The sequence below is a fragment of the Pongo abelii genome, chromosome 5 (assembly GCF_028885655.2).
Source record: "Pongo abelii isolate AG06213 chromosome 5, NHGRI_mPonAbe1-v2.0_pri, whole genome shotgun sequence".
Lineage (NCBI taxonomy): Eukaryota > Metazoa > Chordata > Mammalia > Primates > Hominidae > Pongo > Pongo abelii.
Window position 1 is genome coordinate 151,981,088 of NC_071990.2, and position 72,089 is coordinate 152,053,176.

General features: G+C 42.1%; 1 protein-coding gene across 3 annotated transcripts; it reads left to right on the forward strand.

The window, feature by feature from the left end:
• Positions 1-13,886: 13,886 nt before the first annotated feature.
• On the forward strand, positions 13,887-50,025 carry IYD (iodotyrosine deiodinase). 3 transcript variants are annotated; one of them, NM_001131074.1, is given in 5 exon segments: positions 13,887-14,083; positions 33,363-33,554; positions 36,356-36,515; positions 38,109-38,265; positions 42,107-50,025. In NM_001131074.1, coding segments are annotated over 5 exon segments (870 nt in total). In that variant the 5' UTR covers positions 13,887-13,905; the 3' UTR covers positions 42,290-50,025.
• Positions 50,026-72,089: the final 22,064 nt, after the last annotated feature.

Consider the following 72,089-nt stretch of genomic DNA (forward strand, 5'->3'; position numbering starts at 1 on the left):
ACATCTCTTCCCTGACTCATTGTATTCCTTCAAAGATAAATAACCCTAATCCTTGCCTCTTCCTACATAGGAGATAAAATCTGACAGCATTAGCGATTGTACCTCTGTAATCTATAACCAGATATGCTCTTACACCCAGACTTTGATGTAATTCTGTGATAATGTGACTTCTGAGCAAGTCTGATGTGCTTTTGCACACTCTGACACCCTGCCATCTCTATATAAGCAGTGGGTTGAAACACTGTTCTGGGCAGTCTAACAGAAATGCTCCTGGGCTATTGGCCTCAGTTTCTGTCCTCAAGACTTCTGAATAAAACTACTTTAATTCTTTAAAACCTTGATTTTTTTGTTTGTTTAGGTGACACTTGAATAGTCTTCCTTACCATCCAACAAATTTCAGGATGAATTTTTCTGTAACGTTGTAGACTACTGCAGGAGGGCTGCAGATTGATGAACAATTTGGAAGTCTGCTTGGTATTACTTTGTAAGGACGAGTGTTTGCCTACCCTATGACCACACTCTCCCACCTAGGACACTCTTCCCAAGGGGTACCAGGACCACTGCAGCCACCATGTGGGGCAGGAAGTTGTGCACTGTGCAACTTCAGGAAGGTGCCTTTTACATCACAGGTGTCTAGCTGGTATGAGCATGGTGGTGATGCAGGATTTTTCTTGGCCCCTTTGCCGGACTCACAGAAGGGGTGCGCATCTACTCAGCCCACTGCGCTCAGCCCCTTGTGGGCGGGAGCATGTGAGCTAGTGAGTGCAGGATCCAGCCCATGGCTCTGGGCACTGACACAGGAGCAAACTCCGTGCAGGGCTCGTGGCCAGACCAGCTGTGTCGCCTTGAGGGGAATGCAGCAGCAACCAGGTGAGGGTGCCTGCAACCCTGAGGCCCGAGAGGGGGCGTTACAGTGCTCCTTTAATTCTGCCGTCCACAGACAGCAGCATGTTAGTAGATCAATTGGCCCCTTGTATGATTGCATGGGGCAGCTGCCCTCCACCAGTGAGGGCAAAGGGCCAGTATGACAGCCTTTCTGGGCACTCGCATTTGGTGTGTCCCGAGCTCTTGTCCAGCACCCAAGAAGAATGTGGTCACACAGATAATTGAAGGATGGTGAAGGCAGAGAATTTTACTGAGTGATGAAAACAACTCTTAATGGAGAGGGGAGCTAGAGAGGGGACAGGAAGAGTAGATCATCTTCCCCAAAGTCAGGTTGTCTCTTCCCTGAAGTCAGGTCATCTCCTCCTCTACTGACTGAGTCTGGGGTCTTTATAGCCACAGGATGGGGAGTGTGTGCTGGTTGGTTTGTGAGTATGCAAAAAAGGTTAAAGCAAAGACACTACTCAAAGGTGCACACAACAGCATAGGAAACCAATTAGGAAAGGGTAGGTATATGCGAAATAGGTGAAGTGTGGGGGTCAGTCAGAGGAAGGCATGCCAAACAGGAAGACAAGCTCTCAATCTGGTCCGAGGATTTAACTTGTAGCTTGGCTTTCAGGCTTTAGATTGTCTTTGTTTGGAGCTGGGGTTTCACCAGGGACCCACCCCCATCTGCCTAGGCATTTGGCTGCCTCCCATCTTTCTCAGGGGCCTGTCTTGGAGACATACCAAGACTGTTCATGTATGTTGCTTAACCCTTCTGATATGGTTTGGATGTGTGTCCCCTCCATATCTCATGTTGAAATGTGATCCCCAGTGTTAGAGGTGGGGCTTAGCGGGAGGTATTGGATCATGGAGACAGATCCCTCATGAATGGCTTAGCACCATCGCCTTGGTGATGAGTGAGTTCTTGCTCAGTTAGTTCACATGAGATCTGGCTGTTTATGAGTCTGGGACTTCGTCCTTCTTTCTCTTGCTCCTGCTCTCGCCACATGATACAGTGGCTCCCCGTCGCCTTCTGCCATGATTGTAAGCTTCCTGAGGCCCTCACCAGAAGCTAAGCAGATGTTGGTGCCATGCTTCTCGTACAGCCTGCAGAACCGTGAGACAATTAAACCTCTTTCATAAATTACCTAGTCTCAGATCTTTCTTTATAGCAACACAAGAACAGCCTAATACACTCTTCAGGCCTCGATTTCTTTAATAAAATAAGGACAGTAAGAGTGCCCGCTGCGGGGCTTGAATGGGATTGTTACCAACTTTCCCTCTGCTCCTCAGAGTTCAGATGTAGACTCAGAAGTTAGACGGATCAACCCAAATCACTAGTTTCATTACTGAGAAAACTCAATTGAAGAATGCAGGTGGATTTGGGGGTAGAATCGGGCTTTCTACTTCTTCCTCCTCACAACTACCACTGTCTTTTTCCATCTCTCTCACCCCTCAATCCCACAACCAATTCTGCTCCAGTAGGCTTACTCCTGGGAGGAACAAATGATTCGTGCATCTGGACGGGCCTCACGGAAATAGAGATGGCAGAGGGATGAGAGTCCTGCAGGAGTCCTCTGTGAAGCAGTGAGCAAGGGGAGGTTGAGAGAGAGGCCTGGGAGCCAGTGGACAACTCTTTCTTTCTAGGTGGGAATGTAAGGAGTGAGGGAGGAAATGCTTCTTGACATCTACCTTGTAGATCTGAAGTGAGTATTAAGTGCTGTCAAGTGAGTGTCACAGTGCCTGACAGAGGAAATGCTTATGAAAACACGAGTTATGATTTTATAATTATCATTACAGTTGGCTAAGCAAAGCCAGCCAGTGTCTCCCTCAGTTGACTTTGCAAATCTCTGTTCTAATCCACTCCAAAATGATTTAAAATTAAGATACAGGCCATCTGATTTTTTAAAATGTTCAGTTCTTATAGTGCATTTCATTATAATAGTGGGTCTATTATATACTTCATTCTTAATTTTTTGACCAGAATTTCAAGAACAAAAATGCTAGAGTGAGATTTTTTCCCTTTCTTTCTTTCCTTCTTTCCTTCTTTTGTATGTTGATTTCTGATTTTAATAAAATTGCCTCTTGTGTTTTATCAGTAACAATGCTGATTGAGTTTAAGATAGATTTTTAAAATTACTGGCTTCTAAAGAAGTTTCTAAAAATCAGAGTGGATGTTAAATATCAGATAACTTCTGGAAATCTTTGGATATTATTATATAATTTAAAAATTTGACCAAGAGTTGTGATTTATACAGATTGAACATCTCTACTGAAATGCCTCTTACCAGAAATGTTCTGGAATTTTTATTTTTGGGGGGTTTGAAAGATTTGTGTTATAGATGAGCACCCTAATTTGAAAGTCTAAACTCTGACATTCTCCAGTGAGCATTCCCTTTGAGTGCCGTGTTGGGTCAAAAAGTTTCAGATTTTGGAGCATTTTGAATTTTGGATTTTCAAATTGGGGATTCTAAACCTGTAACCGGTCTCTTCTTATTTAATTATCCTGTATCCTTTGGGTAAATCTCATTTGACTATGGAAGATATATTTTAAACATGCTAATAAATTTAAATGGCCAATTCTTTTTGTAAAATTTATGAGTAGGATTCATAAATGAGACTAATTTTATTTTCTGGTCTGCTATCTTTGTTAACATTTTAAAATAAGATTATACTAATTTTGCTCAATAAATTGGGAAGCTTTTCATGGTTATATATACTCTGAAACTTTTTATTTAGCCTGAGTAATATCTGTTCTTTGAATCTTTAAAAAGTTTACCATCTGAGCTGGGATACTTTTTTTTGATAATGTTTGTAATTTTTTAAACCATAGTCACTGATTTTTGGTGGTTTTGGAACTTTGTTTGAGGGAAATTACTCCAGATTATCTGGGTGGCCCCAGTGTAATCAGGAGAGAGCCCTGCCTCTTAGTTGACACCTCGATTTTGGACTTCCAGCCTCCAGAACTGTGAGAGAATAATACATTTCTGTAGTTTTAAACTATTTGGACTCTGATACTTTGTTACAGCAACCCTGGGAAACTAATATAATCAGGCATTTCCTTAAATGCCAAGAAACAAGTGCCTTTATTGAGAGACACCCCGTAGTCTCAGCTACTTGGGAGGCTGAAGTGGGAGGACTGCTTGAGCCCAGGTTTGAGACTGCTGAGCTATGCTTGCACCACTGTACTCCAGCCCGGGTGACAGAATGAGACCCTATCTCTCTCTTAAACTATCTTGTTTTGTAAAAATTAAGTCTCCATAAGAAGCGAATATACTATTGATAATTATTACATAATATTGCTCTGGAACATGACATTTTCCTATTAAAACCATTTGTGACTAATATCACTACAGAGTTTCTATCCTCTTTTCTTGAATGCATGTCATGTTGTTTGTGGTTAAACTTTTTCATATAAAGGCATTGATTTCAAAAAATCATATAATATGGTGGTTGGAGAATTACTATAATTTTTATTTTGTAGGCTCCTACCCAAGACCCAAGCAGCATGTTCAGATATTGTTTGGGTAAGAAAAAGAAACACTTAGAAAACCCCTCAACCTCAAAATTAATGCTTTGATTGGAACAGAGACAGACTCACTTGATGAATTACGTTCCAGAATCAACTTCAACTTTCTGAGACCTATATTTTCTTTTGAGCTTTTATTTCCTGAGAGCTCTTTCTATGAAGAGCTTCTCCCCAAACCCATCATGCCTCCACTTAAATGCTCATCAGGTTGAATAGTACATGAAGCTGGGGAAATCCGAAACCCTTTCCGCAGGGAAAGTAAGGAGTAAGGCAAAGGACGGGAATACGTGATTTGCTTGGAGAAGGTGGGATATAACCTTTAATTCCCACTCCATAGTCCTCCATATCGGGACCACGTCACTTCCACCACCACCAATTTTTTTTTTTAATTTTATTTTAAGTTCTGGGATACATGTGCAGAACGTGCAGTTCTGTTACATAGGTATACATGTGCCCTGATAGTTTGCTCCACCTATCAACCCATCATCTAGGTTTTAAGCCCCACATGCATTAGGTATTTGTCCTAATGCTCTCCCTCCCCTTGTCCCCCACCCACCGACTGGCCGCAGTGTGTGATGTTCCCCTCCCTGGGTCCATGTGTTCTCATTGGTCAACTCCCACTTATGAGTGAGAACATGCGGTGTTTGGTTTTCTGTTCCTGTGTTATTTTTCTGAGAATGATGGTTTCCACCTTCATCCATGTCCCTGCAAAGGACATGAACTAATTCTTTTTCGTGGCGGCATAGTATTCCATGGCATCACCGCCAAATTTTATGCAAACAGTTCCTCTTCCCAGTGCCATGGTTTTCTTTCCAAATAAGACCCCTGCTAGCTTTCATTTGAACTGCTGCAATGGTTCTTTGACTCACCTTCCTGCCACAGCTTTTATTGGCCTCTGATTTTGTGACCAGATTATTTTGCCTTAAAATAGTTTTAAAAACATCACTTCCATTCTTTACTGAAGCTTTGAATATCTATTTACTGGGAGTTTATTATGTGCAAGACACTGTACATATTTCTGTTGTTTTAAACCATAAGGGTTAAAATACTCTGTCCCAGCAGCTCCAGCAAACTAATGCAATCAGGCATCTTCTTAAATGCCAAGCAGCCAATGCCTTTGTCAAGAGCCATCTTGTTTGCCAAAAATGATGTCCCAGTAATTTATTCTTTGAGGAAAAATGAGTGAGAAATAATTACTAGCTCTGATGATTATTTTTTTAATTTGCAGAAAAGCAAAATGGTGCTTTATTAAGACACCATGTAAGAACAATTTTCAATAATTGTTTTATCTTTAGAATAATTTGCTTTTCTGGATGATATAGGGGCTTGGGTTTGGAGAATCTGAATTTGGAATAAAGTAGGGCATGTGAGAAAGAGCCTTTCCTATAGCCCAGTGGCTCTCAAACTTTAGCCAGCATCAGAATCACTGGAGGGCGGTTGGAACACAGATTACAGGGTCATGGTCCTAGAGTTTCTGATTCAGTAAGCCTGGAGTGAGGCCTGGGAACCTGCATTTTATCAAGTTCCCAGGTGCTGCCAATGCTCTAATCCAGGACCACACTCTGAGGACTCCGGCTCTGACTCACTCACTGCGCCTGGGCCGCGGTAGGTAGTTCTTCACTTGCTTTTCTTTTCAGAGCAGTGGAGTTTCTCATAGGATGCCTCATCCTGAGAATTCATTGGGGTAATGTAGATAAAGGATTAATACAGTGCTGGCACATAGTAGGTAATACATGATATTTGTCAGCATCATAAACCCTCTGAGCAATTAGCTATATGATAAATACCCTTGGTGGGTTGATGTTAGTGAGCGTAAGGCCAATTAAGTTTTAAAGCATTTGTGAATTCCTTAAGTTTTTCCAGCTTCACGTTGGAACAGAGATAAGATCATGGAGTGCAACACAGGCACATCCTATTTCAAGTCTTCAACTTGAACTTGCTAAATGAGCAGTTGATTTAAATGCTTGACACCAGTTTGCTTGTGTGAATGGATAGAACAGTTAACTCACTCAATGCCCCAAGAATTCTCTTTTGTGGGAAGTTTTTCAAACACATTTGGCTTCTTTGGTGAATACACATGTAGGATATTCGAAAAGCAAAACGGAAAATGAACACGGGGATCATTAGATTTAACGTCAGCGTCGAGAGTTAAAAAATAACCTGTGTGTCTTGGGGAAATGTGTCTTCTAGAATAGTACTATTCAAAATGTGGTCTGCAGATGGGCTTCTGAATGTGACTTTTGGTTACCAGTCCCCAAATGAGATAAGAAACATGTACTAGAATGTAAATTCAGGGACACCAACCACATCTCTACACACACTGTTTAGTTCCACTGGCCTTTTTGTAGGGGAGAGGGGACAAGGCTTTCCTGAGGAAGGAAGCTGCATTGATGACATTCTAGCACAAGCTCCTTTCTGGACCGGAACCTTGAGCAGCACTGTCCCAGAAGACAATGAGTTCAAGACTACATAAAAGCTTTGACTCCTCCGTGGGTCCTGTCCCCTCTTAGCCTAAATCAGGGACTCTGTGTGTGTGCGATTCTATTGTCAGCCCACAGTTTAACAAACAAAGAGAGGCTCTCTAAAAAAAATAATTTTTACTTAAAGATTAGGAAATTGCAAGGTAATACGCATGCCATAATAAACTATGTTCGTATTCAGGGAGGTAAGGGAAAATCATTTCTTTCTTTTATTGTTAGTATTTTTAATTTTTAATTTTAATTTTATTATTATTTTCCCTTACCTCCCCAAATATGAACATAGCTTATTAGTGGCACGCATATTTTATTTTGATATAAAATAACTATCTCAAAATTTTGAGATAATTATCCTTGGCTACAAGGACCAATAATAAGAATGACGCCAATTCGAGATTGGATAGGCGGTTGCTGGGCAGATGTCTTCCCAGAAGTATTTTTTGTGTGTGTTAGGTTGTGATGACCTTTGTGTGAGATTACGGTTTTTGCAATCTTTTGGGAGAGTTCTGATGCCTGCTACAACATGGATGAACCTTGAGGACATTATGGTAAGTGAAATAAGCTGGTGACAAAAGGACCAATGCTGTGTAGTTTCACATGGTATGAGGTGCCTAGAGTCATCAAATTCACAGACACAGAAAGCAGTCTGGAGGTTACCTGGGGCTGGGGGAGGGTGAATGGGGCTATTTATTTAATGGGTCTCGAGTTTCTGTTGGCCTCGTGAAGAAGGTTTGGAAATACTGGTGATGGTTGCACAACATTGTGAATGTAACTGTAATGCCACCAACTGTACCCTTACAAGTGGTTAAGATGATCAGTTTTATGCTATATATAGTTTACCACAATAAAAAATACAAAAAGTGCATGTTAATATATACATCTACTAGGAACCCCCCAAAATTTTCAAAATATTTTTTAAAAAAATTTAAGTGCATGCTAGTTGAAAAAAAAATCGAATTATATATATATGTATATATATGTATATGCATATATGTATATAAATATACATATATGTATATATGTATATAAATATACATATATGTATATATGTATATAAATATACATATGTGTATATATGTATATAAATATACATATGTGTATATATGTATATAAATATACATATGTGTATATATGTATATAAATATACATATATGTGTATATATGTATATAAATATACATATATGTGTATATATGTATATAAATATACATATATGTGTATATATGTATGTGTGTGTATATATACATATATGTATATATATACACATATATATAAATGGCAAAAGTGAGAGAGGCCTGAGATAGGCAACAACCCTCCTCCCCTTCCCCTAGTCTCCAAAAATGCAAGGGAAAAAAAATCCCAAGAGACTTGGAAACTACTCCCAAGGGGCATGGAGATTGGTTGATGATGGACCAGCCAGAAGGGCCCTGTGATCTGGGTTTGGAGGTGGTGGGAGGCAGACTATGTCTGGGTGTAGGTGGAGCCTGCACACTGCCTGTTGCCTAAGACCACCAGGACTAGACCCTTCCGTGGGACCCACCAAGATGGGACCACACCAAGACCTGCTTCTCTCTCTATCTCAGTACCAGGACACTCTGTGAGCACCCAGGGAAGTGGAAGGGCAAGAGAGAGAATGCTATTTGTCTCTGTACTAAAATAGAAGGGGTAAAATGGTCATTTATTTATTTGTTTATTTGTTACTTATTTGAGACAGTGTCTTAGTTCATTCTCACACTGCTATAAAGATACTACCTGAGACTGGGTAATTTATGGGGGTAAGTGCAATACTTTCAAACCATCAGATCTCACGAGAGCTCACTCACTATGATGAGAACAGCCTGGGGAAACCGCCCCCATGATCCAGTCACCTCCCACCACGTCCCTCCCTGACACATGAGGATTACAATTCGAGATAAGATTTGGGTGAGCGCACAGAGCCAAACCATATCAGACAGGATCTTGCTCTGTCACTCAGGCTGGAGTGCAGTGGTGCCATCATAGCTCACTGAAGCCTCAAACACTTGAGCTCCAGTGATCCCCACTTAGCTTCCCGAGTAGCTATGGGCCACCATGCATGACTAATTTTTTAATTTTTTTTTTTTTTTTTGGTAGAGATGAGGTCTTGCTATGTTGACAGGCTGGTCTCAAACTCCTGGCCTCAAGTGATCCTCCTGCCTCAGCCTCCCAAATTACTGGGATTACAGGCATGAGGCCCCGTCCCCAGCCAAAATTGTCTTGATAGCAAAATTAAATTTTCTGTCATCAGTGGAAATGAAATGATTAAACCAGACAACCAATCTGAAGTGAGTAATGAAACACGACCAGTGTGAAAGTGTCTCATACCATCTTCCAACGCATCCATCCTCAGCACTCACTCCCTTTTCCTCACTTGATGAGGAAAATGTGTTGCGAAAACAAGTTGACCAGGACGCTTTAGAGCTACTCAGAGTAGAGAGATAGTTGGGCCTTCCACAAGTCAGCAGTGTGGCAGCTCACTATGCCCCCAACCACTGCTCTGCTTCAAAAGTAAAACCAAATGGAAACCCTGATATTAGCAGAGGCCTTTCCCATCAAGCTTGGTGGGGACCGTGAGGCATTTGCTGTCTTGACTTGACCGTGAAAGAGAGGCCTGGCCATGGAGATGGGGTTGGATATGGAGAACTGGGGGTCTAGCTCAGGTGAGCATTGTGGGAATCCACATCAAGAAGGAGACAGGGATGGCATCGTGGAAATCCAAGAGCGAGAGTCCTGGGAAGGAAGCACTTCACTGGCCCTGCAGGTGCTTTGGAATATAAAGCAGTGTGGACACCAGAGCTCTGGGGCTGTGTGCCTCCCCTCCTGGCATCACCATGACCTGCCCTGCCCCTCTCCACTACCTGTTCCTGCCACTCTTTGCTCCCTGGTAGCAGCTGCCAATTCTTTTCCTCTATGCTATATGCATCCTTAAACCTATTTTCTGTATTTCTCCTAAGCTAAGCTGGAGCCACGTGATGCCAAGTACCTGTACCTCTTGCATCTGTGCAAGAAACCTGCACCTCCCCCTTTCCATTCTCCAACGAGGCCGGTGTGGCACTGACGAGCTCTGGCCAAGGACTCTGGCTTGCTATGAAGAAGTGAACAACGGGGGAGCCATTTCAGGGGGGATACACACAGGGGCTATTTCTGCCCATTTATCTGACACTGACCCTAGGCCTATTTGTACTTCATTTTCTTCATTTGAAAAAATGAGGATACTAATGGGATCTATTGCACAGGGTTGTTGTGAGGCACATATGAAATAATATGTATAAGTGCTAAGAAGAGAACCTGGTACCACATGGTGTGTGCTCGATGTGTCCCCAGTTCTCAACCTGTCCCTGTTCCCTCCCCACATTCCATTTAGGGTGAAGAAAAAATTTACCAGCGTGACCTACAGAGACCTGCTTCATCTGGCATTTTGCTACCTTTCTGGCTCCCTGCATCCCCTGTTTATGCCCTCCTGAAACGCTCAGCTCATGTCAGTCCTCTCCACAAGTACCTGTTCCTTCCAAGGCATAGGCCTTTGCCCACACCTGGAACAGGAATTAAAAGAAATTTAAAAATGTGTAAGCAAAAGCTCAGTTGTATGTAAGAAAAACCAATTCCCCCTGAGGAAGAGAAAGAGCTGAAGTCCTTTAAAAATTGACTGCCTGTTTTTCTGAGGCTAGTGAGCCTTATCTCCCCGTTTCCCAGGCATTGTGAAGACGTTTCTCTAGCTGTGCAGCTGCAAGGTCACTAGACAGATAATCTCAAGTCCTAAAACATGTTGTTCCTTGAAAAGTAAGAAATAATGTAATGCATGTCTTAATTGAATAACTGTCTTGGTTTCTCGCTTCCATAATACGCCTCCCCCTGCACAAATCTTCCCCCACCCCACAAAATGCTTAAAAGGTAGCATGACTCTTTGTTCGGGGCTCAGTCCTTTGGATGTTAATCTGACTGGGTCAGTGCACTTAAATAATTAAATAATTCCTCCTCAACCCTTCAGTCTCTCTGATGCCTTAATTATCCTGCTGCACAGCATGACCTCTGCCTGGAAGGCTCTCTCCTCCCCCATGACTGATTCCCACTCACAGCTCCAACCTCAACTCAGTCATTCCTTCCTCTGGGAAGCCTGTGATTTCACCAACTCGGCCCAGTCCCACTCCAGTCAGCTCCCTAGCAGCTCTTAGGGAAGTTGGAATGCGGCATTAGTATGTGAGATTCGATCCGCGTGTCTCTCTGGGGCTCCGGGCTCCATGAGGCACTTGCAGCCCCTACTGCCCTCCGTTCTATGTCTGGCCCCAAATGCAATGCCTTTTGCATGGATCCCAAAAAATATATGTTGAATGAATGAGTGAATGAATGAATGAAGGAATGCATGATCATTTTGCTTTTCTTCTCTATCTTGAACCAAGCAATTGAGAGCAAGAATCTTTTATTTCCCATTGCAAGTCACCAAATATGATGGAAAGCTGCCTTCTGGCATGGTTGTCCTTATGTTTCTGCTCCTCCGGGGCTCTCAGTGGCTTCAGAATCCCCTACAGACTCATTCTGCTGGGCACATGGTCTGAAACCCAAGAGACTCAGGCAATACTCTAATTAGCCAGCCAGCTGCTGCACGCCACAGCTGTTAGCATTCCCTTCTGAGACAGGGGTGCCTCCCACACTTCACCCACCAGTGCACTATAACCAATTCCCACCACCCCATTTTTCCTGGGCCTAATCCTGTTCCTGACACTGATGTGAATTGTGCTTTTGTAGTTACAGGCACAGAGGATCTTTCTGATTCTTCGAAGGTAAGGAGACACATGGTCTGAAACTGAGGCAGGCCTGGGACCTCCTAGGAGCAGAGGCAGTTGCCACCTGTGGCCCCTCACCTTGTCTTTCCCCTGGGCTGTGAGGCATTGCTGCCTCGCAGGCCTTGCTTCTCTCTGCACATTTGTCCTGCTCTTCTCTTGTTATGGAGTGGTTTCTTTATTCTGGGTTTTTAGTGGGATGTAAAGAGAAGCTGGGCCCCAACACAGGCTCTGCCATTTTCAGCTGCCTGTGTGGGGTTGGATCACATTGACTGGACATGTCCCCTCTGACACCCTTTCAGCAGGCACAGGAAGGGCACTTTCCTGTACAAAAGCTGTCAGCATGGCAGGCAGCACCACCAAATTCAGTGGTCTGTGGAGGCCAATGCTTCCATAATAAACTTTGTTTATTATCTTTTACAGAGTTCTCTGGAGTTCGAGAACCAGTATGACATACATTTTAAAAAACAACTGTCTATCACAAAAAGGAGTACAATATATGATACAATAAAACCATCAAAATGACTATGGAAATAAATAACATATATTCAATTTTTTAAATAGATAACATGTTTACAACAGCTCAAAATTTTGAAATCATGGAATAGTATTCAGTAGAAATTCTCTCACTCTTGTCCCCCATCTATCCAGTTTCCACACACCCTCCAAAACAAGTAACCACTATTTTTTCACTGTCTATTTTGAAATAATATAGACTCACAAGAAATTGCAAAATTAATAAAGAGAATTCCTGATATAACCACTCTTTAAAGTTTAGAGTATACTCTTCCAGGAAATACATATATAAGCTTGTATAAATGTATCATATTTTCCACTCTGTTTTATTCAAATGGCATCATGTTATACATACGTTTGCACCTTGATGCTGAAGACTGAATATGTCTTGGCAAAATTCATATGTTGGAGCTCTAAGCTCCAGTACAATGGTATTTGGAGGTTGGGCCTTTGGGAGGTGAACAGGTGATGAGAGTGGAGCCCTCGTGAATGAGATTAGTGGCCTTATAAGAAAAAAGATGATAGAGATGATCTGTTTCCACCATCCACCGTGTGAGGTTACAGCAAGAAGGTACCTGTTGGCAAACCAGGAGGGGAGCCCTCACCAGGAGCTGATTTGCCAGCACCTTAATTATGGACTTCTCAACCTCCAGAACAATGATAAATAAATTTCTTTCTTTCTTTTTCTTTTTCTTTTTTTTTTTTTTTTAAGAGGGACTTTTACTCTTGTCGCCCAGGCTGGAGTGCAATGGCACAATTTCGGCTCACTGCAACCTCCACCTCCTGGGTGGAGCTATTTTCCTGCCTCAGCCTCCTGAGTAGCTGTGTTTGCAGGCATGTGCCACCAGGCCCAACTAATTTTTGTATTTTCAGTAGAGATGGGGTTTCATCATGTTGGCCAGGCTGGTCTCGAACTCCTGACCTCAAGTGATCTGCCCCCCCTTAGCCTCCCAAAGTGCCAGGATTATAGGCATGAGCCATCACACCTGGCTGAGAAATAAATTTATATTGTTTAAGCCACCCGGTCCATAGTATTTTTTTTATTTCAGCCATAACTGACTAAGGCACTTTCTAAAACAGACAGACAAACTAACATATAAAAAGCCCTACTGAAGTAATTACATAAATAATCAAGTTGTCACTTTAATTTTTTGTGTCACTTTTCCTGGATCAAAGTTTTTCTCTGGTGCAAAACATGATATTCTCTTTACTCCATATATTGGCTCAGGTATCATAAAAAAAAAAATCAAAACCCTAGGTCTGTTTTCACAAACATGCCATTTAAAATGCGTGGTGCCAAACCTCTTTCCTGAACATTTTCTTCCAGCAGATCTGAGTTGAGTTGGTGTGTGGAAATCTATTTTAAAAACAAAACAAAACAAAACAAAACAAGTTCTTCAGGTGATCTAGCTAGATCTAGCACATGCAAGTTCTTACTCAGATTCTGGCAATTGTTGTCTAAGAATATATCGACAGAATACATGCTTTTAAAAAGTTAATGGACTGGTGTATAACCAAAGCCACAACACCCCACACATGTGACTGTGATCTTTGCTCCTATGCAAAGTCCTCATAGAGTTGAAGAGTTCTGCACTTTGTTCCTTCCCTGGCACACCTGTGTCTGCATTCCTTCCATCTCCCGGCATTCTCCACTCCTGTCTCTCTGTGTGTTTAAAAACCGGTGTGGGAAGTGTGCATGCCTGTGACACCAGACTCCAGACCATGTATTTCCTGACTCCCATCTTGGTAGCCATTCTCTGCATTTTGGTTGTGTGGATCTTTAAAAATGCTGACAGAAGCATGGAGAAAAAGAAGGGGGAGGCTAGAACCAGGGCCGAGGCTCGCCCCTGGGTGGATGAAGACTTAAAAGATAGCAGTGACCTGCACCAAGCAGAAGAAGGTAAAGACACAAGCTATGCTGCTTAGCTTCGCTGTCGTGTTGTGTTGATGATGAGTGTGAGTCAATGGCAGGGCTTATGGAGAGGAAGAAACACACACAGGCCAGCTTCAACATCAACCTCTATTGTGCTAATGAATCAGTGCCTGGCACAGACAGGTCATCTCTCTCCAGTGATGAGCTTGTCACCTGCTAGGACCAACCCTTTTTTATTTTGGATGCTCAGTGAAAAAGCTGTTGAGAGGCTGAAGTTTTCCCTGGCTCCAATTCTGTTCTGCTTGTTAAAATCTTTTTGCAGGAATTCATCCCAGGCTGGCAGTGGGCAGGGACTAAGTGGCCAGGTTTTGATCAGGAATTTTGAAATCTACCAAGTGGCATCACCTAGGAGGCTGCTACCTTTCCCTGTGCCAGGCCCTGGAAGCAAAAGGCTGGGATGGCCTCTGTCCTCAACAAACTGAATGTCCAATTCAGCTGCCAAGATGATAGATGAGAATCAGAGAGAGTAACAAAGAGACAGACCCAGTGGAACTGATTCTAAGGTGTTTAGAGCAGGCCTGGGAGTTTGACGGTGCAGTCAGGGAAAGGACAAACTGGGCTGGGAGGATGAATAGGGTACGAATAGCAAGTGCTGGGAGGCCTGTCAGGCAACAAGGGGCAAAAGGAGCAGAATCACCGGGAGGCCTGGGGCAGGGGTAAGAGAGGAGTGGAGAATTGAGGGCGGAGGGAGGGGATAAGAATGGAAGTAGAGAATTGAGGGCGGGAAGGTTATGGCCACCTTGAGAAGAAAAGGTGATGAAGGAGGCAGATAGGAAGGGAGAGACTGTGGAGGAGGCTTGAGCCATCTGTGTTTGAGAAGCTTTGTCTGGGATGGGTTCGATTTGGAAGAGGTTCCGTGATCTTCAGCTGGGCTAATGATGCCCCCATCCCCAAACAGAGGCCACCTGGACATGTGAGTGTGTGTGAGTGTATGTGTGTGAGAGTGTGTGAGTGTTTATGAATGCGTGTGTGTGCGCGTGTGTGTGTGTGCATGTGCGTGTGAGTGTGCGTGTGAGTGTTCATTAATGTGCATGTGTGAGTGTGTTTGCACAAGTGTGTGTATCTGTGAGTGTGCATGTGAGTGTGTGAGTGTGCATGTGTGTGTGCGTGCATGAGTGTGTGTGAGCACGCATGAGTGTATGTGTGCACACGTGCATGAGTGTGTTTGTGAGAGTGTGTGTGCGTGAGTGTGCGTCCTAATCTCAGGACCGGGTCACAGGGTATCCAGCTGGCTCTCAGTGCTAAGAGCCTGTAGTGCTGACTGTACCGCGCAAGAGTCTAGCCTCTCAGCAGGGCTGCCCCTTGCTCTCCTACATTGAAAGCTCTTCACTCAGAACGTCAATTCTACCCAGCGGAGAAGCACTTCCCTTAATCCAGGGAACATCTGCAGTGAAGCTGGGTAAGGGTTTGTGCTGGTAAGGATGGCCTGGATGGTGGGGGCAGGTGGGAATGCAGTGGAAGGGGTGGATCAGAGTAAAGTTAATGGAAGAGCAACAGGGTTTGCTAGTAAATTGGATATTGGGAAAAGGAGGGAGAGAGGGAGAGTTGGAGACTGGAAGCTATCATAAGTGGGTGAGGGAATGAGGATCCAGCTTAAAGGGGAAGATGTTGAGTTCCATCGAGGACATGTTTGATTTCAGACGACAGTGACACACCTGAGCAGAAAAGGGAGAGAGCAGTCTAGGTTAGGGGCCCAGGTCACAGATACTGACTGGAGAGTTGCCAGTATGGGGAAGATACTTGGAACCTGGAGAAATAATGAATCCACAAAGTGGGCATTGCTAGAGAGAAGACTGGGGATAGAACTTGGGGGACACATGCGGTTAAGAGGAACTGTGGAAGAAAAATGTACTAGAGAAAGGGAGGAGCTGTGGGAAAGGGGGCTCTGGGATCATAACAGTAACAAGCCCTTATATATTAATAGCTCTTAGTGTATGCAATCACAGCCACATATTACGTGTAGTAAATCATTTCATCTTCATGACAGTACAATGAGGTAGGCACTATTAGAATCCCCATATTACAGATAAGGAAATTGAGGCCCCAATAGGGTAAGCTCAGGAAGGTGATTGCAGAGACAGGACCCAAGCCAGCTGTTTGCTGGGCTGCCTCTCCCCTGGGAGAATGACCTAGAATGGAGGAGGCAGGAGATAGCCAGCAGGGACCAACATTCTCTGAGAGATCAGAAAGAGTGTGTATCAAGGAAAGGCCACTGGATTTGAAGACTCAAGAGGTTTGAGGACACAGGAGAGCTCGGGCAGGCTGTTGAGGGTCAGGTCCTGGGGCTGGGCCTGGAGGCTGGGAACATAGAGCAGAACTGGAGGGTCTTTCTCTGGCTCCCTGCCTTATCACTTACTTTTGCAAAATGCTTTGCCTCTTCATTCTCTGTTCCCTTCCATCCTTGTCCTTCTCTTATCTTTATACAGAGGAATGAATGGGACAGCCTTAGTGTCCTCCTTAGCAACTGGGACAACGTCTTCCCTGAGTGTGGTGTCCACAGATCTCTTGTATGGGGATTCTAATAGTGCCTATGTCGTTGTATTGTCATGAAGATGAAATGATTTACTCCACATCTCTTATGTTGTTTACATAAGTGGTGCATGCTAAGGTCATACAGGTGACCAGTGAGAACCAATGCTTAAACTCAGGCTTCTCAGCCCCCCGAGTCCCTGCTCTCAGTCACAGGGTGGGTGGACATGATCTATGTGGGGATATTACTCTAGGTCCAGAAGGGATTGAGCAGGAACTAACTGGAGAAGAGAACGGACTCCTTTACTGAAGACACATGGAGATGGTGTTGTTGACTGCAAACAGATACCAGATTGAAACCATTTTTAATATTAACAAGGCACTGAATGGTAAAATAAGTATTGTAGGCCATTCTAGCATGAGTTAAGGAAAATATGGGTACCCATCCAACCTCCTGCAGCTCTGATTCACAAAGAATTCCTACCGCATGTTCACAGGTCAGAGAATCGGCGTGTGTGTGTGTGTGGGTGGGGTGAGGGGTGGTGAGGGGTCATTGTGTGACCATGCTTATTAGACATGTGTGTGTGTGGGTGAGGTGGGGGGTGGTGAGGGAACATTGTGTGTCCATGCTTATTAGACATGTGTGTGTGGGTGAAGTGGGGGGTGGTGAGGGAACATTGTGTGTCCATGCTTATTAGACACGTGTGTGTGTGTGTGTGTGTGGGTGGGGTGGGGTTGGTGAGGGAACATTGTGTGTCCATGCTTATTAGACATGTGTGTGTGTGGGTGAGGTGGGGGGTGGTGAGGGAAAATTGTGTGTCCATGCTTATTAGACACGTGTGTGTGTGTGGGTGGGGTGGGGGTGGTGAGGGAACATTGTGTGTCCATGCTTATTAGACATGTGTGTGTGTGGGTGAGGTGGGGGGTGATGAGGGAACATTGTGTGACCATGCTTGTTAGACAGGTGTGTGTGTGGGGGTGGGGTGGGGGTAGTGCGGCAACATTGTGTGACCATGCTTATTAGATGTAGGGTACAGTCTCCCTTTGCAAACCAGCCAAGATTGGTGTCCTGTTAATACCTTGTTTGTCTACAGTTAGGGTCCAAGAAAGAGGAGCTGCTGAAGTTTATCTCAAAGAAATAAGTCTCAGATTGTCCCAATAAAGTGAACTGAAAATCCTACCCACAAATCCTCTAGTTAGGCTCAGATTCATAGAAGTCCATAGAAATGGGAAAAGAAGAAAAAGATAGGAAACACATCTCATCAAGATGAATCTGTTTTAATGTTAGTGGGGGATTCTTCTGCACTTAGCTTCATTGGCTATCCAAAAGCTATTATTCTAACTGAAGTCACTAACTGAATAATAAGTGACCCAACTTGTCTAGTCTTTTCAAAGAAAGGCCTGAGTTAAAATTTTTTATCCAGTGTGAGTAACATCTGAGAACAAAAATGTTCCTATAAACTTGAGAAACAGATTGTTATGTGCCCATAATAACAAGTAGCTTTCAGAACTGGTTCCAAGCCTGAGCAGTGAATCAATGACAACTCATTTCAGAATAAACTTGGCAAGCTAACCAATCAGTGTCAGCCTCGTGCTTCTGAAAGCCAGCCAACCAGGGGTGGATTTACTCCAGGGCCAGCTCCTCTGAGTGTCAGAGTCTCAACCAAATGACACTGATCCTACAAATGATGTGTGCCACTTGCAGCTCTGAAAGTCCACCATTGCCTGAACTTCATGCTTCCCAACCAAGTAGCGAGTCTCTGGGGATTAGCAAGAGCCAATTGTTAAATATTTAGGAGTTCTTTGTTAAATCATTAGTGGCTTGAAGTCAGGCCATGGTGTGATTATTTACATCACGGATACTGGCAAGTGCTATGAATCAGTGCTTTCTCCCTTCCACCCCACAAAGAGTTGGCTTACCAGCACACCACTGCCAAAAATTCTATATTAAGTCAGCATTCTACTCTGCTCAGAGAGTCGAGCTTGATCAACATAGTTGTCTTTTACTATGGGAAGCAATGCAATCAGCTTTGTCTTAGACACACCCAGACATTAATACTTTCACATGGCTAATTTAAGAGGTTGGTTTGCTAGACTCCTGTAAGACCTTAAGCTTTTAGAACAAGAGACAGGCAAGTTTAGATGAGAGAAGAGTAGGAAAGGAAAAGGACTTGAATGAAGACATTGTTCTTGAGATCAAGTCTGGGTGGGTTCCTACTAGGGGAAAGTTAGGGTCAGCACAGGACACTGGGGTACCAAAAGAGATAAAAGGTCTCAGAAGACAAATCCTGTCTTCACTCCACTGCTTTGGAGAGGAGGATAAAAATACCTTTTCCTCTACATAATCTAGGTTCATGGCTGAGGCCCCTATAACAAAAGACAGAATAACAGAAAAGTATACATGTTTATTTAGCATAAGTTTCATGTGACACAGGAGCCTTCATAGGGAAACGAAGACCCAAAGGAACAGTTAAACCTGTGTGTTTTCATGCTAGGTTTGGCGAAAAGTGAACAGTCGTGGAGACATACAAGAGGACAGAGGGGCTGTGGTCTAACGTGGTCTAATGGCAATAAACTGGGGAAGATTAGTGTATTAGTCTGCTTTCACACTGCTGATAAAGACATACCTGAGACTCGGTAATTTATAAAGAAAAAGATTTAATGGACTCACAGTTCCATGTGGCTAGAGATGCCTCACAATCATGGTAGAAGGTGAAAGGCATAGCCTACATGGTGGCAGGCAAAGAGGGAATGAGAATCAAGTGAAAGAGGCTTCCCCTTATAAAACCATCAGATCTCCTCAGACTTATTAACTACCACAAGAACAGTACAGGGGAAACTGCCCCCATGATTCAATTATCTCCCACTAGATCCCTCCCACAACACATGGGAATTATGGGAGCTACAATTCAAGATGAGATTTGGGTGGGGACACAGCCAAACCATATCACTTTGCAATATCTATTTGTTCAGATTCTTCTCTGTGTCCCTAACGTCCTCAGAGATGAGAATGCTCCTTTCCTCTGGGTGGACACCCCTTACATGGGTGCCATATGACCTGCCTCAGGGGAGGGTCAGAAAATTCTTCCTAGGTTTTATGACCTGCTTCTGGAAAGAAGGGCAGTGGAAGGTCAGAAAACCCTTTTTGCTCTGAAGTTGGCATGCCTTGGGGTAATATGTTCTGAACCCCATTGGCTTTAGGATAGCACTGCCCTATTCAAGGTTTCTCTGTCTGGGCACCCTTCAGCCTTCCCAATCCCTACCCACCTCAGTGCTACTAATGAAATAATCCATCTATACAGCAGCCAGGTATCACCTTAATAGTTCTGTTGCTCGATGCACCCAGCAAGTCAATACATTGAGACACCAGGTCGCAACAGAGGAAGAGGTTTAATCATAAGGCTACTGAATGAGGAGGCAGGAGGAAACCTTAAATCCATTTCCCTGAGGAGTTTGGAGCTAGGATTTTTTTAGGGTTTTGGAGTGGGCCAAAGTGTGGAGGTCATTGATTGGTCAGAGCGCAGGGTGAAGTCATGGGACAGGGAGATGAAGAAACTGTATTCTCATGCTGATTCCACTGTGTCATGGGAGTCTTCAAACTGGTTGGCATCAGCTATTTCACTGGAATTCGGATCTGAAAAACATTTTAAGTAATTTTTAAATAAAAGCCTTATGATCCTGATGGAGAGATCCTATCTATCTCAAACAAAAGCCTTGTGATTCTAATGTCAGAAATTCTATGTATAGGAACAGCGGGGATGCAAATAGTCAGTATCTACTAGTGCTATGAGACTTTCAGAACAAGGAAGTGGGTCAAAGCAGCCTGATGAATGCTTGATTATAACTGTACTTCTGTCCATAATTCTTGTTAGCTCTATGAGGATGGCCTCACAGGAAGTGGGATGACTGAGAGGCCCAGGTAGGGAGCACAGCAATGGTGAAGCAGCTGGGAAAGAGGCATTGTCGGGGCAGGTGCTGAGCCCTGAAGTGGCTCCCATCCTCACCTTCGAAATCTGCATCACCCTCCTCCTTCGTAACATTACTTCTCAAGGCTCCCAAAATTGCAAGAAGGGAACAAAGATGACATGACACAAATTGTCCTTGGTTTCTTAATTAGAAGATAGTGGCCCATTTGCAAAGACTGTGCAGTAGAACTGTAAAAACACTAAAGCAATGTATTTGGAGATGCAACCAGAAAAACACCTCCATGCTAAATGTGAAAAGACAGAAGTGACCTAGAATTACTTGGCTGGCTAAACCTAATTATGGCACAATTAACGGATTCCTTGGCATTAAAGCGATTGTAGGGACCAACGGATTGATTGCTAGAAAACTGATAGTGTGTATTACCACTCCCCCTTCACATCTACTTCCTTATAACTAAAAGTATACGGTTTGGGCCAAAACTGCTCCTGCTAGTGAAATATGAAAAGAAGTTTCTCCTCTGCCCTCTGAAGTTTCACTGAAAATGAACTGACAAGAGACAGATTAATAGAAGGAAAGGCACACAAATTTATTTAACATGTATAAGCACTGGGGAATCCCCAATAACCCAGTGGGGTCCAGATGCTTATATATCCTTCTTCATAGGGGATGAAGGGATGGTGGGAGTGTGTAGGAGTAAATGATTTTCAGGCAAAATGAATGGGTCCAAAGAGCGATGCCTTCGGATGAAGTTCCTTGAGCTTATGAGAGGTAGTGGGAAGGTGAGGGGTGGAACTTCACTGTGAACAAAAGTCTTCTCATTATGCAGGTAAAGTTCCCCAGGTTGTCTCTGTCTGCCTGGATTCCTAGGCAGGGGATCTTAAGACAATTACATTTCTTCATCTTCTTCTTTTCTTTTCTTAATAGATAGGATATTGCTTTGTTGCCCAGGCTGGAGTGCAGTGGCTTGATCATAGCTCACTGAAGCCTCAAACTCCTGGACTCAAGCTATCCTCCCACCTCAGCCTCTTGAGTAGCTAGGACTACAGGCACACACCAACGTGCCTAATTTTTAGACTTTTTGTAAAGACAGGGTCTCTCTACGTTGCCCAGGCTGGTCTCGAACTCCTGGGCTCAAGCAATCCTCCCACCTCAGCCTCCCAAAGTGCTGGGATTACAGGCATGAGCCACTGGGCCTGTCCCAGTTACATTTCTTTTGGAAAGAGATGTTCTTAGTCAGACAGGGAAATTCCAGAGTCTCTCTCAGTGCTTCAGGAAAAAGGATCAGAGAGACCAGAGACCAGGAAGGTCAGAGGGAGACCTGGAGGTGCTTCTTCAGTTCACTAGGTCAAGTGCCAAGTGTCAGTATTTTAGGATATTGTTTCCAGAGCCCCAGTGCAATGACACAAGGCAAGTTACTGTTGGTATCAATAGCAGGCCCCAAGTGTGGCAGCACAAGATTTACATTCAAAAAGCAGGCCATAATAGTACACATTTGCTTTGCACTTTGTGGACCTTAGAGCTTGAATAATCCCTAGTGGCTTGACTGCTCTAGAGTGAAGGTAGGGAAACAAAGGAGTTTACACAGCCTGCTCTCTTGCCTCTGGGTGAGGGCCACATTCCTCGGGAGCAGTCAGGAGTTCGGGGGAAGGGGAAAAGTGGAAGCTCATTGTGCTCCTAGCCTGGCCCTGCTAGTCTCATTCCCCAGCCATAGTATAGACCTTTTGCCCTGTGAAAGGCTCCAGGAATGGCCGCCTGGCTGTGCACTGCTCCGAGAGTGCACTCAGGACAGTCCCATCAGGAGGTGATGAGGATCATTTGTTTGACCATTCCCTGGTCAGGGATAATGGCTAGCACTGATAATGAGGCAACAGTTTGCTTCCTTCTGCTAATTGGGAGAGTCTGCCTTGGACTCTAGAAGCTGCAGAAACTGCCAAGTCATGCATTTAGACTGCTTTTAGTTTTTACAAGTGCTGAATGGGTCTTAAGAGTTAGTAACTTACCTTTCAAAGAGTTAAGGAAGCATTTAATGCATTTGCTTATATACCACTTATTAACCACAGAGACTGCCAGACTTTATCTTAAGCGGTATCAAAAGTATCATTGGTGTTGAAAGTCTTTATTCACACCTTGATAAAGTTCAGGGTTGTCACTGTGACGTTGATGACACTGGCATTTCATTCAGGACTGACTGTTAGAAAGTCGATAGATGTTTATTACCACTCCCCCATCACACCTACTTTCTTCTAAATAGGCCCAAACTGTCCCTGCTAGAGAAATATAAAAAGAAGTTTCCTCACTAAGAGCTATAAGCCAACAGTAGCGCCTGCTAACATTGTTATTGGTGTTCTTCAGAAGGTGAATTCTCTACCTGAATTCTACCTGGAGAATGGCCGAGTCCCTCAGGGTGGGTCTTTGACCTTCTTCCACTCTTCCTTTCATTCTTCCTGGTCATGCTCATCACTTCCGGAGGGCTCCAAATGGGATCTCACCTTCAAAGCTCACACATTTCCTTTTGTACTTGACACCTGCACTTGAATGGCTTGCAGCATCTGGAATCAGGCAGACTGTTGACCCCTATTCCTCCTTCTTGTCCACCCCTAATAGTTCATCTCTTAGTCCTCCTAGCTCAGTGGATTGTTCCACCATCCAACCAGGCACTAAAGCCAGAAACCTGGCATTGATTCCTGGTTCCTCCCTCTCTCTCCCAGCCACTCTCAACCACCCACGTTAGCCAGTCTTTCGATTTCTATTTCTAAGGTGTTTCGAGAATCTGCACACCCCTGTCATTCTTTCTGCTTCTCCAAGGGTCCAAGCCATCATCGTCCCCCAGTCAGGCTATGTCTACAGCGTCTGTATGGTTCTGCGTTTTTCACATTGTCTCCTCAATACATTTGAATCCCCAGCCTCTTTCTTATTGCTCAAGTTTCACCTTACATGCCATCCCCTTGGGAATCACTTTGTGTCCTCCCTCTTTGTATCATCCCTTCTTATTCTCTGTCACTTCATAGAGAATTAATTGTCCTCATAGGAGTGATTACAGTTTGTAATTCTATGCATACGTACATTTGCTGCTTTGGTTAAATATATAAGGAGTAAGGTTATTATTCCAAAGAGGAAAACAGTTACCTTCAATCCTTTCCCTAAAATTTTATTAATTGGAGAAGATTAAAATTCATATCATAGAGGAAAAGAGTGAAAATTAAACACCACACCTAGAGCCCAGGCAAACTTTGTCATAAACCATTGTTTGTTCTCAGGTCCCATTCAATTCCCAAAGGGAATTATTGACTATCCATCATCTGATCATTGGGTCCATTCATTCCCCCTGAAATTCATTACTCCTACACCTCCCATCTCCTCTTCCTCTATAAAGAAGGGTGTATAAGCATTTGGACACTGTTGGGTTATTGAGTGATCATTCTCTTGCTATTGCCCCGTGCTATGCATGCTAGAATAATTTTGTATGGCTTTTTCTCCTATTAATCTGTCTTTTGTGAATTTGTTTTCAGTGAACCTTCAGAGAGTGAAGGAGGAAGCTTTCCCTCTTCACCCCTATAGTATGAAAGTCACATCTATCTTGTTCACTAATATATATATCAAAGGCTCAATAAAAGCCTTGTTGAGTGAATTGTATATTTCCATCTTCCAGGAAGATTTTGAGAGCTTTATTAAATGTAATTTGCATTATACATAGTATTTGGTGTTTTGCAAATTACAATTATAACCCAAAAACTTGTTTTTTCCCAACTAATCATACCCACCAGAGATTTTTATTCCACTGTACCACCTTTCTTTCCCTAAAACACCACAACTACCACTAGCACTACCACAAAAACAACCACCGCAAAATCATTGCTATTGGCATTTCCTGAGCAGATGTCTAAAAAAAGAAAGTTGTTTAGTTCCACTAATATAAAACAGATCAACTTTAGGACTTGCATTGCTTCTTCATGCTTTGTTCTTTTAGCTAATGTGTAATACTTACATAACCCAGGGGTCAGCTGAGCTCATCCTATTTAGAAAAAATAAATAAACTAAAAATAAAATTTAAAAAAGGGCTGAATCCTCAATCCTACATGCTTTAAGGAGGCCAATTCCCTCTCAAGGATTTGAGAATCCCCACAGAACCTGTGTCCATGGAGCCACCTCTGGCTCTGAGGTTCATGCCGCATGGACCCCTGATTTCCTTTATGTGTTTTCTTCTTCCACCTCACACCAATTTATCTGTGGAAATCAACTTTTGTTTCTGTTTGTTTCTTTGGTCTCTCACTTCCCAACTCCTCACACAGCATGTTAGCATTTGGGGCAGCCCTTCTTCCTTCTAAAGGTCTTTTGAGCCACTGTCGTAGGCCTCCCTTTGGGCTCCCCTTCCCAAACTCTGTTCCCCTCACTTGATCATGCTCAGCTCCTCTCCCCCAAAGACTCATGCCTATGCTCTGAAAAAGAGTGGTCCATGGAATCCAGGGACATGGCAGCACAGGAAAATTGTCAGAGGTTTACAATTTTACACTGTCTTCTTCCCTCATCAGCCTGGTGAGGGGACGTGAGCAACAGGAGGTTTATTTTCCACAAATGATGCTACTTTGCTCAGAAGGCAAAAATACCTATGGCCAGTTTTGTTTACACTTTTAAGTTCTCACTCATTGTTTTAAACTCTAAATCTTTCTTGAAAGTATTGATATTTTAAACACGAAACAGGAATTTAAAAATATTGGTTTTGCTATTGTACTTACAGAAATGGTAACATGGCAAGAAATTCATCTCTAAGGATCTAAGTTTCCGCTGTATCTAGATTTTACCTACTTTTGCTGAACGTGAACTTTCTCTGCATTGAGAAAATGTCAAGTATCTTTTCTCCTTTTTTAGAAGTTTTGTTTAAAAGTTCTGGACAGTTGACCTATTCCTGATTCTTCTGGTAATTAATCTCTATGACCTTCTTCTCATTGAAAAAACTTAATTGTGAAATGTACTCACTGAAGAAGTGTATAAAACACAGATGAACAGCTTAACAAATAAGTATTAAGCAAAACCTTATACAATTATCACTTAGGTTAAGAAATATACACATCCAACATTTCATAAACACCCATATGTCCTTCCCCAGTCACAACCTCTTCTATTTCCAACGGAAGTAACTTCTATTTTGAATTTTATGAAAATTATTTCTTTGCTTTTCTTCTTAGTTGCATCACTCTTACACAACTAAACATTCCTAAACATTAAAATTATACTGTTTATATTCTTTTGACTTGCTGTTTTATATTTGTAAGAGTCAAATATAATGCCAAGCAGGTTAGGCATGTAACTGAGGCTCATTCATTTTCACTGTTGTATAGTATTCTGTTATATGACTATATCACAATTTATTCTACTGTTGATGAACATTTGGTCTATTTCTAGTTTAGGACTATTATAAACTATTTCTGTAAACATTGTAATACTAGTCTTGTACATATGTGCATGGATTTTTCTGGTGCGTGCACGGAATTGCAGAGTCATTATGTGAAGGGCCTGATGATGTACCACGCAGATCCCCCCTTGAGGAAGGGCTTGCTGTCTCTATTGCTGGGAGTACTGTCGGCCTCTTGCAGGGATGGCCTCTGCTGTAGATAGCTATCTCTCCCGCGATCCCACCCCTCCCAGGATGGCCCACATCTAATGACTGATTGCAGTGGTCGTATAAAGGTCCAGCCATTATGGCCTAATCTGAGACAACTCTGATGGGCAATTTTAGTTTCAAAATAGCCCTTGCTGTGGTTGAGGTCGTCTCTCAGCTTGCATTGCAGCTTGGCTTCTTCTGCCCAATCTTGTTTCTTTCCTCTCTCTTCCATAGGTTTTGATCCGAAAGATACTTCCTATAAACATTCCACACATGACTCAGTCTCAGAGTCAGCTTCTTGGAGAACCTAAGTAGAGACATGTAGGGTATACCTCTATCCAATTTTACTAGACAATACTGAGTTTTAAAATCTCAGATTGCTATTTTTCAATAATTTTGGAAAAATTTCAGCCATTGCCTTTTCAGATATTGCCTCTGGCCCATTTCCTCTCTCTCTTCTCCTTTCAGGACTCCAATTAAATGGTTAGACCTTCTCACTGTATCCTCTTATCACTGTATCTATGTATCACATAGGTGAGAGTCTTTTACACTCTCACCTATGTTTTCTGTCTCTCTCTTTCTATGCTACATTTTGGATAGGTAAGAAGAAACTATCTTCCTATTGATTCATTTCCTCTTCAGCTGTGCCTACATTGATGTGAATGATTGTTTAATTGAATGTTTAATTTAGTTTGTTTTCATTTTTGTTTCTAGAGGATATTTTTAGTTCTTTTTTTCAAATTTGCTGTCACTTTTTTCTGCCAAAGTCGTGTGTCTTGTATTTCTTTGGACATAGTGAGCATAGTTGTTTCATGGTCCGTGGCTGATAACTCCAGTATCATAAGTCATTGTTGATCTGTTTCTGATGCCCATTGTTTTTTAATGGTTGTTATTCATAACTTTGTGTTTTCCTAAATACATTGTTATTTTTCATTGTTTGCTAGTCATTCTTTTGGAAAAGTACTTATAAAAACTTTGTGAGGTCTAGGATATTGGTACTTATTTCCAGGGAAAATTCACTTTTGTGCTTACACGGTGTGACACTAATACTCCGGGATGACTTTTACCTAAGGTTAAATCCTGTGGTTCCCTGGATCACTCAGATGATATTGTCTTAGGCTGCAAGCACATATCAGGGCTGGTTTATTTAAAATTCCCCCTTACTATGAGACTGTAGACCTTCAGGGTCCCAGCTTAAAGTGTAGGGGCTGTCAAGTCTCCCTGGGTAGACCTGGGATTTTGGCTTTTGTCATCATCCTTTACCTCAGATCAACCTCACAGCTGTTTCTTGGTAACTGGAAAATATATAATACTCTGGGCATTTGAATGCTGGTCTACCTCTGTGGTACTAACCTTCAGCTAGATTTTGACTGTCATTTCCTATAGTAACAGATGAGCATTCCAATGCATACAAGAAAATGTTTTAAAATATATTTTACAAAGGATTTCAGTTTGTTTTGTTTTTCTAGCTTACAGCGTTCATAAAAATTCTCTAATTAACCACTACTAAAAATTGAAATCCTTTAATAGATGCCACAACCACAAACTGCAACAACTATAACCACAGCTGCATCAGCTAATCAATGAGATCAAAATGGATTTATGGTTGGGTGCAGTGGCTCATGCCTGTAATCCCAGCACTTTGGGAGGCTGAGGTGGGAGGATTGCTTAAGCCCAGGAGTTTGAGGCCCATGCAACATAGTGAGACCAAGTCTCTAAAAAAAAAAAAAAAATTAATATTAAAAAAAACCCTCTTCCCCCCGCCCCAAAAAAAACCCTTGAAGTGGATTTGTATCTACTAAAAGAAAAAAGTAACAAGTTATTTTATTCCATCACACAGCTCAAGGCATGGGATACACATCATATCAAGCACATATAATTGGGTTTTAGGGAGGTTGTCAATGAGGAAGATATAAAACAACATTATATTCAGTTTCCTAAAGACACAGTTTAGGTAGTACAATAATGATTCAGGTAGGACACAAACACATGCACACACATACATTTCAATGGTTTAAAAGATCTTAAATTTGTTATTTTAGGAAAGTGAGTGCTGAGCATTTTCAGCAATATTGCAGCAGACTGATGATCTGTTCTTATCTAAGTAGAAGTTGCTTTCTGTGTGTTATGGCTTCTCTGCACCCATTCCCATCAGGCTGAAAAATATTAGGGCAGGTTTGTTAAAGACTGAATTATTGTGTAAAAGAACCATCTACTCACTAGATTCCAACAATATTTTCAGTGTTTACTCCATGGGCAGCCTTCTCAGTGAAGCTTTCTTTATGCGATTCAAATTTCACTGAAAAAATTCCAACTCATAGCAATTCATTCTGATTTGATATACTGAGTTTTACTTTCTGTACTGGCCTCATTTTGGTATATTTGCCTCCTACGTTCTAGGAATTGATAAAACTCAGCAACAACCGGAAGCCCAAGACCAGCCTAAGACAAGCAAGGAATATCTATTATTATTATTTTTTTTGCCATCCAAACATTTTCCCCTCAATAATTTTAACTGTTTGAAGACAGCATCTTAGAATTTTTTTCTATTGAACTCTTTGTAGTTCAGAACTATGTCTTTTCATGAGCTTAAGTGAAATGAAGAAACAGTATTCAGAAAAGCTGTGAAATTTTGGATATATAACGAACAATTTTGAGAATATTGGAATGTAGTATCTGGGAATTTGACAATACGGTCTTCAGAACCCTTGTTTGTAGAGACTATCTTGAACTTCACAATGTTATTTATTGGAAAATCTTCTTCTACAATAACATAACTGGGTCTGCCCTTGCTGAAGCTTTTAGTGCACTAGACACATCATCCTTCTTATCTTCTGCCATATCTGTGGGCTCATTTTCTTTCTCCTCAGTTTTATCATTTTTAGCTTCAGTGATTGACCCTTCTGTTGCATCTTCATCTTCTCTAAGATCTTGAACTACTGATAATGAGCTTGCAGAACTTTCTGAACAGGAGGGTAATGGGGAAAACAGAAGAAGTGGCAGAAGCAGGCAGACATAATGAGAAATTTTATGTAATTAAATGTAACAGTTCTTTTCTTATGTTTAATTTTTTTGTGTCTTGTTTAAGAAATCCTTCTCCACTCCAAGGTCGTGAAGACATTCTCTTACATTCTCTTCTAAAAGCTTTAAAAATTAATCTTTCATATTTAGAATTGTGGTGAGAACAATCCTATTTGTTCTCAATCTCTGATGGAAGGGTTTCAAAGATTCATCATTACCATAGCTGGATGTGGTGGGGTTTTTCCCCCCATAGTTAGACTATCAGATTAAGAAAGTTCCTTTCTCCAAATTTACCAAGAGATAAATGTCAAGTTTTATTAAACACCTTTTCTGCATTGTAATGATTTTTGTGGTTTACGTTCTTCAGCTTTTTAATGTGACAAAAAAAAGATTGTTTTTCTAATGTTAAATTAACCTCGTATTCCTGGGACAATTCCAACTTGGCCAAGATGTTTTTTTTTATAAATTGCTGAATTCTGTTATTAATATTTTGTTTAGGATTTTTGTACCATGTTTGTAAGGAAGTTGAGCCTGTAGTTTTTTGTTCTCTTAATGCCCTACTTATGTTTGGTATCAAGGTTGTGGTCATTCCATAAAATGAGTTGGAGGGTGTTTACTCTTTTTCTATTGTATCTGGACCTAGAGTTGCTTTCTCTTTTAGGAAAATCTTTGCTTACTAATTCAGCTTATTGAATAGTCAGCAGACTTTTCAGTTTTTCTATTTTGAAGTTAGTTTTGGCAGGTTATATTTTTAAGAAATTTGTCTATTTTATATAAATTTTCTAACATATTGGTATAATAAATATTCTCATACTATTCGTTAAATGACAGTAACATCTGTAGTGATGCCTCGTTTTTCATTCCTGATTTTGTTACTTGTACTTTCTCTTTTTCTTGATCAGTCTTGCCAGAGGATTGCCAATTTAATCAGTGTCTGCAGAGAACTAGCTTTGGTTTTGATGTTTCTCCCTATTGGATGTTTGTTGTTGTTTTCCTTAATATGTCATATTTAATATTTACTTTTTCTACTATCTTTAGTTTTATTTGGTTATTTTTTCTAACTTCTTGAAATTGATTTTTAATTCATTAATTTTTAGAGTTTGTTCCTATCTAATGTATGTATGTAAGGCTTGGAATCTCCCTCTAAATATAATATGTTAATGTTATTGCATAGACTTTTCAATATGTAATAATTTCATATTTTAATTTTGAAATATTTTCTAATTTTCATTAAGGTATTTTGTTTTTTTTAGTTATCTTTTTGTTACTAGTTTAATTGCATTACAGTCAGAGATCATTATCTATTGGGCCATTAAAATATGTTGAGAGTTATTTTTTGGTCCAATAAGTCTGCTTAAAAAAAATGTGTTCTGTAGTTGTTTGGTGCAGTGTCCTGTGTAAGCCTATTTGGTTATCTTTGTCAATTACCTTGTGAAAATCTTCTGTATCCTTACTGATTTTTTTCTTCTGCTTATTCTATCATTACCAAGAGAGATGCATTAAGATCTTTCACTGTGTTGTGGATTTTTACATTTCTTCTTAAAAGTCTGTCTTGAGGTCATGTAATATAATTGCATACATATTTAAAATTATGTTTTCCCAGTAAATTAAATTGTATTATTATAAACTGACCCTTTTTATTATCAATAATGCTTTTGGCCTTAATTTTTTTTTTCAACTAGTGTAGTTATGTGATACATGGTATGACTTTCAATGTTTCTATATGCTTATGTTTTAGGTGTATCACTTATAAACAACATACTTGGACTTAAAATAATCATTGGCCTTTATCAGGAACATTTAGTTCATTTCTATTCAATGCAACTATTCTTGCCATGGTTAGAAATTCAGTTATTTCTGTGTTCTTCCCGAGGTAACTTTTTTTCTCTCTAGTTGCTTTCAATATTTTTATATTTTATTGGAAAAACTATAGTTTTTAAAAATAACTCTTTGAATTTACTAGGCCTCAGAGTAAAAATGTGCCATTTACATAGCTTACCTGTAGGCAAGCAGCCTGAAATAACTTGTAGTTTTGCATCTAACGCAGCCCCTGATTTACTTTTATTGTTGTCAGGATCAATTATGAAACTGAAGTTTGGCACCTTCTTTATAATCACATTTTTCCCATTGTAGCAGCTGTGTTTAATGTCATTAAAAATAGTCAAGTGCAATGGTGTACACCTGTACTCCCAGCTACTCAGGAGGCTGAAGCTGGAGGATCCCTTGAGGCCAGCAGTTTGAGTCCAGCCTGGGCAACATAGCAAGACCCCATTTCTAATTTTAAAAGAAGAGAAAGGAAAAAGTTCTTGTAAAAAAAAATAAATAAATAAAAGAATTTACCAGCCCTCTTGAATCTGTAGATCTGGTACTTTTCATGAGTTCTGCAAAAATCTCAGATGCTATCTTTTCAAATATTGCCTCCACCAGATACTCTTTGAATCAAATGATCAAATGTATATTAGACATTCTCACTCTTCACTTTGCTCTATTTTTTCTTGCCCTTTCCTCTATATTTTCTATCTTTTTGTCTCTCCTTGCCCCATTCTAAATGTTTTCTTCTGACTTATCTCCCAGTTCATTAATTTTTCTGTAGCTAGTCTAACCTGCTAGTCAACCATCCTTTTAAGTTCTTAATTCTATTATTTTTCAATTCCAGAAGTTCTCTATTTTTTCAGATTGTTTATATTAGCTTTTATTCTATGTTTTTCTGTTGTTTTTATTTTTTCTTCTTTTTAATTTTTTTCCTTTTATTCTTTCCTGTACCCTACAGATTTATATAAGCTTGTCTTTTTTCTCTAAATACAGTAATCATAGTATTAGAGAATTAGAGCATTAATCTGGGTCTGATAATTCCAATATTTGGAGTCTTTGGGCATCTGACTTTTTTTTTTTTCTTAAATTGATTCTGCTGTTCTTGTCCAAGATGTTTTCTTCTTTATGTGCCTGATTGCATTTGGTGGGTTGCTGATGATTATATTTAAAATTATTTGTATATTGGCATTTGCTTCTGCTAGACAACTGGGGTACTTTCAGGCAAGACAAGTTTATTCCAAGTTCAAGTTTGAGGTAAGACTCATCAAACTGATATAAACCGTTGAGGAATAATTTATTTATGACTGATACTTACCCTAAGGATGTAGTTTTGGGGTCCTAGCTTATTAGACTTCACATTCCGTGTGGGCCTGGGCTTTGATATCTGTCACCCTTAATCCCTGAAGGTATAAAAATGGAATTCAAATGTGTAGGGATTGGCAAATACAGTAGGGAAAAAAATGTACCTTCTGCACTTATTTACCTGTGTGAGTTCATATTTTCTCTTCACTTTGGCCTGCAAATTTCTTGCTACGTTGCAGGCTCAATGATTTTTAAAAAAGACTTTGAAAAATACTTATTTAGAGATCTGAGTGGTTTTCAGCTGATGGGAGATTGTTTCAAATAACCTAGTCCATCATTAACAGAAATTTGAATTCCTCATCTTTTTTTGGTAAAATTTTTCTTTTTCTTGATTTATAATTAGTCTGGAGTTTTTGCTTCTTTCTCTTTCTTTCTTTCTTTCCTCCCTTCCTTCCTTCCTTCCTTCCTTCCACCTTCTTTTTTTTTTGACGGAGTCTCACTCTGTTACCCAGGCTGGAGTACAGTGGTGCAGTCTCGACTCACTGCAACCTCTGCCTCCCAGGTTCAAGCGATTCTCATGCCTCAGCCTCCCAAGTAGTTAGGATTACAGGTGTGCACTACAACACCTGGCTAATTTTTGCTTTTTAGTAGAGATGGGGTTTCACCATGTTGACCAGGCTGGTCTTGAACTCCCAACCTCAAGTGATCCTCCCGCCTTGGCCTCCCAAAGTGCTGGGATTACAGGCATAAGCCACCATGCCTGGACTTTTCTTCCTTTTTTAAAAAAGAGATTGGGTCTCTCTTCGTTGCCCAGGCTAGAGTGCAGTGGTGTGATGATAGCTCACCACAGCCTTCAACTCCTGGGCTCAAGTGATCCTCTCACCTCAGTCTCCAGAGCAGCTGGGAATACACGTGTGGGCCATTGCACCCAGCTGGAGTTTTAAGGATAGTCAAGATCAATGGTAAGGATTCTGTAAATCTATTCTTTTTTTATTTTATAGTATTTTTTTGAGTTCATAACTTTACACATTTGAGCACTTTATCTTCTTCTCTCCAGTGGTCACCTTATGACCAAGAGATCATTTAGTTTGTTACCTTTCTTGTTCTTATTTGCAGATGCTGATGAATGGCAAGAATCAGAAGAAAACGTTGAACACATCCCCTTCTCTCATACCCACTATCCTGAGAAGGAAATGGTTAGGAGGTCTCGGGAATTTTATGAGCTTCTCAATAAGAGACGGTCAGTCAGGTTCATAAGTAATGAGCAAGTCCCAATGGAAGTCATTGATAATGTCATCAGAACAGCAGGTTTGTAATTGCAGATGGCGTCTTTGGAAATGTTAGTCACCTTACCGGTGTGACTCCAACAATGGAAAAATGTCAAAGTTTAAACATAGCAAATAAAGCCTAGAGTGATATGTTTATCTATAAAGTCTTACCCAAATGCTGAGTGACTGCCAGAAACACGATGACTTCTACTTTCCACATTTTGACTATTACAAGCTTCTTGGAAGCAGATGTGACAATAGTTCGAAACTTCTGAAATTATTCAGCTCATGATCTTTTAATTAAAAACCAAGATTTCTGATCACATCATTATATTAATATATTGGAGGAGATACAGCTTCTTTCTTTCCCCCCCACTTAAAACACACCAGACATACACACACTCACATACTCACAGTTATATTTGTTTTTTTTTGGAAGCAAATTTCTTATATTACACACCGTGATGCTGTAGTACAGTATTCTCATTAACTAACAAAGTTTACTTATGTAAGTTTGCAAAGTAAACCAAAGCAAGAAAAAACCCATTTTTAATGTAAATTAATATTTCCACTGAGGAAAAAAAAATGAGAGCTACAGAAAATGGGGAGGAGAAATAAGAGAAATCTCCCTACTTGAGAATCTCCTGTGATTGGAGTCTTATTCTTACATAAACCATATTTAAGTTTATTTGCAAAAATTATCACATGCCCATTATTAATCTATTGTCCAATGTGAAAGGAAGCAAGAATAAAATACTTTACTTCAGTTAGGAATACAAATACATTAGATTGTTGAGTCCTTAGCCTAACTAACAGCAGTTACTAAATTTAGCCTTTATCTGTATCTGTATTTGTATATGTGTATGTACACATATGCTGTTAAGGTAAATTTGACACAACTAAAAACATTAGGGAAAAAATTTATTTCTTATGTTTAGAGACATAAATATTTAGTAAACAAATAAAATGGGTACAAAGTTAACTGGAATCACTCTGTGCAGAAATTTGGGCCTCATGTTTAGCTTTTGACTTGCATTTCCCAAGCCAGCTGTGACTTTTAGTGTTGGGAGTGGTGTGTGGCAAGCAAGAACCCCACCAAGAGTCTGCAGCCCTTCCTCCCTCCATAGGTGGAGCTTATTCCATTAAACTATCCAATGGGAAGGAAGGAACAGTTGCTTCTGAAATATCCCACCCGTGAGTCACGGTGGTCACCCATTGGGAACAGTGGACCATCTCTAGGGCTGAGGGACGACACCCAGATCAGAAGCTGGCTCCTATTCTCACCGGAATCCCACAGGAATTGAGGCTCCTTGGACAAAGGTGGTGCACTGTGAAGCTTTGCCCTGGGACACTAGAACTGATCAAGGTGTGGGCTGAGAGTTCCCGAAGTCCCCCCCGGGAGTAGAATGACACATGGCCGTGCGTATTGAGTACCCATGTCTAAGAGTTCTCCAACTGGGCCTGGCGTGGTGGTTCACACCTGTAATCTCAGCACCTTGGGAGGCCGAGGCGAGCAGATCACGAGGTCAAGAGATCAAAACCATCCTGGCCAAAATGGTGAAACCCTGTCTCTACTAAAAATACAAAAATTAGCTGGATGTGGTGGTGGGTGCCTGTAGTCCCAGCTACTCGGGAGGCTGAGGCAGGAGAATCGCTTGAACCCGGGAGGCAGAAGTTGCACTGAGCCGAGATTGTGACACTGCACTCCAGCCTGGTGACAGAGTGAGACACCATCAAAAAAAAAAGAATTCCCCAACTGTTGTGTGTCCCCAAGGACAAACCTCACAGTGCCACACTCATAGCTTTGATACAGGGACCAAACACTGTATAGCTAAGTTGCCATTTGAAAAGTGTTTTTAAAACCATCTTACCATGTACATTTTGCCTTCTTCAATAACCTTCACAACTTCATTCTTTTTCAAGAATACCAAAACAAATGACAGTCTAGAGAATTTTGGCTGTCAAAATTTCCCCTGAGTTTCTTTCCTTAGTAGGCATGGTGCAGTTACTTGGAGACATTTTCTCCCACGTAATTAGAGAAGCAGAGGTGTGTTCCCACAACCCTGAAACTACACAGCTTGATCATTGATCAGTTGGCCTGACGCTGAACAAAACAAACTTGGCAGCAGCATGACAGGGTTCACTGCCAGGCATTTGTTTTTCAGATTATCTAACTTCATTTTGAGCAAGTATGAATTATTTTTATTTTTATTTTTTTTTGAGACAGAGTTTCATTCTTGTCACCCAGGCTGGAGTGCAGTGGCACCATCTTAGCTCACTGCAACCTCCGCCTGCAAGGTTCAAACGATTCTCCTGTCTCAGCCTCCCAAGAAGCTGGGATTACAGGTGCCCACCACCACACCTGGCTAATTTTTCTATTTTTAGTAGAGACAGGGTTTCACCATGTTGGCCAGGCTGGTTTTGAACTCCTGACCTCAGGTGATCCACCCACCTCCGCCTCCCAAAGTGCTGGGATTACAGGCATGGGCCACTGCCCCTGGTCAAGTATGAATTACTACATTTATCCTTAAAAAAAAATGTTTTTTTAAGAGACAGGATGTCACTCTGTTGCCAGGCTAGAGTGCAGTGGTGCAATCATGGCTCACTGCCTCCCGAACTCAAGCAAGCCTCCCACCTCTACCTCCCAAGCAGCTGGGACTACAGGCACACACCAGCACACCCTGCTAGTTTAAAAAAAAAAAAAAAATCTGCAAAATTTTGTTTGATCCTCCAGCTCCAGCTTCCCAAAGTGCTTGGACTACAGGGATGAGCCTCTCCTTAATTAGCAGTCTCACACTTTCCTGCAGTTTTAATTTCTGATTTTAATGGAATGGGTGACAGGAACAGCCCCAAGTGGGGCTCATACAGAGCCCTGGACCTTCGTGGTTGTGAAGGACCCAGACGTGAAGCACAAGATTCGAAAGATCATTGAGGAGGAAGAGGAGATCAACTACATGAAAAGGATGGGACATCGCTGGGTCACAGACCTCAAGAAACTGAGGTACAAACAGTGGTGGAACTAGGGATGTTTGCCTTGGCCTCTTAAAATAAAATCACCACCACCACCATGTCCTGGCTTTGTTGTAAGCGTGAACAAGCTTGATTCTATTCTGCCTCTTGGAGGAATTACGGAAGTTAAGTCAGGGCTCACTCCTGTATTGCCATGTGACCGTTTGGTAAATAGGCTCTGACACAATTATTTGCTTAGTAAATAACTGAGGAATTACTTCACTTTTCACTCATCTGGAACATAAAATGGTGAAATTCTTCTCAAGATCTTGCATGAAGCAAATTACATTTTGCTAAAGTGATCAGGTATTCCAAATGATTTTACTAAGCAGGTTTTAGTTTTAGGACAGGTTTAACACAAGTGTAGTTATCTGTGAGGCCTCAGTAACTTTTTGGCTTCCTCAACTCCAGGAAAGCAGTGGAGGGGAATTCAGTGTAAGTAGTTTCTCTGTGGTCCCTCAACAAATGCAGCCCTCGGGGTCTGCTCCAGGCACCGAAGGCACAGTCCGCGTGCTCTATGGAGGAAATGGAGAGTGTTGGTTCATCGAGTGAGTCAGGAAAGTGGGTTACAAGTGGCTCCTCTGTGTTGATATTTCCATGATTTAAAATTCTGATGCTTGGCTTTAAGCCACTTTATGTATTTTAACTATTTTCACTCTTGCAATAACCATAGGGGGTGGGTACACAAGATTATATTTTATAGAGGAGGTAACAGCTCCAGGGGAGGCCAAGTAGCTTGCCCAGTGGCCAAGACAGTCCAGCTCCAGTGCAGATCTTCTAAAGCATTACCATTTTCCCTCTTTGTAGGGAGAAAAGAAATGATAATGGTCAAATGTGACTAAGCTGGTTGAAGTATGGTTAAGTAGCTTTGAAAGTGTAAGATACAGATGTTCATAGAGTAAGAGGAACCATGGAGAAATACACAAGTGAGTTTCGTGTGCTTTGGAACAAGGAAGCATAACCAGGCTAGAAATGAAATGAATGGTGATTGTCTCTTGCTAATGAATGATATAAGATATCCTAAGGTAAAATCCCAATATGGGATTATATGACTCTCTGTCCTTTGATTATCTGTGCTAGAATAAAACTTCTGCCAAAATGTGTGGGCCAGGGTAATGAAATCAAGAAAGATATTCTGAGCTGGAGAACAAAAATTCAGCTCTGCATTTATACCTCACATGAATGATCTCCCTCTCCCACAGAAGTTCCCTTCTTTTTTCCTATCACTGGGTGAACAGCATTGCCATCTGCCCACCTGTGATTTTGGCTAAACCTCACTGCCATACTTGCCTTCTCCCTTGCTGAATTTTGACCCAGTGCATGCTGGGTAATAGGACCTGCCCTTGTATCTTTCAGCATTTCATATGTCTTGCCATACTAGGCACTTATTAAGACATGTTTACGAAATTGAATGATCCTGGTCAGAAAAAGTGGAATGAGACAAAAACAAAAATTCTGCAGCTTTTCAATTTAAATATAAAAGATGAGTAAATATGTTTTTATTTTTATCATAAAGAAGCTAAGGTAGTAAAAGAGAACAAAAAATATGGGCAAATATTATCCTAAACCTCTTTTCTCTTCACAGAACCAATTGGATTAAAGAGTACTTGGATATTGCACCTATTTTGATTCTTATTTTCAAACAAGTACATGGTTTTGCTGCAAATGGCAAGAAAAAAGTCCACTACTACAATGAGATCAGTGTTTCCATCGCTTGTGGCATCCTGCTAGCTGCCCTGCAGGTATGTTGAGACATCAAGGGTTACAGGGTGGCCTTATTAGAACATTTCAGCTGAGTTTTCAATTCAGGGACATTTGGAAATTTTTTTTTTATCTAAAGTAGAATTCCTAAGTGAGGTTAACTCTGATGTGAAAACTGACTCTGGAAACCTGGATTGGTGAGTGTGATGGTTCAACAAGCTGGGAATTCACTATAACATCATTTCAAGGTTAGAAAAATTGGTGTTGTGTTTGCAGTCATCTGTAACAACATGAAGTTTCAAGGGTTTTGGCAGACACACATGAAGAACTTTGGAGCCTAAAAGTCACAGAGGCTAACTCCCTGGATACGTTCACTGTTGCTCTCAGAGATGATGGAATGACTAAAAAGCCATGAGAAGGGCTCTTCATAGAGCCCCTTTTCTGAGAAGTTTGCATTGCATGGCGTTAGGAAGATGGTCATGTGCTTTTCAAGAATTCCATCTGCATAGGAACCAGAGCAATGCTAACATGAAATGGAGCAGGATTGCTGTATAGTTTTCAAACTATTCATGCATTCACTCAACAATGCATTCACTCCACAAATATTTTCTGAGCTCCTTTTTGTTTTGTTTTGAGACAGGGTCTCATTCTGTCACTCAGGCTGGAGTGCAGTGGCACCATCACAGCTCACCGCAGCCTTGACCCCCTGGGCTTAAGTGATCCTCCCACCTCAGCCTCCTAAATAGCTGGGACTATAGGCATGCACCACCATGCCTGGCTAATTTTTGCATTTTTTATATAGATGGGGTTTTGCCATATTGCCTAGGCTAGTCTCAACTCCTGAGCTCAAGTAATTCACTCTTCTCAGCCTCCCGAAGTACTGGGATTACAGGCGTGAGCCACCATGCCCGGCCCCTGAGCTCCTTCTATGTGGCAGTTCCTGGGAGCCACTGGGGATAGTTGTCTGATGAACTGTATATTCTAGCAGAGACTGGGGGCTGGGTAGGGGATAGAGAGAGATGGTAAACCCATAAAATTAATGTAGAAAACAACATTATAAGAGCAAGTAACCATGCTTTTGAGAGACAATGGATTCCAAAAAAAAAAAAAAAAAAAAAAGAGCTTCTTCACTATCTCAAAGAAAAACATGTATGTTGAATAACACCTCCCAAAATGCAGTCATTGAAATGTGTTTTAGGTTATTGGAAAAATTATCCTGAAGGAGCTGGCATTGATTTCCTTCCTGAATCTGTAAGCAGGTAAATAATGGAATCACCATGCGGCATCAGACTGCAGGGCACCGCCACTTGATTGAGGGTCCTGGAAGAAGCAGTGAAGCCTGCAGCAAGCTCAGCTCACAAGGCCGCCCAGGCGCCTCTGCAGCAGGCAGTCTTTTTCACTTTGCCATTGAGTTTGCTGCCCCCTAGCTTTCATAAGGCATAATCCCGAGAGTAGGTTATGATTAGTGATGGAGGAAAGAAAAATCTCCATGAAGCCCCCATCTCCAGTATGGTGACTGGGTCCAATAAGTGCGCCATGCATGTCTTGTAGAGGCAGCTTCCAGAACTTCCCGGTCAGGTTTAGAGGTGGGGATCTGATTGGAAAAGCTGGAGAGGGGCAGGGGGGGAAGTGTCTGGAAGCTACTCATTGCTTTTACTTAGATGTTTGTTATTTGGAGGCTTGGAAAGAGGTTGATAGGGTACCCCTTGGCCACTGAGTCCCCTATCAACGGGCATCAGCATTTCACTGGGTGGGGATGCTCTGCTTCCATGGTTGGCTCTATAGTCATAGGAACTTGCCGTGGTGGTTGTTTAGAACAAAATATACAAACCTTTATTAATATATTAAATACCAAGAGCTAGCAGTAGCTCTACAATTTTAAAGTAGTGATGAATGTAATGATATTTTAAAATATCTATAACAACTGTAAAATGATATGAAAATAACTGTGGATTTCATTGGTGATAAAGTCATAGATATTGTTAACACTATTGTGGTTTGCTGCCTACATTTATAAAGGAAGAAACTGCTAAATTTCAGTTAGATGTTAGTGAATATAAAAACTTTTTTTTTTTTTTCAAATTCAAGTTCATGGACCTGCCAAATTCAATCCTTGGCCCTTTGGGGGTCTGAGAATTCCAGTTAAAAAAATCCTGACCTATAATAAGACCAAAGTACTCACATCGAGAGAGTGAAAGATAAAATAATAATAGAAGTCAACTTAACATTAATAATATTAATAAGAGGAATTGTTTAATATGGTCTGTGTATTTGCGGGTTTCTACTGCTAGAGACATACAAAATTCAGTATGGAGTAAAAGCTGTGTCTTGAAAAGGACCAAAATATAAAATGACACCAAATTAAGGTGTAAATATTTTCTCAAAAAAGTTTAAGACTTGGCCAGGCGCGGTGGCTCACGCCTCTAATCCCAGCACTTTGGGAGGCTGAGGCGGGCAGATCACGAGGTCAGGAGATCGAGACCATCCTGGCTAACATGGGGGAACCCCACCTCTACTAAAAATACAAAAAATGAGCCGGGCGTGGTGGCGGGTGCCTGTAGTCCCAGCTACTCGGGAGGCTGAGGCAGGAGAATGGCGTGAACCTGGGAGGCAGAGCTTGCAGTGAGCGGAGATCGCGCCACTGCACTCCAGCCTGGGCGACAGAGCGAGACTCCGTCTCAAAAAAAAAAAAAAAAAAAAAAAAAAAAAAAAAAAAAATTAAGATGTATCCATTTCAAGTTCAAATACTATGTGAAGATATGATCAAGGAGAAGAAACACCATGATGAAGTAGAGCTAATGACAGAAAGAAGAAATCAGTTAGGTTTTTTGATGCATGTATTCTTGAGAACAGTCTCTCAGGTATTGTGAAATCTTTGTTAATCAAGGTATATAATGATGTTGTATAAGAGACCTTCAGCAAGAAACTATATTGAGTCACTCTAGATTCATATATGTGCATGTGTGCATGTGTCTATATATGGGTTCATATATATATGGGTTCATAAATATATATGGGTTCAAATGCCAATATTAGAGTTATTGATAACAAATCATAGATTCCAGGCAGATCACTGGAGTTCAGGAAAGAATATTTAGCAGGAAAATTGGCCAGTTATGGTGGCTCACACTTGTAATCCCAGCACTTTGGGAGGCCGAGACGGGCAGATCACTTAAGCTCAGGAGTTTGAGACAAACCTGGGCAATATGGCAAAACCCCATCTCTACAAATAAATACAAAATATAGCCGGGCATGGTGGTGCATGCCTGTAGTCTCAGCTACTTAGCAGGCTGAGGTGGGAGGATGGCTTGAGCCCGGGAGGCAGAGGTTACAGTGAGCCGAGATCATGCCACTGCACTCCAGCCCGGGTGATAGAGCCACACTTTGTCTCAAAAACAAAAAACAAACGAACAAAAAACCAAATATTTATATTTAGTAGGAAAATTATGTTGCATTTGGGCTAGGACACTGCTTTGGTGGACTCTCTTATCATTTGGTTCTTGTACCAGGACACAGACCAACCCCTTAGCTTAAAAGGAACTCCCTGTTGTTTTTGCCTTTCCTCTACTGTAGTTGGATTCCTACAGTATTTTTCTGTAAAATAACCATTCCTATTTCTTAAGCATCAATGAAAAATAACAGTATTTTTCTTCTTCCAGAAGCTTGCCATGGCTTGGTTAAAAGAAGGGAGGGGGTGGGGAGACTGATGGGTGCAGGGAGGTTCACGATACCATTACCTGAGCTGGCTGCCTCTTTGCTGCCCAACTTCAAGGAAATGATAGGAAGAGCGGGTATAATCAGGACAAGAAGGTCCCCAGGTTAGAGGGAGAGCAGTCATTCTGCCTGCTGACTTTTAAATGATTTCTTATCCTCTTATTTTAGAATGCAGGTCTGGTGACTGTCACTACCACTCCTCTCAACTGTGGCCCTCGACTGAGGGTGCTCCTGGGCCGCCCCGCACATGAAAAGCTGCTGATGCTGCTCCCCGTGGGGTACCCTAGCAAGGAGGCCATGGTGCCTGACCTCAAGCGCAAACCTCTGGACCAGATCATGGTGATGGTGTAGGCAGGGCCCCCCAAGGGAGTGGCAGGGAGACAGCGCCCCTGCTTCTCCCTGCGCCTCTCGCCTGCTCCTCTCGGGTCTCTTGGCTGCTGTTTCTCCAGGTGTCAGGTCCCCTCATTGCTCTTCTCGGGTGGCCACACTGTGTCAAGAAGCCTCTCCACACTCTGTGGCACTTCCAGTCCCATAAGTCCTGTTTCTTATCCACTTTGGGAATGCATGAACACTTTACAAAGAACATGCCCTGGTTTTTACATTTTAAAAGTTATTCTAGAAAATCACTATTGGCTTTTTTCTTTTATTTTTAAAAAACTCACATAGAGGAGACAATCAGAAATTTACCACAGTCCCAAGAATTCAGCTACATGATGATTCGAATTTAAATTTAGATTAATCAGATGGTCTCCTGCTGTTTGATTTCTGGTGGCTTTTAGACACTACTTTTTGAGAACTACTTTTTTTTACCGAACTTCAGGGACACTCTGCTAGTTTTGAATAAGTAACCATCAAAGTTACTAAAACATGGCCAGGCACAGTGGCTCATGCCTGTAATCCTAGCACTTTGGGAGGCCGAGGTGGGCAGATTGCCTGAGCTCAAGAGTTCGAGACCAGCCTGGCCAACATGGTGAAACCCCATCTCTACTAAAAATACAAAAAATTAGCTGGGCGTGCACTTGTAATCCCAGCTACTCAGGAGGCTGAGGCAAGAGAATTGCTTGAACCCGGGAGGTAGAGATTGCAGTGAGCCGAGATGCTGAGATGCCATCACTGCACTCCAGCCTGGGCAACAGAGCGAGACCCTGACTCAAAAAAACAAAAACAAAGTTACTAAAATGTCACCTTCACAGAACAGGACAGGGTACCCTTGGGTCACACGGGCCTGGCTGGCATGTAAATGGTCAGTTGCACTGCCTAGTGGTGTGGTAGATCTGACTTGTAGCAATTCATAGAAGCTGCTCAATACTCAAGAATCTTGCAAGACAGTTATTAAACATTCATAGCTTGAAATTGCCCATGGTGGGAGAATTTACATCACAGCCACTACAAATCAGCGCTTGCTTTCTTTTTCTTAAAGAGAGCTGCTTACCATACATAGCACCCCCAGTGTCTCCCTTCTCTTCTACCCCACCCCCCGAAACACACTGACCCCTATTCTCCAGATGATGGCACAGCTGTTTGGGACTGATAGGGTCAGTCACAGGTGCCAGGTTGGGAATGCCAGATGTAGTCTTCACCCATCACCTTCTGTCGTCCTTCCAGGGGTGTCATATACAGATGCAAACTCTTACAGCTTGGATGATTTCTCATCAAGCAACTCTACTCACCTCTTTATCCCCTTCCACTGTGCGTTTCTTCTTCTTGTCCTCATTTTCCTTGAGAAAACCCTCTCTATAAAAAATTTCCATAGAGTACGTGGCTGATAAACAACAAAAATTAGTTTCTCACAGTTCTGGAGGCTGGAAGTCCAAGGTCGGGGTGCCCGCATGGTCAGGTGCTGGTGAGGACCCTGATCTGGGTTGCACACTGCTGACTTCTCATTGTGTCCTCATGCAGTAGAAAGAGGGTTAGAGCCTCTGGCATGCCTTTTATAAGGGCACTAATCCCATCATGAGGCCCCACCCTTATGACCTCATCACCTCCCAAAGGCCCCCCTCCTAATACCGTCACATTGGGGGTTAGGGTTTCAACATATGAATTGTGGGGTACACAAACATTCCGTCCATGGCACTTACTTTATAGGGTTTGGCATGCTGCTCAGTACATGGTTAACATTCATAAATGGTGCGGGCCCTTACTATGGTAGACACCATTGTCATCGCAAGGCAGCCCTGCTTGGGATTCAGGTGAGCAAATGTAACATGGGTGGGTGAGGGACTCCCCACCCATCAGAGAAGCCCTCTTGTGGCTCAGGGGCAGCTGCAGGGCCAGATGGAGTTTGCCTGCAGGGAGTCAGCCTTACGCCATCATAGACCAACTTGAAAGATTTTTTTTCTCTGTGTAGTTGATGTTCTCAATCTGATATGCAGCCAGGTTATTTACTTCTGAAGCATCAGAGTTATTGATTGTCATTGCCCTGTGGTTCTCACTCTTTGCAGACACTCTTTAAATTTTTATTTTAAAAATTATAATGCAAACATCTGGCCATCACCTTAACCAAGTGACAAACTCCTAGCACACCATTAATGGTAGGATAACTGACATTAAGTGTTCCTGTTGGGATGCATTATGAAGTATTCCTTCCAAAGATGTCAATGGAAACTAATCAGTCTTACACATAACTTTCAGTTTACAGTAAATACAGAGGATAAAGAAGTTAATGGCATGGTGGAATAACCAAAATGTGTATCGTTCTACAAGAAATAGGCCTGGACTATTTAAGGAGCGAGTGTCACTGTGGGAAGAATAAGAGGGGGACTGTCCTGTCCTTGCTAGTCAAAGAGTGGTCCTGGGCCCATATAATCATTGGGACCACCTGGGCACTTGTTAGAATCAAAGACTCTCAGGCCTCACTTAGACATCCAGGATCAAAATCTGCATTTTAACGAGATCCCCAGGTGATCTGCATGCCTGTTAAATTCTGAGCTCTGTTCCAGATAACCAGAGACCCAACAACCAAAGGCAAAGCGTAAGCCTTGATTGGATTTTGGTTTAGGAAAAATCTCATAGGTATAAAAGACAACTGGGAATGTTGAATGTGGATCTGGTGGTAGGTGATATTGTTAGGGATGTGAGTGATGCCTGCTGAAGTACTGAGAGATGAAGCATCATATTGACAACTTAGTCCAGGAAAAAAGAAGGTGTGTGTATATGTGTGTGTTCGGAGAGTGTGAGCGAGAACTAACATGGTAAAATGTTAGGTGGAGCGTGTACAGTTCTCATTATACTCTTATTTTAAATTTATGTTTGAACATAGTCAAATCTGAATGGAAATACATGAAAATAAGCATTTCTTTCAGTCATATGAATAATTTGCCTAAAAATGCCCTCTAAGTCCATCATTAGGTTAAGCGATTTACTGAAGGTGCAGATATCATGCTTATTTCATTGGGTTGTTTTGGAATGTCCCCCAGTTGGATAGTTTGAGGAATGGAAATGAGAATCGGAGGAGAAATAAGGCCAGAGGCTCACATTGCTTGCAGGGAACCGACTGAGTAATCAAGAAGAGGAAGGAAGCCCTTGGAAGGAACGTAAAATCCATTTCAGCCTGCCTGCCCCTTGGAATGGAGGGTCTTCTAGGGACCAGAAACACCAGACACTTCTTCTGCCCTAAGCACACCCCACACTAATTTCTGCTGCAGCATCATGATCAGGGCAAATCAGCACAGCCCCCCAGCCATCAGTGGTGTCTAGAAAAGTAAAGATAATTTTCTTCCTTCTCTCTGCAGCCCCAAGCTCTTATTAACCTTCTTTTATGTGTTCATTAAATGCAGTCATGTGACAACTGTGTTCAAAGTTAGAAATAGTGGTCTGGGAGGCTTATAGATCCTCTTGCTGTTTTGAGGCCATAAAACCAAAAAAATAATGGAATGATTGCATCGCTGCGAGGAAGTATACTTAATTAAGAAAGTTGAAAACGGTTTGTGTCTTACTAATAGGACTCACCTGAAGACTCCACTTTGCCAAGAGGGAATTTTTAACTGAAAGTTGTGTCAGCCAGCACAGGGTAGAGCCATGGTCCTCATACTTGCTGGCATCACTCATCTGGTGGTCTGTTAAAGCACAGATTGCTGGGCCGCACCCTCAAGGTGTGTGATTCAGTAGGGCTGGGTGGTGCCCAAATGCGCCAGTTCTAATATATTCCCAGGTGTTGCTGATGCTGGTGATTAAGTACCACATTTTGAGAACCACGGGGCATTGGCAATCAACAAATGCAATGCTTGTGACTTGACATGATAAAAGTTCATTTATTGGGCAGGCAAAGTCCTCTGCAGGCCTGGTAACCCTCCGAGACAATTACTTGCATGGGGTAACCCAGTAATCCTGTGGGATACACCTTCTAGGTCATGGCTGCCTCCTTCCTAGAGGCAGCAGGGGGGGAGGAAACACTGGAAGAGCTCACCCCAACAATTCCATCCTACCTTGGCCAAGGAGTGACCTCCTCAGTCTCATAGCCCTTTGGCTAGAACTAGTCATGTGACCTCACAGGAGGTGGAGCAGTGTCATCAATGTTATCATCCCCCTGCACCTGCAAGGAAGGAGGCCCGGATGTGTGTAGGTGCTGGACGTCTCTTCCCCAAAACACACAACTCTGACTTTGGGAAATAAAACTGGATATAACAAAAAAGAAAAGGAGCGGAGAAGGAAAGTTGAAGAAACTGGTGAAATCAGAATAGGACAGTGAAAGGCATAAAGATTTTCTTCTGAAACACTAAGATCGGTTGACATTTGTCTGATACAGCTTTAAATAGAGTATCACTTTGGGCCAAAGAAAATTGATACAAACATACATAAAGTGGAACTAAGATTGACTTCTTCCTAGACATCCCTGCCTCTGTCCACAAAATGGAAACTTCCATCAAGAAGTACTGGAGGACAGTTCAGTATTTCTTCTTATTTGCTCCTCCCTATGAAAGGAAGAGTGACTTCTCTGATGCATGAAATTGGGGGTAAATAGTTATTGCACATTTGCTCAAACCCCAGCAAAGTGCACCCCATTTTAAGCCAAATTTACAAACTGGGGGTGATTCACCTTACAAAGATGATCCACCAATTGGTTTCTCTATTTACTTTATTCTTGCTGTGTCACCCAGGCTAGAATGCGGTGGTGTGATTATAGCTCACTGCAGCCTCCACCTTCTGGTCTCAAATGATCCTCCCACCTTAGCCTCCCAGGTAGCTGGGATACAGGTGCACACCACCACACCCAGGCTACTTTTTCTAAATATTGGAGTTCCCAAAGAGTATTCAAACTGATGTGATATTTTAAAAAACATTTTGTAAGCATCTTTTAGGAATATCAGTAAGTGGAAGAAAAACACATAGTTATCAGTGGATATTATGCCAGACAGGCATGAGAACTATAATTTTATTTTGCTAGGTATCAGCAGAGTGCCCTGTTATAATTTGTGTGAAATGGAAACAAAGGTAACATCGTGTTTTCAATTCACACATATATACAAGTAATGAGCGGTCCAGAAGAAATGTGGCTCCAGCTCTGCTGCTACTGTGCCTCCATTCTCCTGCCCCACTCAGCCCACAAAAAAAGGCTGGACACTCAAAAAACGCTGCGTTTATCTACCTTTTAGAGAGGGTGAATAGCAGAGAACTGGAGGTGGGAGTGGTAAGGAACTCCCAGCAGGGTAGTGGAGGGAATGGGCTGACGCATCTAAGGCTGATGCCAGGTCTGCTCCCTATCTGGGTGGCCTCAGCGAATGACGTCCAGGACATCCAGGGGCAGGCTCGAGGGAGAACAGCCCCCAAAGCTGAGATCCTGCCAAGCTAAATACAGTAGTTCTAATGAAATGTGAGAGGCTATAATCCCATTTGGGAAATTCCTAAAAAGTCACGAGGCAGGGGAATGGTTTATGTTATTATCATGACCTGAGAGTCATGGCTCAGAGTCAAATGTTCAGGATTAAATTCAATGGCATTTAAATATCTTTAGAGCGGGATGGAAATATGTTAGCAATGCCTGCAGAGTGCCAAGTAAACGCAAAAGCCAATGAGATCATAGAGGAAGTTGTTAGCTAACCTAGGTGGAGTCGCCAACTTCCTTCTACTCTAATAATTAAAAATAAAAATAATATTTAGGAGGTAATTGGAATAAAGGTTCTAAAATCAAACCCCTCTGAAGGGTGAAAACTGGGAGCCTCCTGTTCCCATAGTAACCACGGCACTCAGGGCACTGTCTCCCAGCGCTGGAGTACTGTCTTATGACCCGAGATCCTAAGCAACCTCTGCTCATCTAAGTTGTCCACCATATTGTGGGCAGGAGTCCTTGACAATAGTAAATAGTACATCTGTTCCCTTGTCGGGTAAATGATTTTCCAAGTCTGGGAATGTATAGAATTCATTATGGAAATAATGCAATAATTCAAATCCATAATATTGATACTTTCATGTTAAGTTTAGGAATAATCTTGTGTATGCTCCTTAAGTGATTTGAATCTTTAAAAAGCTTATGATTCCAATTTGAAATGTGAAATTGATTTTAAGTTTGTGATTTGAAGTTGAAAGGTATAAGAATATTTAACTTAGCTCATTAACAGTATTAGACTAGATTTACTATGTTTAATGTATTAGATTTACAAGAGATGCTTAAATATATGAGAATGTTTTGTCTTAATTGGTTACAATCTTGTCATATCAATGATTTGAAGTGCTAAAATAGAAAATTAAATATGATAAATTACACAAGAAGTTTAGAATGTTTAAAAGATTTTAATAAACAAAGCCTATAACTGAGACTGATGGTTTAAGGGAGTTTGGCTTATTCAGCTTCCGTTAATCAAACATTAATTAAAGCCCCCTTTCCCCAAAGAGATTTGTTTTATTTCTTTGTTTACTAGTTTTATAAATAGAATAATAAAATGTGTGTATGAGGTCAGAATGCTTTTGACAGAAGTAATACAAACAACAAAACCTCACTATAACCCAAACAAATAAGGGATTATTTCTCCCTCCTAGTGAGAAGTCTGGAGGTAGATATTAGATGCTGGTCTATTGGTTCAATGACGTTAGTGCCAAAGTCTCAGTGGTTCTCTTGGTCTTTCTTCATAACCACAGGATGCTGTTATAGCTTCACCAATCACAACAAGCACAGTGCTTGAAACATAATAGGTGCTCAATAAATATTCAGTACATATTGAATGTGTGCAGAAATATATCTCAATCTAGTCATAAAATTTTAGAATGCAAGATCTGAAAGGGACATGGGAATCTGTGTTTTTAACATGTTCCAGGTGATTCTGCTGACCAGGTGAGTATGGTAAACGTGGCAAGTGTTCTCAAGTGAGCTCATCAGTCCCAGGGCTGTTAGCACCTTCCATCTGCCAGGCCCTCCCTGGTCTAGACCTCCAGCCTTGACCTTTCCCTGAAACTCCAAACTCTTACTCCCAGCTGCTTTCTCTGTCCCTCCACTTAGATGTCAGTAGGCACCACAACCTTTTAATGCTCAAAATACTACTTTTGAGTCTTTTCCACCCCTTACTTGGCCCCTCAATTCATACTTTTTGGGATGGAGCCTCAAATCTAGAAATCTTCTGTATTAGTCCATTCTCACACTGCTAATAAAGAATACCTGAGACTGGGTAATTTATAAAGGAAAGAGGTTTAATTGATTCACAGTTCAGCATGGCTGGGGAGGCCTCAGGAAACTTACAAGCATGTCAGAAAGAAAAGCAAACATGCCCTTCTTCACATGGTGACAGGAAGCAGAAGAATGACAGCTGAGTGAATGGGGAAACCCCTTATAAAGGCATCAGATCTCATGAGAACTCACACTCTCATGAGAATAACATGGGGGAAACTGCCCCCATTATTCAATTATCCCCCATCAGTTCTCTCCCATGACATGTGGGGATTATGGGAATTACAATTCAAGATGAGATTTGGGTGAGGACATAGCCAAACCATATCATCATCTTAAATTTCTGTGATTCTCTTATTCTGCACATCCAAATCCATGAGGAAGCTGTACTGACTTTATCTCTGAATATTGACCATGGGAGGGGAACAAGGAGAAGCAGTGTGAACAGGAAGAGCATGCTGCCTGCTGCTGTGAATAATAAAATATCTTGCTCTGACCCATTAGTCTCGTGTCTTCTGTCAGCATCCACACTACTAAGTCAGGCTACCTTGCTATCTTGTGAGGAGGGTAAAATCGTAGGTCCTTTACAATTCACGACCCTTGGCATTAGATGTTCTCTCCACCTGCAATGCTCCTCCCCTAGATACTGTTATGGCTGCTCCCTTCATGTCAGTCATGATTCAGCTCAACCCAGTACCTCTGCTGAGAAACTTTCCTTGACCACCCAATCTCCAGTACCCCCAACCAAACCCCAGTCACTCTCGATCACTTCAGATGTTTATTTTCTTCAGAGCACTTATCATTATTTAATAAATTTTAAAATTTTTATAGGGCAACATTTAAAATATAGACACAAAGTCCTAAGAATATTATAATAAAAACTATGTAACCACAACGTAGGTTAAGATACAAAACATTATCAATACAGTTAATACCGCCTATGTATTACTCCCCAATTCCATCCTCTTTCCTCCCTCCGCAGAAGAAAGCACTAATCTAATTTGGTCTTATTAATGCCCATGCATGTAAAAAATACTCTTGCCACTAAATAGTATCTAATATTTGTCCATTTTAACTCTACACAGATGGCATTAAACTTTACATATTTTTTCTGCAACATTTTTCAGTTATGCTTGTGAGATAGTCCATGTCGATATGTGCAGCTCTAGGTCATTCATTTTCACTGCTCTATACCGTTGTACGAATATATCGCACATTTTTCATTTCCTTATGAGTTGTCATTTAAATTATTTTACATTCATTCTTTGTCCTGTGGGAATGTTTAAGAATTTCTCTAGGGTATATACCTAAGAGTAGACTTACTGGGTCAAAAAGAAGTCAAATTTTAGCTTTTCCAGATCTTGCCAAATTGTTCTTCAAAGGTTTTCCCCCTCCCCCTGATTTTTAAAAACTCATTTACTGAGTAACTCCCATAATGCAATCGTAAATTCTAAGATGACTTATCAATCATGTTCCCCTCTCTATTCCTGGTGCCGGTAGCTGCTATGTGAATATTTGTTGAATGGATGAAGAAATGTAGGCTGAGAGGGGTGCTGTGACTTATCTAGAGTCACAAAACTATCTTAGTGACCAAGCAGGATTTGAGCCCAGGCTGCTGACTCCCTAAGAGGAAGTGGTTATTGTAAAGACAATTCCCCAAGCTGTGATTGCAAAGGTCCTGTCTCCAGGAGAAAGTCTTACACAATTTCACACTGAATGACTGGAGCTCCTCACACAGTGCCTGAGCTGATGTGGGCCAGACATGATCCCAGTGCAGATGGGAGTTGCAGTTCTGGAAGATTCTTCAGCAGATGCAGATTTGAACCTCAGAGTGCAGGAATTGAGCCTCTGTGGTGATGGAGTTGAAGTAGCAGGAGGACCTCAGCAGGGTGGGGACTGGCAGGGTAAGTGGGTCACTCAACTGACCCTCAGAGGTTTTCTGTACAAAGCCCTGAGATTACATCCACCTTAAATTTAAAAAGCAAAGAAGGAAGCACAAAGAGATCCTCTCTCTAACTTACCCATTGTCCTTAGAGGACAACCCTGGAGATTGCTTTGAGCAGAGTTGGAGGGCCCCATGGGGGCAGCGCAGATACATGCAGAAGCTTGGACACTGTTGGTTTGGGGTCTTCAGTTTGTGTTTATTCCAGCTCTTCCTTCTAGCCAATTTGCATTTGGTTTTCATTCCACACTGTCTTGGATCCAGCCTGGAATGTATAAATCACTTAACTAGCAAGCAAACAGCAGGGCCACCAGAGGATGGAAAAGAAAACCCCTAAAGTGGGTTTAAGGAAGGGCAACTGGATAAAGGCGAAGAGAGAGAGAATGGGCGGGCAGGAGGCAGAGAGAAGCTGAGGACGTGAGCTGTGATTGTGCCTCCTCATCTCCTGAGGATCAGCTCAGCCAACTGGGGTACCTGGAGAGAGAGAGAGAGAGAGAGAGAGAGAGAGAGAGAGGAGAAACTATACGGAGCATGTGTGCGGAAGGAGTATAAAATAGAACAAGCCCATAAACCCAGCTTCAGGGAGCCTGACTATCACTCAGAGTGTCTGCTTCCCACCAGGGGGTTCCACTGAATCAACCTGAACTTTCTGTATGCCCGTTGGGCCCCCAGCTTGCCCTTCTTGTTCAGATCAAGAATCCCCTTCCATGTCCTTCTCCCAGATTTACATTCCCATCCTTGAAGGCCAAGCCTTATGTCACTTTGTCAAAGCTTCCCTGGATTCTCCCATCAGACTTCAGCAGGGAAAGAGGAAGGCTGAGCTCATCTCTTTCCTCTGAGCATCTTGGGCTCCCTGCCTGTGATGCTGGTTGCCGTCCTCCTTGGGCCAAGCCTTCTGCCAGACTCTCAGCTCTCAGAGAGCAGTGACCAGTCTACCTCAACTCTGTGTTCTGGGGCTCCTGGGGGCCATGATAGGTATCGGCTGGTAAGGTTGTCATTGCAGAGGATCCTTGCAATTTGAATGACAACACTGGATGGTTACAAGACTTCAAAAGCTTTTCTGCATTTTTGCTGGAGAACTCTTGGGAAAAAAGAGTGCCTGAGTCTCTCTGATTTAGTAGCTAGATGAACCAGTTACAACACAACCCACGTAATTACGGGGAGTGTTGGGGGGGGGACGTGAGGAGTGTGGGGCAGCAGGAAGGGGTTACGCTTAGTGTGACCTCTTTACTCTTTGGTGCCCTGCATTCTTAACATAGTTTTGGTCACAGACTGGTAGCATTGAGCTGACTAAACATTATGCTTTGTGAAATTCTGGACTGGAAAAGGAATTGAAAGGCTATTTCTAAGCCCATCTTCTACTCTTGGAAGAAATAAATGCACCCCACGCTCCTGCACTCTAAGAGATTACAGGGCTGCTCAGACAAGATCTGGCCAGGTAGAGAAATACCATGCTAATTATTTCCAGAAGGGCAATTTAAAACAAGGAATTGATTGCACTGTGGGGAGAGAGAGGCAACAGTGATTAGCCCTGACCCCTCCTACCCAGCACTAGAGGGACTGGGGTGGAGGGATCTCACTAGAGCCCAAGGTCTGGGAGCACTTGGAGGAAGCTGGAACCATAGAGAGCTTGCCAAGAAGGGCTGGTGCCAGGGCAATGCAGCCACAGCCAACGAAGCCGCCCGAGGCTGAGAGGCGGAGGAGGCATACCTTGAGTTTTCTCTTCCTCCCACCAATGCTTCCCATTGACTGAATTAGCCCCGCTCCCTCCTTTCCGCCTTCCTCCTTCTTTCTTCTTCTATCTTTGTTTTAAGAAAAACTTTTTTTTAAGAGAAGGGAACATTTTTCTAGAGCTCACCAGTATCTCTAGAAAAGAGAGTAGCACGTTTACCATAAAGAAGTAAAAAAGATAGTGCCCTTGTAGCCCTGACTGCAACGAGGAATGATGCCTTTTCCTCCTGGATTTCAAAGCACCCATGTGAACTGCAGACGAATGAACCCATCTCACTGGAGGTGCGGTGGGACACTGGGACACAGTGACTAGTGGGTAGGAGCATGGGCCCTGAAGCCAGACAACTTGGCCCTACTCCTAAATGGTGATCTTGGGCAAGTGTTTCAACACCTCCATTGAAGATCTACATCTACAAGTAGAAAGGGGAAAGTGATCACAGTAGTCCCTACTTCATGGAATCAGTGTAAGGATTATGAAGTTAATACATTTAAGGATCTTAGAACAGCACTTGGCAAACAATATGAGTACTGTGACTTTGAAAAGATTCCTAAACGATCCTGTGTACTCAGCCATCTTCCAGCAAGGCTCCTCAGGATAGAAAACCTGCTTTGGCATGCCTCCATGGGGCAGTATTTGGACTTAGGGATCAAATATCATCAATTTTTAGCTTTTAATCAAACACACACTATTTCTAGCAGTAAGAGTCAAGTGCTGGCTTGGCATCCTTCCAAGTGTCATCTGGCAAGGACTCAATTAAACTAGAAGGAGGAAATAGGAAAGACAAAATAAGCCCCCCACTTTTGTCTCAAAATGTCATTTCAAAGACTGCCAGGCTCAGCTGCTGCCCCAGCACAAATCAGGGTTAATGTCCTGCACCTGCAGAATGAGGGCCCTGCCACCAGCTTGTGACGTGGCCACCAGCACCAGGCCAGGGGAGCTTGAAGGGATTTGAGTGCATTGGCCCAATCATTTGGTTGGCAGGTCGGGCCAGCTCCTCCAAAGCCCATGACACTACAAATTGGTTTCTCAAGTAACTTTTTCCCAGGTTCATGTGTGGTCTCTTCTTTACCTTTCAAAGTTATAGTATTAATTTCTGAAAGAATGAAAATTGGGCTAGTAATCCCATAACAACGTATATTAACGATCAAAACAAAAAACGACTCTATGAAATATATGAGACCCCCAAAATATCAAGCAAGGATTCAGTTCATAAAATTGAAATGGGGCCTTATGAAACTTTTATCACACACTCTTTGTGAACTTAGAAGTTAGGGGACTTCTGAGAATCAGTTAGGTGTTTAAATGTAATTAAATGAACACTTCTGCAATTCCCTTAATTAAGGACTAAGGGAATTAAGGGATTTAACTTATGCCAGTTTTCATCCATGCATGATTTTTTTTCCATGTTGAAAGCAAAACTCAGAGTTTCCTAGCTTAGAGGCAGAAACTCAACCAGAGCCAGCGTGAACTCTGGCAGTGACCTTAGAAGCGGGAAATTGTGGGGGAGGAGCTGGAGAGAAAATACAGCTTAAAAGAGACAGGATGTCCACTAATTAAAACTAATACAGGACATTAAAAACAAAGTTAATGGTGGTACTTTTAATTCTCTAAGACTTCATTCATATCTAAACATGTGTTTTAATGGCCAAGTCCATACTTGAGGTACTATGAGTATTTGTTAATTGCATGAATATTCCTTATTTTAAGAAATATGTCTACTTTCACTAAAGACCTAAGGGAGGTGGCACTATTAAAACTTGTTTAAAAAACAAAAAAAAGGAGAGTTAAAGACAATAAGGAAGGCAAGTTCTAATAAGCTATTTCCCTTTTTCTCGCACTCTTGTGTGTAAATATATAAACCTTAATTCAAGAGGATCACATTTCATTTAGTTGTCTAAACATAAGCTCACTTGAAAATAGCCTGAGTGTGGAAAGACTTTTCTAAAGAATATTCCAGTGTTTGTTCTTCATCACTTAAAGCTGCAGTCTTAATTTTAATATGACATGTGGCATTCCAGACATAGAAGAAGCCATAGATCATAGCCATGGAGATAAATGACTCACTTCAAAATGAAAATTATATTGAAGTATTAAAACTTCTCCAAGTCTTACATACAAATAGATATGATTTAAAAATGCCATTTTCCTTTTTATGAACCATATTTCAATGATTGATCACAAAAAGAAAGCTGGAATATTTAGCCAATTTTCAGATCTATCTTTTTCAAAGTCAAGTTTAGAATGGAGAGATTCTGACAGCTCACTGGCTTTCTTCTATATAGTAAATTATGTGTGCTCTTCACTGTTTCTCATTTGGAATCATTAATTCATAAAATGAAAACTTGAAGTGAGACTTCTTTATCAAAACTAAAAATTAGGAAGCAAATACAGACAAAAACTGCTAAGTCAACATTGGCCAAGATTCTTTAATGAGGGAAAAACCAGCCATTTCAAAGACTAATGCTGTCAGCCACTCAGAGTGGTGAGAAGCCTCCTCTGCAGGAGTCAGAAGAAAACCTTTGTGTTCCTCCTCTTTGGGTAACATCGGCCATGCCTGCTTTCTTCATTTAAGTACCAGATGAGATCAGGTATATTTTGAAGCCATAAAGCACTATTTACATATTAGATGTTATAGTCACAGTGGGAACAGAAATACTGGAGATTCAATTCAAACTATTCTTATTCCTAAAAAATAACCCAAAGTATGTTTCTATAAAATGGAGTCAGTGTCAACTCTCTCTAATTCAATGGACAGCAAGGGAAATAAATAGCCATTCTAAAAATGGAATTGAAACAATTCAATAATCTCTGAAAATAAAAAAAAGCTTTTCCCAATGATCTTCAGTCTCAAAACAACATAGATCTGATTACAGGCTTCTTGGGAGACAATATTAACATAAGCAATCATATAACATGTGTCTTAAGAACCCAACAACTACAATTATAATATATTAGTTGTACTTTGCAAAACAGAGCACTCTTCAAAAATCAGTCCATAAGGTTGAATCCAAATGACTTAACCACGGGACACAAACTGTTCTGTGAACTTGCTCTAAAGATAAATTGTTGGACTGAAAAGATCAGAAGATTGACTTTCATCATCTAATAAATTATAGAAATGGAAAAAAATCTATTTTTGTCACAATGGCTCACGTGTCTTAGTTTTGATTTTCAAGGCACTAGTTTCAGCAGCAAGACATAGTTTATTCATAGCCTCTCTAAGGGTAAAACAAATAGTGTGCAGAGTTTGGATCAATATAAGAATGACTCACTTGACAGATATTTGGATCTGTAGAAACCTCAGCCTTCTGGTTCAGATGCTCCAAACCCCCACGTAATTTTTCCCTCTAAGATCCGTAAAATAACTGTCACCAAACCCATCCTAAAGATGCAGAACAATCCTCCACAACAAAACATTCTTCAAACATTTACTTAGAGTTAGTTTACTCTATTTTACCATCAATTCTAAAAAGCACACTTATTTAATTTCCCAGTATATAGTACATAGAAACAGGAATTTAGAAGGTGAGAGAAGAAGAAAAAAACAGGAAGAAACAATATTAAGAAAGATGTGAGCCCAAGTGGATGATGGCTCACACCTGTAGCCCCAGCTACTCCAGAGACTGAGATGGGAGGATCTCCTGGGTCCATTTCAAGTCCAGCCTCGGCAACATTAGTAAGACTCCCTCTCTAAAAAGTAAATAAAATAAAGATGTAAAAGCTGACTGTGTACTAGGTAGGCAACGGACAGAAAGATAGAAGCCAAGATGCACTCACTGCAATCAGGTGACAGTAAACTTTCAATTGAATAGTGCCAATTGAAATTGCCAATTGAAACTTTCAATTGAAACTGCCAACTGAATAGTGTTTAAGGCTGTCGATGCATTCAGTAATAAACTTCAAAGTGAATTAAAACATTGAAAGACAAAGGAGGATATATTAAAATAATTTCTTTTCCTGTGGAAAATTTGGAACATGTATGAAAAGTATATGAAAAAAAGCCGTCATGATCTTGTATCTTAGAAATAATCAGTCAACAATTGTTTAATTTCCTCTTGCTGCCACCATGTGCAGTAAATTTGCATACACTAAGATCTCATCATTAGGCCATTCCCTAATGCCCTGGCCTTGCTCTTTAAATAGAAGCTAATCATTGGAGCTACTGAGAGGAATCAGCGGACCTGAAGGGGTTCTGGGTGTTTTCTCCCTAGTGTTGCAAGGTAAATTGATCTTCTAGAAGAAACTATGAAGATTATAACCATTCTAAAGGGATTTCAATTGCATTTTGCTGACATATGTTAAATTTGTTGTGATAAAATGTAAAAATCTGCAGACCTACCTCCTCTAGCTATGTCAAAAGGGCAGCCACATCAGCAACTTCACATGCATCAAAATGTCCACACATCTGCAGATTTGCTTTTAAAAATATTATTTCGGTAACTGGAAAAATGAAGGCAAGTATCTAGAACATAACAACACATAGGAATCCAGCACTTGGAATAAATGCATACTTACATTTTGTAATTTTGCATTCTTTTAAAAATAAAAGTGACAAGACATTACATGTGAATGGGTAATACCTCATTAGTTTCTTCTTGGTTTTGATGCAGGGCAGGTGAACCCCCAAACTGGGGCTTAGCCTGGGAGGGTTTTTGGCTTTGCCCAGGAAAAACCTCAAAGATGAGCCAGTGGTGTTAGCAACTTCTATGGAAGCGGCCGTGCACTGCAGCAGCAGAGGGACTGCTCCTTCCAGAGCAGGGCCACCCCATTGGCAGGGTGCCCAGAGTAGCAGGGGCAGTTCTGCAGTCATATTTATACCCACTTTTCATTACATACAAATTAAGGGGCAGGTTTTTCAGACATTTCTAGAAAAAGGGTGGTAAATTCCTGGTCACTGCCATGGAAAGGAGTGGTAACTTCCGGGTGTTGCCATAGCAATGATAAATTGACATGACACTGGTGGACACGTGTGATGGTTAATACTGAGCGTCAACTTGATTAGATTGAAGGATACAAAGTATTGATCCTGGGTGTGTCTGTGAGAGTGTTGCCAAAGGAGATTAACATTTGAGTCAGTGAGCTGGGAAAGGCAGACCCACCCTCAATCTGGGTAGGAACCATCTCATCAGCTGCCAGCGTGGCTAGAACATAAGCAGACAGAAATATGTGAAAAGAGAGACTGGCTTAGCCTCCCAGCCTACATCTTTCTTTCGTGCTGGATGCTTCCTGACCTCAAACATTGGACTCCAAGTTCTTCAGTTTTGGAACTTGGATTGGCTCTCCTTGCTCCTCAGCCTGCAGACAGCCTATTGTGGGACCTTGTGATCATGTGAGTTAATACTTAATAAACTCCTCATATATATATGTGTATATATATATATATATATATATATTCCATTAGTTCTGTCTCTCTAGACAGATCATGTGAGTTAATACTTAATAAACTCCTATATATATATATTCCACTAGTTCTGTCCCTCTAGAGAACCCTGAGTAACACATGTCTTATGGAAAGGTGTTTTCACCTCCTCCCTGTTTCAGCCAGTCTTCAATCCAGTTTGGAGTAAAGTCTTGCCTCCTACCTCAGTTTCAATTCATTCCCTCCTCTTTCCAAGGCAACCACTCCCCTGTGGGTCACTTTTGAATGAAAGGTGTCAATTACTGGCAGAAATCTTTGGGATGTGGCTAAAAAAGTGTGTGTTGTCAGTAGGATATCACCAATAGGAGTTTCTCTCCTTTTTTAGGGGATGGTCACGACTTCATAAAAGTCTTCCTAGCTCTAGCTTGGAACTGACTTGGGTTCAGATTCTGACTCTGCTAAGCAATTGACCATGTGACCCTGGATGATTTACTTAAATTCCCTGTGCCTCAGTTTTCTCATACCTAGAATGAAAATAAAAATGGAACTTACAGGTTTGATGTAAGGATGAAATGAGTTAATTTACATAAAATGCTTAGCATAAATCATGGCACATAAAAAAGCTTGAAAAAATGTAAGCGATTTTTATAAGAACTTGAAAGATGAAGGAGGATATATTAGGAAGTGAATTGTTAGCTGTACAGAAAGTGTCATTGATTTTTTTCTTTTTTAACCATGGCTTAAGATAGCTAAAGAGTGGGATTTTTATCAAGGGACATCAATAAAGCTCTAGGCTGACATTTGAAAGGGAAATTATTCAATTCAGTTAAACAAATATTTATTAAGTGACTAGTATTTAACATGGACAGTAAGATTTCAATGTAATAGTAGGCAGACAAGTGAACAGCTATTCTGTCATTGCTGCTGGATGGTGCTGCCTCCTAGAATAGATGCTCATTTGGAGAGGAGGCTTTCCACATGGTTCATAATAAGGAATTGGTCAAAAATCAATAAAAATATCTTTCTAATTCATAAGTAACATAAAGCTGGCATGGTGAGGTGAATCCAAAGGATTATAACAAGCTGGAATTATAGACTAAAATTTTTAAAATGAGATTTAATATGGAGAAATATAAACTTCAAAAACCAACTAGCCAAGAGCAGCAGGGTAACAGCAGGTCATTTGAAAAAGTCTTGAGGATTTTAGCAGATTTGATGGAAGCCCTATTTGAGCTATCTTACATAGTTGCAAAAAGTCCTGCAGACTCGCACTGTATTATTAAGAGAAACACAGTACCACAACTGATAAAGGTCTCATGGTATTCCCCACTGGCCAGAGTACACTTTGTTCATATTTGAGGATAGCTGCTTAGAAGGATATTGACACATTGTAATATCTAGAGGAAGGTGTCAGAGATGGCATAGGAATGGAAATTATGACTTTATAGAAAAGGTTAATATGTGAATGTGGCTTCATGGAAAGAAGTATTGAGACTGAGGACATGGGAAGTGGCTTGGTATACTTTAAAATTTGTCACTTGGTTTTAAACTTTACAGGAAGTTATAAGATGACAAACTGAAAATGTCAAGAAGGGCATTCTAGAAATTATAAATAAAATGGTAAGAAAAGAGTTTCCTGCCACTGGATAAATTGAATGAAATGATTAACTGTCAGATAAATTGTAGAGAACCTTCTTGCATCAGTGGGATGAACGAAGACAGTTCTGACTCACTCTCTCATCCTACAAACACCCTAGTAGCAAAGTCTGTACCTGAACAGGCTGTGTAATTATTCTCCTCTGTGCTAAGTGAGGTAGAAGTATGTAGTTGGCTTTCTTATAATGGGATCTTTTCAATCTCCAAAGGGCATTGATTTGTTTTCTGGTCTGTATTTGCATTAATTTTTGCTCTTTAAAATAAAACCAATGATCACTTTACATCTACTAAGATGGCTATAGTGGTAATATATTTTTTAAACACAGAAAATAACAAGTGTTGGCAAGAACACAGATAAATTAGAGCCCTCATACATTGCTGGGGGGAATGTAAAATGGTGCAGATGCTGCTGAAAACAACTGGACAGTTTTTCAGAGTTAAAGAATTGTCACGTAGAATTCTCAACATGCAATTACCATGTAAACCAGAAATTCCACTCCTAGATATATATACCCAAGAGCATTTTGAAAATATTCATTACAAAAACTGAAAAAAAAATCATGTATAAAAACTTGTGTAAGAATGTTCATAGCGGGATTATTCATAATAGTAAAAGTAGAAAAACACATGTCCATCAGTTGATGAATGTGTAAAGTTTGGTATACCCATACAATGGAATATCATTCAGCCATAAAAAGAAAGAAAGTACTGTGATGCTACAAGGTGGGTGAGCTTTGAAAACATGCTGAGTGAAAGAAGCCAGACACCAAAGGCCACATATTGTATGATTCCATTTGTGTAAAACATCCAGAATAGGCAAATCCATAGAGATAGAAAGTACATTTGTGATTTCCAAGGGCTGGAGCAGGAAGGGGGCATTGGGAGTGATTGCTGTGCACACGGGTTTATTTTAGGAGTAATGAAAATGTTCTAAAATCAGTTTGAGGTGATGGTTACACAACTTTGTGAATATACTAAAAACCACTCAGCTGCACTCTTTCAATTGGTGAATTTTGTGTTATGTAAATTATATCTCAAAATCATGTCAATGATTTGGAATACTCTAGTTTCAAAAGTAGAATTATGTTTAAAACATTATGACACTTTTCCATTTTTCTAACATTTCCAAAGTTTATAGAGGGTTCTGGCCCCGCCTTGCTCCCCTCTTAGCCTAGCTGTTTTACCACTCTGTACATTGACGTTTTTATAGATCTACATGAAGTGTGCAGTTATTCAAAACAACTTGTAACATAAACTATGACTATTCCTTCCCTGGAGATCTGGAGATTGTTTTCCAATTTTTCTTCCCTGAGTTTCTTGTGGCTCTTGTACTGTGGTTGGCATTGAGGTCTCCGCAGTTGAGAATGTGAGTGGCTTAGCAGGGAACTGCACAGAACTGGGGACATTTGCGAGCTGGGAACAACCTTAGGTGGGCACTGGTGGCCTCCAGAATGCAGATGAGAGAGCGGGGGATTCCAGGTAGAGGAAGACAGATCACAAGCTGGTGTGGCTGGGCTCCAACTTTAAAGCTAAAATGATCAAAGATCCCCAACATTTCAGAGCAAGAAATATGGGGAAGTCAACATTATTGTGTGAAGAACATCAGCCTTTGGTTGTTTGATGGATGGCTATTGAATTTGGGGGTTCTTCTGTATCCTTATTAGTTGCTACAGATATTCTCAGTATCTCTTAGCACCTTGTGAACAGAGGAAAGAGAAGCCTGCAGCTCCTCTCCTCAGCAGATAAACATCTGGGGACAGTGCCAAAGCCCACAGAGCCTGATGGTGTCTTTGATATACAGCCACAAGACGCATTTTGACACCGAGTAGATGCTTTTAGATGATGAAATCAGTGGTTTGAATTTAGGCATTTGTGTGAAGTTCATGAGCTTTCATGCCATGATTGGCTTAAGTAATTCAGAACTAGCTGCACGTGGGTGCTGTGGAAATACTCTTTCAATCTCTTTCTTATTGGGCCAAATTTGTACAAAAGAAATTGCTGTTTTAATGGCAAAAACAGCAATTACTTTTGCACCTACCCAAGAGTTCATGGGATATTCAAAGCAATTTTCCGAACTGTATCCTCCAACTCGAGGCAGTTACTGTGAAACCACTAGATGGCACAGTCATGCTAGATGTAATCAAGACTTCAGCAGAGATGAAAAAGTGTCTTGCTAGATAACTTCATCAGATACTTAAGCTGTAGTTTACTTCCCCTCTCCAAAATTTTTCTACATGTTAGTAATTTATGTTTTCCAGATCATGTAAATACAGATATGTTAGACTTAGTCATCTAAATCAATTGTTCAGTGACTACAGCCAAACTATAAAAAATGATTACTTCTCTTTGTTTTCAGTTCAAGTATTTTTACTATTCCTTTGCCACACGTTTATTTTTCATACAGTTACATCAGCGCCCTGGGTCCCTTTTCTTTTGTATACATACTGATAGAGAGGGAAATTACTCATCTCCAACGTCCTGGAAATTGTTTTACAGCGCATAAATTTCCTCGCCCTCTGAAAGATGTCAATCATTTTCTTTAGCAGGGCATTAGGGAACTCCAGCTTTCCGAAAGATGTTGGAAAAGAAATGTCATGTCCCAAGACACAAAGTAAATGATTACTTTCTTTACCCAGCTTTATTTGTCATTTGTCTTAAAAAAAAAAAAATAGGAGAACTGCTTTATTCACAGTCAGAGGCTAAGGCAGCAAGACAAGGCACGTTAGTGAGGCTGTAAATACCACTGTGTCCACGATCACTTAACACAACGCCATCTCCCAGCGCAGCCCCGGCCCCTCTGCACCCCCCGCCCCACTGCACCCCTTAAAGCCAGAAACATTCAGGCCCCCCGAAAGTTTAGTAGGGCTGCATTTGGAACAAGTCCAGAGCCAACAAAGGAAAATAGTGGAAGACACTTAGGAGGGAGAAGAGAGAAATGAAATTTATTTAGCCCGAGGTCCCCACGCCAGGAATGTGGCCAGCAGGGGGCTTCTCGTGCAGATGCTCAAAGCCGGAAGAGCCAGCAGGCACCGAAACCCTCGTGGGAGCCGGGAGTTCCATGGCGAGGCCCCCCGCTGCTGCCCCAAGAAACGCTTGCGTTTGAGATCTCAGGAAACACGGAGAACCCCCACTGCGATGGTGACGGCCCTGGAGTGGGTGGTGGTAAGGAAAGGGCAGCACACCCTTGAGGGCGGGAAGTGAATGGGGTGAGAGTCAGCACTGCTGGCCATGTTTTCCTCCATTTCCTTTTGGGACTCAGTTTTCTCAAAGGAAGAACCAAAACGAATAAAGTCTGATGTGGTTTGGCTGTGTCCCCACCCAAATCTCATCTTGAATTGTAGCTCCCATAATTCCCACATGTAGTGGGAGGGACCCTATAGGAGGTAATTGAATTGGGAGGGTGGGCCTTTTCCGTGCTATTCTCGTGATAGTAAGTCTCACCAGATCTGATGGTTTTATGATGGGCAGTTCCCTCCACATGCTCTCTTGCCTGCCTCCATGTAAGACGTGTCTTGGTTCCCCTTCCTCCTCAGCCATGATTGTGAGGCCTCCCCAGCCATGTGGAACTGTCAGTCGATTAAACTTCTTTCCTTTATAAATTACCCAGTCTTGGGTATGTCTTTATTAGCAGCCTGAGAACAGACTAATACAGAGTCTAGTTTTTTATAGAAAGAGATTGAGAAACAGCCCTTGATTGTGCTGACAAGATTTTAGGAGCTGTTTATAAGTGCCCTACTGAGGACTCTGGAGATGATCCTTCATTCTAGAATTATAAGGTTAAAGTTGTTTGTTTGTTTTTTCTACAGGCCTCGTCCTTGGTGTATATAAAGAATCTTGTGGAACTTTGGTATTTATTAAGAGATAGAGAGTCTTTAATTTTTGAATACATTGGATCAATTTTTATATAGTATTGCATTTTTTATAACCCTTATTTACTTGTTATTTTTAAACCCCACCATCTTCTCTATTCTCTTGACCCAGATGTCATGTAATAAGTTATGACATTATACATTTTCACCTTAGAGCTATGTTCTGGGGCTTGGCACTCTTATTGTTTAAAAAATGGTATCTTCTATGAGAAAACATGAATATTAAAGTCGACAAGAATTTAGTTTTGTAATAATTAAATTGAATCCCAGGATGGCAAAGATTTAAATATGATTTATACTTGGCATTAGTAGCAGCAAGTAATACTTGCTACAGTAACAAAAACCCATTTCAGTGGCTTCGTACAATGAAGGTTTATTTCTCACTCTCATCACCATTCAACATGGATCTCTCAGGAGGCAGAGAGAGAACTCTGCTCCATACATTCATTCAGGGATCCAGGCTCTTTCAAACTGGTTGCTCTGTCATCTTCTAGTACCATGGTTCCCTCTACCAATGCTTTGCATCCTATCAACAGGTGACAAAAGAGAGGGAGAATGGATAAATCACATTCCACTCAACCGCCTCAGTCTGAAGATGACATACATAATTTCTGCTTACATCCCAGTCATAAGAACTAGTCCCAAGGACCTATCTTAAGAAGAAGAGAACATGGATATTGTTGCGAAATATTCTGGTATCTACCATACACACATGTTAAATCAAGTTTAGCCTAAAGCTGCCTCCTTAATATATTTTAAATTTAGCCTAAAAGTTTCTCCCTATATGGTGAACTATAAATTAAATGGAAGTATAAACAGAGTGTAACCTATTTCTGTGCCAGTCATTGAGTTTTGGCCAATCAAAGGGGGCCAACTGTTCAAGCCATGTTCAAATAAGGTAAATGCCAAGATGTAACCAATCCAGCTGTTTCTGCACCTCACTTCTGTTTTCTGTATGTCACTTTCTTTTTTTCTGACCATAACTTTTCCACCAGATGGCTGCGTTGGAGTCTCTGAGCCTACTCTGGCTTGGGAGGCTGCCCAATTTGCAAATCATTCTTTGTTCAACTAAACCGTGTTAAATTTAATTTGTCTAAGGTTTTTATTTCAGCACACATGTGCCAGCAATACAAAGTTTAAGAAGATACTAAACTATTTGTTTCAGGGTGAGAAATGCCATGTCTCATTCCTTGATGTACTCCCCCAGAAGAATCTGCCCACTCATACCATATCCAGTCAGGAATAAGCAAAATATGGCCTTGGGAATTAACTTCCTATTTCCAGCATTTGTTTAAACTAAAGAATCTTGGTGAAGTGTTGACCAAGGGAATTTTAGAGTAAAACAGCATATTTTAAAAGTTGATTTAATCTAGTCCATAAGAAAACAGGCTTTTTAAGTCCCTTGTAAATGTGGTGGCCAGCCTGCAAGATGGCCCCCAGTGATTCTGTTGCTGATATTCCACCCTGTGTCATCTCCTCCCACTTTGAATAAGGCTGACTTGTGCAGCCAATGGGATACTGTGAAATTAGACAGTGGGATTTTTGAGACTGGGTCACTAAAGTCATTGTAGCTTCCCTTGCTTTCTTTTGGATTACCTGCTCTTGGGAAAGCCAGTTGCCACATTGTAAGAACACTCAAGAAGCCCTGCAGAGAGGGCCACATGATGAGGAAATAAGGTCTTCTTCCAACAGCCGGCACCGACTTGCCAGCCATGTGAGTGCACCATCTTGGAATCAAATCTTCCACCTCTAATTAGGCCTTTAGATGGCTGCAGCCCTAGATGACTTTTGACTACAACTTCTTGAGACACCCTGAACCAGAACCACTCAGTTAAGCTGCTCCCAATTTCCTGATCCATAGAAATGGTGTAAGATGATAAATGTTTATCATTGTTTTAAGCCACTAAATTCAGAAGTAATTTATTCCATAGGAACATCTATAATAAATACAGTATATCCAGACAATCTGTTCTCCTGTTGTGGGTTTTGGAGTGGTGGGTTAACAGTAGACAAAAGGCAAAAGAGGGGACCCCCTGATCTTATCCCACCAATTAGAAATATGTATGATTTAAATAGATTCGCTTTCTGCTTTTTTAAATGTTCATAAAAATACTGGCACTTCAACCAGATTAAGTTCATTACCATATAAATAACCCTAGCTAGATTGCTTTTCTTTTTGAGAAGAAAAGATCAGTAACTTAAATAGAATATCATTTATTTAAATTTTCACAAAAACCATATGCTGGAGGTTATTGCCATGTTTACAGATAAGAAAATGAAGTCTGATAGAGTTTAAGCAGTTTGACCATACTCTAAATGGCAGCATCAGGGTAGTACAATTCTAGAAGCTGAGTTTCCTCCATATTGGTTCCTAAGCCTACCTGAAGTCAATCATTTTTCTCTGTGAAGAGTCGAGACCCCAAGAGGAGGATAGAGTTAGTTTTGGAGCCTGATACACACTGGCCAAGGAGAGACCCAGGTTGCAGCTTGACATAGTTCAGCGCAGTTGAACAACTGTTTGCCAAACACTAATTTGGTAGCATAAATGCTTTTTAGGTCTTACTGGCTGTGGATTCTTGATGGTAATAACAATGACAGCAATGACAGCGTGATGCCAACTGCATCTCAGATACTGTTCTGATATATTCACATGTGTTAACCCATTTTATCCTACAACAATCCATGGGTAGGAACTGTTATTGTCGCTATTTTACTGACGAGGCACTAAGGCAAAGAGAGATGAAATAACCTGTCCAAGGTCACCCACCCAGCTAGTAAGAAGTGGAGCTAGGACTCAAACCAGAGAGGCTGACTGCAGAGTCTATGCGTCTGACTTTTCCAGGTGGCTTGAGTAATGAGTTAGGCCTGTCCTATATCTGCTGGCTTAGTGTCTACCCCACTGCTCACATTCCTACTCCTCACATTCCTCATGTCTTGTTCTCCACCGGTGTCTTGCCACTGCTCTGGCCCTGCCCACCGTTGCTGAGCTCACCTGCATGGATGCACTGTGTTCTACTGCTCTGTGGATGCCCACATGGTGGCCAGTGTTGTCTTGGACCCCTGGGAGTCCTTAGGATATCTGTGCCTCCTGCTAGAGCTATATGGATGCTGGACAGGTGATTACCCCAATGTCCCTAACTTTGATGCAGCCTGAATCAATCTTCAGAGACCGCCAAATAATCTGAACTCAAGCAGGGCAGGGTCATTCTCAAGCTGTGATTTGTAGAAGAATCACCTGGGTACCTACTTAAAATGCAGATCCCCAGGCACTGTGGAAAATTCTGAGCCTATGGGTTTGGGGTAGTGCTGGTTACTCTGAGGCAGGAAACTACCTCCAAGCGTTAGAAGACTCCTACAGCAGGGAAATGCCCTCCTCTTCACATGCCCCCCCTTGGAGGACCTACTCTCCTTCCTGGAGTTTTCATGTTTCAAGCATCGTTTTATGCCATCTTAATCCATTCAGGCTCCTATGCTGTAATGCCATAGATTGGATGGCTTATAAACAACAGAAATTTATTTCTCACAGTTCTAGAAGCTGGGAAGTCCAAGATCAAAGTGCTGGAAACTTCTGTGTCTGGTGAAGGCCTACTTTCTAATTCATGGACAGTGACTTCTCACTGTTCCCGCATGGTAGAAGGGGCAGGGTAGCTCTCTGGGGCCTCTAATCCTCTCAAAGTCCCCATCTCCTAATGCCATCACCTTAGGGATTAGGTTTCAACATGCGAATTTTGGGGAGACACACTCATTCAGACCACTGTACATGTTTTCCATAATGACTGCCTCCTCTCCAGACCAGGTGACTGGGTCTGGCCCCCACTGTGGCCCACGTGCCCCTTTCTCATGCTCAGTGATCTGTTGTCCTCTAGGGCCCCAGGCGAATCAGAGAAGATGGCTCAGACACCATCCCAGAGTGCCCAATTCCACTCAGTGGCTGCTGGGAGCAGCAGGCCAGGCCTGGATCACCAGCCCTGCCCGTAAGGGCCTTAGTTGCTGGTAGACAGTCAGAAATGTAAGCAGATTATCAGTATCTAATGGAAAGAGCTGACAAAGAAGTATGAATTGGGTCCCACTGATGGCAGGGGCAGGCCTTCTGGAGCAGCCGCTGCCATCACACTGGCTGCAGCAGGGAGGTGCGGCCAGGTATGCACACTCCGTGGAGCCAGTGGGAACTGGGGACAAGCAGGTGCCCCGCCCCTTCCAAGTTGGGGCAGGAGCTCCCTGGGTGCCGCTACAGCCACCCAAGCCACGACTGTGGACCCGGGCATCCCTGTGCTCTTGGAGGGGCCAGGAGCAGGCAGGAACCCCACCCTCCCAGGTGCAGCTGCAGTCACCCAAGTTGCAGCTGCAGACCCAGGCCTCCTGCTCCATGGAGCAGGCAGGAGCCCCACCCCTCAGGGTGCAGCTGCAGCCACCCAAATCAAACTGCAGACCCAGACATCTCTGTGCTCTTGGAGGCCCATGAAGGCCACCCCTGCTGTCACAGGCTCCGAAATGCCTGCTCCTGCTGCCTAGTTTCTCCCTGTTGTCAGCGCCTGCTCTGATCATGGAGCAAAGTCAGGGCTGAGTCCAGGGCTGTTACAGCCTGGCTGGGTGTGCACACGCTTAGGGCAGTGCTGACACACCAGGCCCCTTCCACCTTGGCCCCCTCTGGACTTTGGGTGCCAACAAGCATAGGTGTGAAGCCAAGGCAGGGGCTGAGGGCAGCTCGGCACTGGCCTACAGGTGCCCCTTGGCACCTACAGCCTGGGCACAATAAACATCGACAGGAGGCAGACAGGTTCCTGGGTGGAAGGGGGGCAAGTCCCCGGTGAGGCCCTACCTTCACGTCAGGAAGGGCCTGAAGGCTGTGGACTGGGCTGCCAGTCCCACCGACTGGAGTGGGAACCTGTGGTTCCTTTTCCAGGCCCACCCATGGTCACGGGCCAATTGGCATTCACTTCTTTCCCTCTGTGGCTTATAAAAGCCCCAGGCTCTGCCAAAGCTGAGGAGACATCAGGATGACTAGCTGCAGAGAGGAGCTACCCACTCAGGACCTCCTCTATGCTGAGAGCTGGGAAGATGATGGGACGACCTGCATGTAGACAGGAATGACCCCGTCCAGTGCTGCCTCTGCTGAGAGCTGCAGAGATGATGGGATGACCTGCCTGCAGAGAGGAGCTTCTCACTCCAGGGTCTCCTCTGTGATAGGAGCTGAACACTCGTCGGGATGCCCTGGCTGTAGAAAGGGCCTAACCCCTGCATGTCCCCTCTAAGCTGTTCTGTTGCTCAACAAAGCTCCTCTTTGTCTTGCTCACTCTCCACTTTTCTGCATCACTCATTCTTCCTGGTTGCAGGACAAGAACTCAGGACCCATCAAATGGCAGGGCTAAAAGAGCTGTAACACAAACAGAGTTGAAACATGCTGCTTGCTCACCATGTTGCAAGTGAAGAGAAGGGGAGAAGAGCTGTGGCCCTTCAGGGAGCCCAGACCTGGGAGCTCCCTGAGCCAGGGCTGTGACTCCCTCTCTGGAACCCTGTGGTTCCTGGTATCTCCAAGCTTCTGGGCACCATCGCAATTCCCGGTGCCAGCAGGGGAAGCTGCTTGTGGTGTGCCTGGTCCAGCTGCAGCCTTGCAGAGAGCTGGCACCCATGCTGGCACCTGGAGCTGCCCACATCATGGCAGCAGCCGGTGTGTCTGACTGCACAGTGGCTGGACCCCTCACTTGCTCACACAGCCCTCGCCGCTCCATGCCTGACTCACAGACTCCCCTGGAGGTGTGGGATCCAGGCTGGTAGTATGAGCTGAGCACAGCCTACATGGCCAAGTGGGCGGAACAAGCCCAGTAGGCCCAAAGCAAAACTCGAGCAAAGACACCATCGGCCGCAGGTTTCCAGCAAGAAAAGTAACACCCCAAAGATCCCGTAACACCATCAGATCATAGACAGGGGGCCTTTTGCTTAAAATGCTCAACACTCAGGGAAGTTTACCAAATAAGGTGATATGTGACATGGCTGTGAAAGACTAGTAATAGTCTAGGCCTGGGGCTGGCAAACTACATCCCCTGGATCACATCCAGCCCACTGCCTGTTTTTATGCAGCCCACAAGCTAACAATCGTTTTTATGTTTTTGAATAATTGAAAAAAAATCAAGAGAAGAAGAATATTTTACGCCACAAGACAACAATATGAAATTCCAACTCTAGTTTCTATAAATCGAGTTGTATGGGAATACAGCCATGCTCATTTGTTTCTGAATTGTTTGTGGCTGCTTTTGTGAGTTGAGTTGTTGCAACAGTGACTGTGTGGCTTGCAAAGTCTCAAATATTTACTGTCTGGCCCTTGACAGCAAAAGTGTGCCGACTTTTGGTCCAGATATTTTGGTCCAGATAGGAAGGTGCTCTGGGCAGAGGCACAAGGTGAGAAAACACATCCATGGTTTGTGCATGGAGCTGCCTGCTTTAAGCAGTGTTCTCAGAGCAAGGAGGGTGAAGTAGAGGACGCTGGACAGTGAGGCTGGGGCAACCAAAGGGGCCACGTGGTCTGGAGAGTGATGGGCCTTGCTTAGATGTCGCTTCTGTGTAATCAGGAGCTCTGGAAAGCAGGGAGATGCAGCAATAAGAACTGAATGCTAAAGCTGAGGAGGGGAGGGGTGGCAAGTTGGCCATTTAACAGGCTGAGGGGAGGGAGGCCCAGAGGTAGAAGAGAGAAAAGCCAGGAAGGTGAAGAAACTCTGCGTGTTGGGTAGTTTGGCAGAGGATGAATATGTAGGTGCTGTTGTGCCAGGCGCTACTGCCATGTCCCCATTGCCCTTCCAGTCACTTGGTTCCTATAATGAAGTCTCATCTTCATTATTTATTGTCCAAGTCCACAATGAGGATTTCCAGTGGGAAGCTGCCCTTTTGGATTTTCTCAGATCATGAAAAATATGATTGTGTACCTACAAGACACTTATAACCAGTGAAGTGCCATATAAATGTCAGCTGTTACTGATCGACTGAGGCAAAATTAGGGCTAGGTCACTGCAGGACAGTTTAGATGGTTAAATGTTGTCTTTTCTTCAATATTTACTACTATTTGCAGTTTATTCCAGAGGTTATTCTTGATTCATGCTGTGTCACTCCTTATGTGGCTTTCCATATAAAATTGTCGCCATGAGTTATTAGTTAGGCGAGCAGTTTAATCATTTCTCACCATTTGTCTCTGTTCAGGGAGAACTAGCATAACTATCATGCATTTAACGAACTCTCTAGATAATTATACTCAATGTCTTGCAGGAGGTGGGGGAACTAAAGATCCAGGGCTAACTCTATTCTTATTTGGTAATTAATCACTCGGACAATCTTCCAGTAAAAGAGGCACAAACTTTAGTTCCTGCAAAGGCCAGGAACTGAGGGAGGGGAACGAGGAAGGATGGAGCACTTTAGAGAATCTTTCTAACCTCAAGTACACCCAGGGAGCACTGAGTCTTGGGCATTACAACGAGAAAAATGATTAGGAAACCATAGCAAATGCTCTCTCAGCGCTATTTTGCTTTTATTTATATTTGGGGGGAGGAATGAAGTCAGAATTATTTTTAAATAAGAGAGATGATAAAAACCAAACCATTAAAAGGTACTAATTAAATATTCATAACACAGTCCCACATCCTTAACAGGCAGCCTGGGAGGTGGGATGTCTTCCTGTGATTCAGGGAAGGGACATCCATCTCACTTGGAGTCAGTTTGCTGGTGGCCGTCTCAGGTCCCAGCCACCCCACGCCTCAAATTAACCATCCTTGGGGCTGCACCACTGCCCACCATGTTCATATTCCTTCACTTTTTGGGCTTTCTTTTCAAACCATGGCCACAAATGCAGTCTTAAGTTTGCTGAAATTGTCGTTTCCCCTAAAAGAGCAAAATCTCACCGTTTGTTTTATTTCTGGGAGGACAGAGGTGAAAAGCAGGCCTGAAGTGGTGATCATAAACCCATGGCTGTGGGCTGCTCTGAATAGAGTAGGGGAGGTGGGAGGGAATATTATAT

Bases quoted from the DNA above. Each gene is read 5' to 3' on its own strand.
- IYD (XM_054556707.2), top strand. From the start codon at position 13,906: ATGTATTTCCTGACTCCCATCTTGGTAGCCATTCTCTGCATTTTGGTT. The intron at 36,516-38,108 runs GTACAAACAGTG...TTCTCTTCACAG, and splicing joins ACAGACCTCAAGAAACTGAG to AACCAATTGGATTAAAGAGT. The intron at 38,266-39,422 runs GTATGTTGAGAC...AATGTGTTTTAG, and splicing joins TCCTGCTAGCTGCCCTGCAG to GTTATTGGAAAAATTATCCT.